Source organism: Lepisosteus platostomus, chromosome 2 (assembly GCF_059453375.1).
Source record: "Lepisosteus platostomus isolate fLepPlt1 chromosome 2, fLepPlt1.hap1, whole genome shotgun sequence".
Lineage (NCBI taxonomy): Eukaryota > Metazoa > Chordata > Actinopteri > Semionotiformes > Lepisosteidae > Lepisosteus > Lepisosteus platostomus.
In genome coordinates this window covers 29,042,482-29,114,570 of record NC_142612.1, presented here as the reverse complement: position 1 = coordinate 29,114,570, position 72,089 = coordinate 29,042,482, and the positions used below count along the sequence as shown (strand labels likewise).

General features: G+C 38.8%; 1 protein-coding gene across 1 annotated transcript; it reads right to left on the bottom strand.

Annotated features, from left to right (window-relative positions):
* Positions 1 to 29,986: 29,986 nt before the first annotated feature.
* Positions 29,987 to 71,818, bottom strand: LOC148676169 (ras-related protein Rap-2a). Its single transcript, XM_088604029.1, has 2 exons — positions 70,709 to 71,818; positions 29,987 to 32,425 (listed from the first exon to the last, which is right to left on the bottom strand). The coding sequence occupies exons 1-2, from the start codon at positions 71,020 to 71,022 to the stop codon at positions 32,188 to 32,190; spliced, it is 552 nt and encodes a 183-aa protein (XP_088460155.1). The 5' UTR covers positions 71,023 to 71,818; the 3' UTR covers positions 29,987 to 32,187.
* Between the last annotated feature and the right edge of the window lie 271 nt (positions 71,819 to 72,089).

Here is a 72,089-nt window from a genome sequence, read left to right as displayed (position 1 = left end):
TCATTTGTATAAATTACATATAATTCTGTTGATATTACTATATCACTATACAGTATATCTATATATACCATATACTATATCACTTACTATATATAAATATCTTGCATATCATATTTTAGTATTGTAATATGGATTGGAAGAAATGTAGTTCAATTCTTGGGGAAATACAATATTATTTTAATATGTTTGTTTTAAAATGGTTTAAGTCCAATATGTTGAGGGATATGTAATAGGTACTGTATGCTGTACATTTGAATAACTAGCATAAGCTTCATATGTATTTTTCTACTTGCATCCTGCACTAAGTAAAATATTAGAATATCTTTCAGATCCACATTCTCCCATTTTATAATGTAAGCTGCTAACTCAATATACTGTATAATGTACTCACAATTCTGTAAAAGGAGAGTGAGTCTCTATACTTCTTTGCCTTATTCTGTAGATCTGAAGGAAGGTATTTCAATCCAAATACACATTCTATCTATTCTTTTCATCCAGGTGCTTTCCTTTTCTACAGTCCACTCAATAGTCTTGTAAGCAGACTTGTAAATCTGGCGCTAGTAAGTCCCAGTTATTTTGACATGCTGAAGGAGCAATCCTGTGCTAGCAAACTCTAAAAATAGCACTAGAGAAATCTGTTTCTAGTTCCTGTCAACTCTTTATTCTGGAGTCAAAACTGGAGGTAGTTTTGCATAAATTAGTCACCAAAAGCGTTTTTTCTTTATAATCAAACTTTTGTTGTGCTGCTGTAGTTACACAAACAGTACTACAACATTAGATATTTCTAAGCATTTGGAAAAGTCAGTTAACTTTGTATTTGTAAAATTTGTATTTTGAAGTTTACCCAGTAACAAATGACAAAAATGACACTTATGTATGGTAAATGTTTTTCAAATGGCCACAATAAAAATGCAGCTTTCTTTAAACCTGATACATCAGGGAGTGTTTGGTTAAATAAAAATGTATGGTTACTGAGGATTGTAGGTCTGTTTTTTTTTTTTGCTTTAACTTTATATCAGTCTAACATCTACAGTACCCCAGACTGCTGTTGGCACAATTTGTTTGTTTGGATCTTTCATAAATCTCTGAAGCAGAGTTTTTGCTCAAATCAATAAATATCTGACAACCTGGTTTGTTGCCTATTAAAACATATCACTATCACTACTAACACAATCTATCACTAAGTATAACCCACGTTTGGTTTCTGAAAGCTGTTCTACACTTCAGTTAAAGCTTAAAAAATGCAAGGATTTGAAAAACAAGCCCAAAGGCCTATTCAATTTTTGAAGTATTCCTTTGCTCTCTGTAATAGTCAGATGTGGACATAAATCTTCACAAGAGAAAGACTGATTTCATTCACTAACGAATACTTCACAGACAATCCTGCCCTCTAAATCAATGTTTAAAAAGAGACAAGCTTTGGTCGCTAACAAATACACCTAAATAAACAAGAGTAACAAACTGTGCCTTTGGTGTTAAAAATAAACTTAAATAAATCTCTGAATACAAATTTTTGCCTGGCTCTTCAGTACCTGACAGGTTTCAGTTTATCAAGAAGGAATCTATTGGTAACAATGATTTGTAAAGCTCTTTCCTGCTACTTTTTCTCTCTGTCCCTTGCCGTCTCTTTTTAAAGACAGTGCTGGTGACAGAGGCTGGCTGGGGGATTTCTGGGCACATTCTAACCTCATAAGCTGTTGAGCCATCTGGTCTCCGCTGCAGGACTGTTATCTAGCTTGATATCCCTCTGTTTGTGCTGCTTATGTGGTGAAATGCATCAGCTGTCCAAACTTAAAAAAAACAAAGTACTGTCCATACCTACTAAGGATGCCCCCTTAGTAGCCATGATGGTTCTCTAAAATGAGGGACAATGTTAACCAACCTAAATGAATTGGGTCAAGTTGTCTTATTTATTCTCCCATGAACAATTATGTGGTGCAGAACATTTTTTGCCAGTAGCTTACCAGATATTTATTACAGAAAAAAATACACAGAGACTAATAAAATTTGGCAATGGAAGTGTTCTTGGAGCCTGTCACCTTAACTCAATCCTCTTCCTCTAGATCCCTAACTTCAGCTACCCCATGCACTCAGGAGTAGACATAAATCTTCAGAAGGGTAGGTGAGATTCCTTTCATTAACTAATCCTCCATATATAAGTCTGTTGTCTAAGCAGATGGTAAAAAGCAGACCTGGCAAAAATGCATTAAAACAAATGAGTAACAAAGTCTGCCTGGCTTTGAGGAAAGTTATATTCAAGATTGAAATTGCATTAGTGAGACCCCATTTAGAATACTGTGTTCAGTTTCCATCACCTGTAATACCACAAAAAGCATATTACAGCCTTCAAGGAGTTCAAAGAAGAACAATTGGAATAATTCCTGGTTTGAAGAGTCACCTATAAATGTTAATTGAGTTAATGGTGCCGAATCTCTTCAGTCTAAATAGAATACAGGGGATTGGAGAGATTTTTTATCATTATACAGCACAAAGTCCTAAGAGGTATAGACGGAGTTAATAGTTGTAGGCTCCTTCAAACTCAGTAGTGGAACAAGGACATGGAATTACAAATGGAAAATAAAAGAAGTTTTAAATGGAGAGTGAGTGTTTGGAACTGACATCCCTGCTAAATGCCTTAACCCCAAATTCAAGGTTCTTCTAAAAATGTCTGTAAAACATTTTAGATGTGCTTAGATACTAAAATACCAATCCGGTAAGACAGGCTAAGCAGCATCCTTTCATTTGTGGCTTTATCTATGGTTTTATGCTCTGTATAAAGAATAAATTAAAATACAGGTCAATTATTGGGTGGCAGAGTGGCTAGTATTGCTACCTTGGAGTGCTGGAGCCCTGGGTTCAATTCCAGAAACTGAGGTGCTATCTGTGTGGAGTTCATATGTTCTCTTTGTTTTTGTTTGGGTTTCCTTCCACAGTCCAAATACCATACTAGTAGGTTAATTGGCTACTGGGAATACTGGCCTGTTTATGTCTGTGCACACCCAGCGTTTATCAGACCTTGTGCCTGTTGCTTGTTGGGATAGGCTCTGGTGTCCCCTGCAACCCTGAATTGGATAAAGTGGTCAGGAAATGGATGGGTGGTTGATGATTTGTGTTAGTGACGTATCATTGTATGATTAAATAACATACTGTATTAGTTTCTGTGTTTTAATTTAATCTCTTTGGTATGTGGTAGTTGTTTTGAATGTCCGAGATATTTTGTACATATGGAGTTTTAAACAAAAGTTCCAGAGGAGGTCAAACCATCTACCTACTATAGGTATGAATCTCCTGCTTCTTGCTGACTTGCCTGTGTGTTGCATTTCTGCATCTCTCTCTCTCTCTCCATCCTACGTTTGCCCTTGCAGCGTCTCCATGACTCATCGCTCATTAGGAAAGGAGGGGTTTGACAGCCCCATCCTTACAGACAGGTTCTCACTGTCCTCAGCCAGACGAGTTCCCCCAATAAACCTCTCTATTTGAATTCCGCCTCTTCTTCATCTTAATTAGGATTTGACCGAACTACTGAAGTGCAGCTTATTAGAAGTTGCATTTCAGGTCTCTACGGAAACCTAAGGAGTCTGAAGAAATTTTCAACTGACAGGATCAGGATATCACCATGGACTAGATGCTTAAAAAGAGGATCTCCCCAGCTGGTTTAATCTTTAAAACACAAAGGAGATAAGAATGCCCATTAAGAATAACGTGGCAGCTTTCTAGAACTTAAGAACATTTCTCTAATTCTACTGTGATGCTGTTTCACCATGTGAGGGATTTCAATATAACATTAGATAGCATTGTATAAGCATGGGAAATTGTTAGATTATTAAAGTGAAATGGTTATTTGATTCAGGAATACACCATGGAAGAAACTGGCAACATATTCCATGCTGAGTAAAGGTTTTCCATGTAAAATAGTCAGATATTTAACAGTATTTGCACAGAAAAGGCAGAAGTGCCTTTTTTTTTCCCGGACACTCCTCTAATGTACAGCACCAACCTGGATGATGCAACGGCAGCCAAAGTGTGCCAGTATGCTCATCACACATCAGCTATCAGTGGGGAGAAGAACAGAGTAATGAACCCAATTCATAGATTATTAGGAGGCCATGATTGGTAAAAGCCAGGGAAAAATTTGGCCAGGACACCGATGTAACACCCTCACTCTTTTCAAGAAACATTTCAAGGGATTTTTAATGACCATGAAGAGTCAGGACCTCAGTTTTATGCCTTTTCCGAAGGACGGCACCTGTTTTACACTAAATGGTCCACCTCACTATACTGGGGCATTAGGACATTCACCAGCTGAAGGAGCAGAGCTTCCTACTGGTCCCATTACCACCTCTTCCAACAGAAACCTTAGCTTTCCCTGGAGGTCTCCCAACCAGGTACTGGCCAGGCTCATACCTGCCATCCTATTGACTGGAAATTCCTAATATACCACAAATCCATGGAAAAGTCATAGACCCAGACTAAATAATTATGGACCAATAAGTCTTACATCTATTACATGTCGAGTTATGGATTTAAAGTATATTCAGAAAGGATACTTCTTGCTTATGTAATCTGTTCATTGCAAAAGCAGAATCAGTAACAGCTACAGACTGTCTTCTGAGAAACACCCTGAGCACTCAGAGGATCTTGATCTTGAAGATCTGAGTTGATGTAGTCACCTTCTGATCACTTTAAAATAGTCTATTGAATGAAATATGAAGAATACAAAGGTGGAATATGAAGCTATACTTCCTAAGTACATTATTGAATTTGTTTTCTGTTTAACTGCAAAGGTCTTTTAGTAATTCACTGCAGTTTTTTACATTTAGATAAATACTATAAATCAACAGGATATCTGAACCACTCGGTACAAGACGGCCTTTCATTCCTGTGTCCTTGTCATGACTAGAACTCGTTCAAAAGCTGCTTTTTATTGCACAGTGGAATGATTTAGTAGTCTCTGGCTATCTAAGGGCTTTCTAAAGATGTTAGGATCAGTATCTGTTATTTTGTATCTATTTTGTAACTGCTGTAGGGCCCTGAAGACATGTAAATGACTTTATTGTACTCCAGGAGTCAATTCCTGGAAGACCTGTTTTTGTTTTTCTTTGACCTCTGTTACATAAAGTAGTTGGCGTAATTAATTGGCTTCAAGGTGTTTTAAAGAAAATGTTATCTTTATTAAAATGACTGTATTTTAAAGAAAACTTAAATCCTGTACACTAACTACTTGTTTTGCTTGGAGTGTTTGTGTTTGATTAACATTTTTTCACATTTTTACATTATTTTTAAAATGACTTTGAAAAGTGAATGTGCTCAAGTTGTTATGCTGTGGGTATCTGGTGGACACATCACCCACAGGAGACCAAGACAGAGGAGATGTGGGGTATCATACCACTGGGAATACTACTGGAATAATGGGGGGGTCTCTCCAAGAAGAGCTCCCACTTCTCCTAGAGTCACTGCCCCTGGTAGGTGTGATAAAAAGTCCAGAATGCCCTCTTTTGGAGAGTCCAGTTATTCTAGGAGTGGAGTGTGTACAGTTGCTGCTGTTCAGTCTGTGTAGAAAACAATTGGCATTCGCTGTGTAAGGTTGCATCTTGAGCAAGGTACTGTACTTTGATTGTTCCAGTCCATCCAGCTGTGTTAACTAGCACTTGCTGGGTGTAGGCTCTGATGGCCTAGTGTCTCATCCAAGAGGAGAGTTGCATGCTCTCTGATTGCTTAACACCATTGAAACCAGTATAAGGTAAGGTCTGATAAATCTTTGTGACTTGAGTACGATCAACCTACCTATTATCACACATTCGACCTGAATACAGAATTAAATGGAAAATGAGATTTATTTTCTAGCCACTGCATTTTTGTAACTGAACATACACATTCTAAATGCCATCTCTGAGCAGCTATTATTCTTCCAAGAACAAAACATGTGGTGCAAGAGTACAGAGGAAAAGTCAAGTATAAAAGAATCTCAGAATGTTATTGACCTAACAAGCTATTCCTGGTAATGGATTGCAGAATAAGACGGACAGCTGCCACCCTCTGGGACATCACAGGATGTGTTCAACCTATACAAACACTTGTCAGCCTTCTTTTTCCAGTCAGGACATAGGGGGGAAAAAAATCCAGATGGAACATCTCAGTTATGCAAAAGCAAAATGCTGTCCTTCACCAGAAACAGTCTATGGGAGAGTGATAATGTGGTGCATGTGTGAGAATGTGCAGAGAATGCACAGAAGTGCTTGTCATTCCAGGAACAATCTTCTGAGGCAAAGCACAGTCTGTGGTAGAGCTCCACAGCCTGTTTTATTGCTCTTCCAAACAGCACAGCTGGGGTGTCGACGACGGCTATGTATATGATATAATAAACATGAAAAGAAACGTTTCACATCCTGCAACATTCACATAGCTAGTATGAGGAAAATGAAGAGCTTTTTTGAAAGTAGGTGGACTGATATTTTATTCAAAAGGCATGAACATGGTAAAATCCGTTATAATGTTTAACATTTGTCATCATTGGGGATTAACAGGATCACTGGCTAGTAGCATATTGAAAGCAATAGAAACTATACTGTACATCTGCGAGGCATCATTTGCGCTGGGTTACAGATGTTTTGTGGGATTCTGTCCCACTCCCTTCACAAGCACGTGCCACCTCAGTGATTCTAGACCTCTAGATCAGATGGCTTACATCATGTCAGCTCATCCCACAAATGGTCACAAAAGAAGGGTATCCATGTCGCATTCTTTCAAGAAAACTGCTATTACACATGAAGCACAAGGACGTATGTTGTTCAGCTGGAATGTTGTCACTTTTAGGATGAGCCCACATGACAAGGGTAGCAAATGATGCCCTAGAACATGATTAATGTAGCAAAGTGCAGTCACGTTGCCATCAAAAACAAGTGGAGTTCTGACTAGGTAATCCTTCCCAGATCCATTCTTCACCCCCAATGATCTTGAGAAGGTTCTGTGACTGTTAATCTCTCAGATCCCATCCTGTCATGGATAGTGAGAGATTAGTTGTAATGTCTTGCCAGGGTAGATGCTGTTGGCTGTGAATACCCCAGATGGTGAGGGACAGTGCAGTGACTTTGTCCAGACTAAGACATAGTTCACTTGATGATTTTAAAAGAACTTTTCAGTGCCTTTCCAAACCCAAGGAAACCATGCCAAAAAAGCACAATAAAAAATAAAAGAAGAAAAAAAGAGCAAAAAGAGCACACAGGCTTTTTACAGATAGGAAGGAGCCTTACAAAATTAGCCGTAGACCTTGTTAAAAAGGCATGTTTTGAGTTTAGATTTGAAGAGAGTCAAAAATGTTGTCACTCGTAGTGTCTGAAGAAGGTCAATCCATAACAAGCGACAGAGAAGGCACGGTCACCAAAAGTCTGTGATTTAGTCCTGGGTACAGTCAGTAGAGGACCAGCCTCAACTGAATGGAGCCCGTGGGAGTGAGGTGGTCAGAAATCTTTGGTGGAAACAGATTGTTTAGAGCCCTGAAAGTCAATAACATCTTATTTTGAATATGTGACTTTAGGCAACCAATGTAGAGTGTAGGAGTGATTTGCTGCTAGGGTCTGGTGTGAGTTAGTAGTCTAGCTGCAGTTTGGAACATATTGCAACTTACTGAGAAAAGAATTGGGGAGCCCATACGGTAAAGAGTTGGAGAAATCAAGCCTTGATGTTATAAATGCATGGATCAGGCACTCGGCATCGGACATTGATAAAAATGGCCTAATGTGGGCAATATTTCTATGGTGAAAGATGTCTCAATCAAATTTTTCACATGTGGCTCAAAAGAAAAGAGAATCAAGTGTGACTCCCAGATTCCTGACTATGGCTCAAGCATGAATGTGGAAGCCATTCTGTGAAATCCTTAAGTTGATTCAACTGATATTTGCTGCCAACCAGTGGAATTTCTGTTTTTGTCACTATTTAGCTTCAGGGAATTTGATGTCAACCCGAGTTTGATGTCACACAAACAAGAGATAAGTGATGGAGGGGGCAGACCAGAGGAGGAAAAAAAATAGCATAAATCTGAGTATCATCTGTAACAGTAAATTAATGCAAAACATTTAATCAATATCCATATACTTCATTTTCCTAACAACCTACAGTACATACCTAAACAGAGTGATGTGTTTTGTATGATCTGTATAGGTATTTAGCAATATTTAACATCCTAAAAGGATGATCTACAGACTCTTAACTATCGAAGTGTGTGATTTCTTTGAAACCGCACGCTCCTGCAATAGTAAAAGAGTGGCATATCTGAACTCTCTATTCTGCTCTTTTGTCTCTATACAATTATAAGCCTTTTAAACCCAATATTCTCAACAATATAACTCACAGATAGAGGGAATAAAACACCCTTACATTAATTTTATATCACCTTTACACAGTCTGTCTTCCATGCCCTTAATATGTAAAAAAGTGTTAATACAAACTTGATCACTGCATCGATTACTCATAATAAGCTTTGTCTGTCAGGCTACAACTTTCTCATACATACACAATGAAATAGCTAGGCACAGCACGGAGAGTACTAGATCAATGGATTCACAGACAATGCAATTTGTGCTGGACCTGAGTTGAGTTGAGCTTTTAGTAAGATTCCCCTTCACAACAAGGGAAACAAGAAAAAAAAAGACAAGAGGAGAATACAAATCATATACAGTATATGGCACATTGGCTGAGGAGATAAGTATTACAAAGCACTTTGAGTGTTCTGGGTACACCATAAAAAAATTTACTCATTTGATTACATAGTATGAAATAAATAGTTCTGCAAAGACACTCTTAATGACATTAGTTTCTCCAATATGTTTGAAAGTTCAGTCCTGTCTTAATTCCATCTCTTTTCATAATGCCAGCAGTGTTACCCACTGCCTTTTGATCTACAGAAGCAACGGACAATTTATAGCACTCCAGTGTTATTAGTGCTGAATTGGTAGTTTTTTTCTATTCTAGTTTAATTGCACATAATTGCAGGTTGTTCTGAGTTTAACTATGTAATTTATGCCAGTAGTGACAAGGTGATTTCTACTACATTTTTGCAACTATACAGGAGAGGGGGGGTTACAAGTATTTCTATGCAATGGTGTCATATGCCATTCCTGAAAATATAGTATATAGAAAGACGAGAATCTGAATTTGACATTTAAAAGAAATTGACGTGGTTCAGTACAACTAAACTGGGTGATTTTTTTCTGTTTGCAATTTGCCTTAATTTCAGTACCATTTAACATGAACTTTCTCGTATTTTAAGATTTACACTAAAGTAGAACTGGATTAAATTACATGCGTTTAGAATAAAAATAACCATTGTATAATCCCTTTTTAAGAATTAGCTGCTATCAGTCATGATTAAGTTTAGGATCTCTGCTTTGAGTGCTGTATCAGCTGCATTCACTATGACTTGAATGTTGCTCTGGTAGAACTGTGCTGGGACTAACTGTACATGTTTGATTTACATGAATGGTGCCTACAATGCAGTGGTGTCTATTTGTGGTCTAGTACTTTATCCCTGGAGGTTCTCTAGGTTTTCTAGGCAGCAACACTTTAAGATGTGGGAGAAGTTGTTAAATTGGCCTGCTTAAGCCAGCCATGAGCTGAGGTCTTTAAGAACTGATCTTGAAGGAAAACCTGTAGGCACAACCCCAGGACCAAGTTTGGAAACTGTTCCTGGATAGTATCACTTAGCCTGTTCAAACAATTGTATTTAACAACATAATTTGATACACAAACAAAAAGGACCACAGGGAGCACTTTCAAATGGAAAAATGTATATTGCATAGGATACTTACATGACAAGTGACCACCAGATTTACTGTTCTAGTTATGAGTTGACATTAGTGGTGCTGGTGCACTCTGGAGTGTGTTACTGCTGTCCATGGAAATCCGTTCCCTACAGTTGATTCTGAACGAGTACAAAATTGTATTGTGATACAATGCCCAGTTTTCACAATCCAGTTATCAACGGGTCAACTACCCTTATAAGGTTACAACTGGCACCCCACTGAAGCTAAGCAGGTCTGAGCCTGGTCAGTACCTGGATGGGAGACCTCCTGAGAAAAACAAAGGTTGCTGCTGGAAGAGGTGTTAGTGGGGCCAGCAGGGGGTGCTCACCTCCAGGTGGATGCTGCACATTGGTGGTGGTGGAAGGGATCCCCATTACCTGTAAAGTGCTTTGAGTGGAGTGTCCAGAAAAGCACTATATAAGTATAAGCAATTATTATTATATGTGCCCTGTACATAATTCATATTACGTTTAGTTAGAATTGAGCTCTTCCCAATAAAGCTATACATAGAATTAAAAGGTAAGCCTCAGGGCTTAATGTTAGGTTCTGTGTTATTAAACAAACATTAACATTAGTGATCTTATGGTGATCTTATTTAAAAAAAAGTCTAAACATTAGTACTAATGCGTCAAAGTACTGATTTCTTTTCATATTCCATGTCATGTTTACTAAATTGTGTGCTCTGAAACATGATGTTTGAAAGGTTTTTAAAAATGCAACAGCTACATTTTGATCAGCATCACTACTGAAAGACTAGAGTGGTTCCTTTAGTATCTCTTCTGCACTAGCACTCGCTGAGAGAACGTAGGCAGGAGTGGCATTCATGGTAGTCATTGGGAACACAGAGTCACTTATTTCTCAGTAATATTCTGTAATATGTCAGTGTGCCTGCAGCTTGTGTAACACAGATTTATCTTTGGCAGGTATGTAGATAGCATATCAGCCCTCGGACTGGGTGATCCAAGCTCAATCTACCAAAAACACAAAACAAAAACCACCTCACCATTAGGTTCCCCTGTTATGAAATGTATCTAGACAAGACCCAACACCCAGTGCCTCTAGGAAGTGCATGACTAAACAATGTTGTCAAAGTGGCAAATAGCCCAAGAATGTATCCATTTCTCAACTGGTGAGAGTTGCAGTGGTAACAGGCTAAGCCAGGCAGACTATTCTCCAGTGCCTTCAATACCATCCAGCCCTTACTTCTAAGGAGGAAGCTGGAGGAGATGCAAGTCGATGCCTCCATGACCTCGTGGATCACTGACTACCTGACAGGCAGACCACAGTCTGTGAGACTTCAGAACTGTGTGTCTGAACAGGTAGTGAGTAACACAGGGGCACCTCAAGGGACAGTTCTTTCTCCATTCCTCTTCACCCTCTATACTTCGGACTTTAAGTACAACTCAAAGTCATGCCACCTGCAGAAGTTCTCAGATGACTCTGCAATTGTGGGATGTATCAAGGGTGAGCAGGAGGAGGAGTACAGAGGACTGGTCAACAGCTTCGTGGAGTGGTGTGGGGTGAACCACTTGGAACTGAATGTAACAAAGACCAAGGAGGAAAAAGGTCAAACCTACTCCTGTCTACATCCATGGGAGTGGCGTGGAGATGGTGGACTCGTACAAGTACCTGGGAGTGCACATCGACGATAGACTGGAATGGTCTAAGAACATCGAGGCCATCGATAAGAAGGGACAGAGCCGACTTTACTTCTTGAGGAGGCTCAGGTCCTTCAATGTGTGTAGTAAGATGCTACATATGTTCTATCAGTCGGTGGTAGCGAGTGCCATTTTCTACACGGTGGTGTGCTGGGGCTCTGGGATTAGAGCAGTGGATTCTAAAAGGTTGAACAAGCTCATCAGGAGAGCAAGCTCTGTCATTGGGTCTGACCTGGACCCCTTGGAGGTAGTGGCTGAGAGGAGAATGGTGTCCAAACAAGAGGCCATCATGGACAACATCTCCCATCCCCTCTATGACAGGCTTGCAGAAATGAAGAGCACGTTCAGCAATAGACTGATTCATCCACGGTGCGACAGAGAGCGCTACAGGAGGTCATTCTTGCCTTCTGCCATAAGACTGTACAACGCATCCACCTTGCGTCTGGGCAGAGGCAACATTGACAGTGACCTGTTCCTGGACTGAATGCATCTACACATCTACTGCTACATCTGTTCTCTTTCTTTTTCTTTTCCCGTTTACAACCGTATTTTGTGCAATATATGCCAGGGACCTGTGCAATACATTTACATCTATATTTATATTCATATGTGTGATATGATTTTTCTGTGTACTGTTCTGTTCTAGTCTGTTCTTTGTGTGTCCGGACTGTGAGTAACTCTTGTATTGTATGTATTGTACTATTATTATATAATTTGTTACACTGTGGCTGTGTTGTCTGTGTTAAGCTGCTGTTGCACTGCAATTTCCCTCACGGGATCAATAAAGTATATCTTTATATCTTTATTAAGTCTATCTATCTATTCTTCCCTTTCCCTTTCCCAGTCTCCAGCTCTGTCACAGATATCGGGTCAGCCTCCCTTGGAAAGTGTAATTAAGACCCTATGCGAGGCGGCAAATCTGGAAAGGAATTGGAGGAGGACTTCAGGGAAGACACCCAAGGTTTATTAGTGCTCACAGTGGTAACAGGGAAGTCCGTTCAGTAGTAAAGAGTAGGTATCCGATAGCAACCAAATCCAGGTAGGTCCAAAGGGGAATCGGGAAACAGTCTGTAGATCCATTAACGGGAAATCCATCTGGAGACAAGAACACATGAACAGGAACTAGGAAATACGGGGCTTCGCTCCATGCCCCGGGCTCAGAATGTCAGGGTGACTATAACAGACCTATGCCCTCAGACTTCCCCTGAAGCCAGGTTATAGGCGGGGAATTAGGTAACCATCTTCCAAAGCTGAGTCCCGAAAGCAGGAGGAAGTAAATTTAAATAGGGAACCTTAGCTAGACACACCAGGAAGTAATGCAAGTAATAATTAAAAGGACTACCAAGAAAGGATTGGAGTGCCCTCTGGAGGAGGGGATGCCAACCATAACAAGCTCCTCCTGAAGGATGTTCCCAGGACAGTGGAGAGAGAGAATCCCTACAGCGTGTCCTGGGACTGCCCTGGGGTCTCTTTCCTGTGGACCATGCCTGATACACCTCCAGTGGAAGGCGCCTGAGGGACGTCCTCACCAGATGTCCAAACCATCTCCACTGGCTTCTCTCGATACAGAGGAGCAGCGACTCGACTCCAGGGTCCTCTGGGACTGCCGGGCTCTTCACCCTGTCACGGAGAGTCAACCCAGTAGCCCTACAGAGAAACCTAATTTCCGCCACTTGTACCTGTGGTTTCATGCTTTCAGTAACTATCCAAAGCCTGTGACGAGAGGTGAGGATGGGGAAACCAGAAAACAGAGAGCTTTGTCTGAAAACTTAGCTCCCGCTTCATCACCACAGTTCAGAACAGCATCCACTTTACAGCAGTCACTGCACCAATCTGCTGGTCTATCTCCCAATCCCCTCCACCCTCACTTGTTAACAAGACTGAGGTGCTTAAAGTCCTCCACTTGTGACAATCCTAGAGTCTAATTTAAAATTTGAAGGTGACTTTTTGACAATAGTGTACCACATTCCATAATACCAGTGTGCACCCAAATAAATTGTCAGTATAGCCAATCTCCTATGAAACATGACTGAATGATGTAGTAAGACCATACTGTGTGTCTTTTCAGAAAAAAAATCATTTTCTGTTTTATGCTCATTTATCATTTATCATTTATCATTTATCATCATACATCATACAGTTTAACACATAAGGATAAACAATGCTTGGAGATAGCTAATGCAAGGTGGCAATCCTTTTGCTCCAGGGTACTGCAACCATTATTAGGTTATATATCTGTCTTCCTAAAATTCAAAGGCCAATGCATCCTGTTTGGTGTCGTAGTCAACACACACTTCCTAAAACATGTGTGCTGGTGACTTTTTGAAGCACAGGTCAGGACAAAAGATTCTTTGAGAATCCTAAAGCACCCCCCCTCCTTATTCATTACAAAACAAGGTTTATTTTTAATTCAGGCATTTATTGTGTTTGACTCAAAACAACTTGAGTTTTCAAAAAGAAATCCATGTTTTAAGATCTGAAAATGGAAGGATGTAAGGTATTCTCATTTATGAAAACCATCTGTCATTTTAAAATAGTTATTCAGGGTTTGTTCCATCCTCCTCCTTGGGATTCCAAAGGAAAATTCCACTGTGAATAAATTTTCAGACATAGAATCGCCACATGTTTTAGGCAGGAATTTTCCCTGTTCTCCATAGCATATCTCCTCCATCCGTGCTTACAGCTGCAAATTAGACTGTGAAATTGACAACTCATGTGTTGCCATCTGGTTACCATGACACCTAGTCATTAGTGCCTCATAACATTCCACAAGAAGATATTTTATATTTTATATCTCTGTTCATTCACATTGCTCAAATTCTTAAAGGTGTAGTTAAGCAAAACACAGTGTATAAAAGGTACCTGGAGGGTACACCTCTGATCAATGTTTACAGAATTTCTTTTGGGAAATGATCCTGTGAATGCAGTCCATGTTGGCTCTTTGAGCTTACTCTATAAAGGTGTATTCTTATAGATGCTGTTTTTTAAAAATCATTAATGTTTTACAATATTCTGTGTGAAAGCACACCAGTTACCCTCTTTATGGATAAAATAAAATTAATATAGGCCAGTTAATTGTTTTTGACCCATTCCAAGAGTTTATGTGAAACTGCACAATTGAATTTTGAAAGATTGCTGCCATGCCTCAGAAACGTCTATATTTTGTATAGCCAGTACTTCAGATGATGGGAGACCATACAGGAAATGAGCAAAAAATGCTGAAAAAAACAAGATGAATGAAAGGATTAAAGATCCTTTGTGCAATCCATGCATACATGCTTGTAGCAAGATAAGAGTAATAAGATCACTTTATTGGCCATATACAATTTCTTGTATTAGAAGTTTCTTTTCACATACCCCAACTAGCTCTCCATGAGACACACAGACAGGGAGAGAAGCTTGGGGTCAGAGTGCAGGATCAGCCAATTATATGGTGCCCTTGGAGCAGTTGGGGTGAAGGGCCTTGCTCAGGGGCCCAAAGGAGTAGGATTCCTTTGCCCGCTGCGGGATACAAACTGGGAACCTTCCAGCCACAGCCGCAGAGCCACCGCACCGTCCATTGTGGTATTCCTGGCTTTGTAGTTTCATTTCTGTCTCCTACATTTTTTTTGGATTCATTAACATTTCTTGCTTTCACAGGGTAAAAAATAAAATGCCAGGAGAGTTTAAATAAAGTTGTAAGCTGTTAGGAGATAAAAACAACAAACTCACATGACTCATTCATAACCTCGCACCATCGATGTAAGTGCTTAGTTGTGATTAGCATGCAGGTCACAATTTTAAGTAGAACACACATGAAATGTCCCATGAACAGACGTTCCCATTCATTCAGCATAAACTTACTAGGAAATCAGCTCATAAATAAAGCCTGCAAACATGTTAAAGTGTTGGTGCTTCTTGCCAATTTGTTTAACTACTCAGTCTCTACAGCATTAAGACATAAGATGTTTGTATAGGGTCTGAAATCAATTTTAGGTGACTAAAAGGCAATAAGAAATCATCTCTGTAACACAGGTGTTAGTGACCCACTGTTCTGAGTGACTCTGTAATGAATTAAAAAGTGACAAGTGATACATCTGGCTTCAGTTGCTGGTTGATATGATTATGACCCTGGAGGTAGGTGGGTGTAAGTGTACAGAGAGGTGTTTTAACATGGGAAAAAATCCTGGGGGATGAAAACATTAGGTGAAAACTACATGCACATATTGTTAGCGTTTGTCAGCTCAAACCTTCAGTGGCAGAATCTTGAATGTTTGAAAGACTGCAAATTGCTTTAGAGGCTCTTCAAACTCAGGGCTATTTAATATTCAGAATGTGTTTATTGAAATTGCTTGAACAGCCAGATAGAATTGACAGGAGAGAGGGAGGCCTACTCCAGACTGATCCTGATCTTCAGCCCCAGGAGTGTTCTGTGCAAGAATAAGATTAAATTCTTATTCCACCTTTTTTTTCCCCACAGTACAGTAGTTTAGACTAGGCTGTATTTCTAGGATTGTTACCTACAGCATTACTAACATGACAGAACAACAAACAAGGAGAAGATGCAACAAGTGAACAATTAAGTACATGGTAGGGGGAGTCCAGAAAAAAAAAGGGTTAAGTGCTGCCCTTGTGTTTAAATCAAGTAAGAATACGCAATGCAGGGCTTTCTGAATTGGACACCTTCTCCTGTAAACCTCTGTGAATGCATTAATAAGTCTCTCCCTGGAGAAACAGCATGCAGACAGTGTGCTAGCTGTGATCGTGCACATTTCTGGCACAGTCCGAGAGCAGAAAAATATCGTAGGAACACAGAGTCTCAATATCATTTGAAAGGAAGGTATTTTGTTATTCAACAATCATTTTCATATCAAATGTACTGAAAGGGAGACAGGTCTTTATTAAATTGAAATACTTGAGAATGAGGCTATGCAGTTGAAAATGTGTGACACAGGTATTTACCACCATGATTAAAAGCATTCGCTTTACTGGAATGCCCACAAAAAAAGCTTACTGTATATACTTTAAAACTAGAAATAAGAATATTATGTTAATATTTTAAAGAGGAAACCAATCCCAGCATTTGAATATTTTCTGTCCCTTGTTTTGGTTTTCATTTTATTGTTAACTGTATTTATGGCACTCTGCATGATGTATTTTTGCACTGTTAGAATTATACTTTATTGTTCAACATGGAAGTCAGCCCTACTTGACAGGTGTCAACTAATTCAGTAATCTTAAACAGTTTGTATTATTTATTAATAGTGAAGGATACAACACAGTGCAAATGTTTAAAGAACACATTCTTCTTGGTCAAATTGCCGTTGTATAGTTAGTGTTAATTCAGAAGAATTATACTAATAATGTTTGCAAAAATATCCACACATTTATGTATGTATATACATGATAATCGTTTTATTTAGCTGATAGCATTATCCAAAGAAAACAGACTAGAAGATGTACGTTATTACAATAAACACAGCTGTGAAACTACGTCCACCGCAGTTTGGTTTCTGGCATAAAATTGTTACTTTGGCACAGTCTATATTACACGTTTGTTTGTTTATCTTTATGAAAAACAGTGTTTAATGTTTCTGTTTCGAGAAGTCAAATCGGTATCAAACACCACCATTCTTTTTTCAACAAAGCTTGCGAATAATTCTGCGCCTCTCAACGGGCTATCGCGTCTTTCCGTTTCTCGGCTTATACTTTTTTGTGAACCAGGAAAAGAATAAGAGTTTCGAAAAAGTCTGCATCGGGTCTCAACCACTGCACCTGTCAACGAAAAAAGACCACAAGAATAAAATGTGCGCACTCTCAAATATTACAGAAGAACAGTAGCTAAACCAAACTGTTTGTGGGGTGAGTTTAATTCTGCAAGACGGTGAAAAAGGTAAGCTTGTGAAGCAGCTACTGTAGCAACTGTAGCACATGAAAGACTGACCTCATCTCAGCAATTACAGTAGCTCCTGGGAGGGCGTGTCAATTTCTATCGTTACGGGAAATGATCCTAGTTGTCCAACAGGTGGCAGTCTTTCCCCTGGACCAGAAGTTAACCAAAGCCCCACTTTAGTGGCAGGGACTATTGCTATACAGGACACTTTCTAAAGGCTCTGAGGTTCATAGCTTGAAATCCAGTTCATTTTTTCCTGGTCAGCTTAAATTTCTCCTTGCAGTTTAACTGAACCTGCTGATGCAAAAATGGTACTCTGCATTACCCCCGAGAGTACAGCTCTTACTGTAAATGATATTAAAAATGAAATATTATTTCATTTATATTAAAGAAACCATGCAAAACAATTATGTGCATGAATGAAAGAAGAGAATTAGACAAAATATCACAGATTTCAAAAGACAATAGACACTATAAACTGTCTATATGTATAGCAAACTGGAACAGCAACAATATACAGTATAAATGATATTGAAGGTATTCCTGAATGGAAATAGTACTAGTACATCATTGGTACATTTGCTTTTTCAAAGCTGTCACTGTACACATAACTGTTACTTCAGCTGAAGCTTGAAATAGGACAGCACTATATTACTAGAATTGACTTCAATTTCACAATCCAGGTCTTGTGTTTTTCTCACGCAGTCCAAAACCAAATTGATAGGTTAATTGGCTTCTAGGAAAATTGGCCTTAGTGTGTGCATGTTTGTGTGTCTAGTCTGCGATGGACTGGTGTCCCTATTAGGGATTACTCTGCGTTGTGCCTGTTGCTTGCCGAGAGGCACCAGCCACCCTGCAACCCTGAATTGGAAGAAGAGGTTAGAAAATTAATGTATCATTGTTGGATTGGTTAGACCACAACCCTAGGGTAGCTGGGTCTGTAGCTGGTACAAAAGAGATCTGGCATATACAGTATTCTAAAGCTAATGGGTAAGAAAGGATTCAGTTTTACTGCAACTAAATTTACCTGTAACATTTTAAGTAGTTTTGAAGATCCACTTCCTTTTCAGAGGTATATCATAAAATGCAATAACTTGCTTTGCAACTGTTTAACTTGAGTTACATCAATTTAAATTAAGTAGTTTTACAAGATCTTAAAAAATGAATAAGGCTCCATGTAAAGGTTCACTAAGAGCTCAGTGGGATCATAAAACAAGAACGCTCCTGGGATAGGATTGAGTGACACTACTTCAGATATGACATGTTGCACCTGAAGCTTGATGATTTTCCAACAAGAACAACTGCAAGACAAAAATAAAGTTCGAGTGGACCAACAGGAGTCAAACATCTGCCACATATTTTATAATTTAAAAGACTGAGGGAATTGGATCCATTAAATCTACTAATCTAACTTTATCACCACATACCATCTTGATTCACATGGTAGGAATGCTAATCAAGCTCTGTTCATGTCTCTGATACTCATACCCAGATCATGGATAGTAAAAACCAGAGCATAGATCATTGCACAAACAGAAAATACATCACTCGTTGCAAGTGTTTTGGAAGAACATTGTCTCAGCTTCTTTTGAGGCACGTTTGTTCTCAAAACTGCATCTGTGACTCTGTTGGCATACCAAATCCTCAGTGGAACTCGCAGACTGAGGCGGAATACAAAAAGCTTCTTTAAATCCTGTCTTGACCCAGCAGCACCTGTTACCCATGGGGGTGAGAGGGTGGGGGTCATGCATGTTTAGGAATAGCTCTCATTTCAGTTGCAACAACAAAAAAATCATACATCAGCCAAAAGGTTGTGGGACTAGGTCAGCCACAACTTTGAGCCTTTCACCTCTTTTCCAAAAAAGAGCAATAAGCTTGTAACCCAATATCTTAGACCTCAATGCACATCGGTCTACATTGTGAAATTAAGTTGTACGTAGAAGTCTAACCCTTTGAGAGGAGGTGCAGCACTCAGCTGTACTGGGAGCTCCTGACATGATGGGCAACAACTTGTAAAAGTAGTGTTTGTGACATTTTTAGGGAAACATGCCATATTACCCTTTGATTTTAACCATTGATCCTCAGGTTTCATGAGAACTGAGATCTGGAAAAGGGAGATACAAGAATGAGTCAGATGTGACAGTGATTCGGCTACAAGGAACATGAAGTCTGCTTTAATTGTATCATGTAAAAAAGGAAAATAATTACTTAAAGATAGTGCTTATTACAGTTACCTAAAGGCTCACAAGGGGGTTGATTTATCATTGTTTGTCATGTTATGACATTGGCTACTCACCAATACAAAAACGGGGTTTATTTCTGGCATCTTTACATGTTCTGACAAGTTTATTCCCAGATGTAAACTGCATTTACTCCACTAATTCCAGATCATGAAGTTTAAAACTGGATTACAATATCCATTGAAGTCTTATTTACAATTTCTTTGATACCAAATCTAAGCTCTGCCTTTTTGCTTGCTGTATTATGGATCTAGAATCTCTCCTTTGGGAGCTCAGAAACTCATTCTTCCCTGTCAATGTTATTCTATCTCAGACTATGCCAAAGGAATGGAACACTGACCCAAACTCCTGGTGTCACAGAAGGGTTTAATTTCAGAGTCATTTTCTACAGGTACATACTGTAATTCCCATAAACTAGAGGAAATGACAATTTTGAGAGAAATTAGGACTTTCATTCCACTTCCAAAGTTGCCCCACTTTTTCTAATGTGGCCTGGGGCAACTATTATTTTTTTAATTTTGGAAAATGGGGAGAACAACCTTTGAATATATCTCTGACATACTGTATAGTAGTTCTATTTTTAAATGAGAACATTACTACCTGGTAAGGCCTGTTAAAGAAACCTTTAAAAATAATTAAACAATCATCAAAAAAACGCTATGTTTATTTGACCTAAACATACAAATTACACCTTGATAAGCACAGAAAGCTATGGGTGATTCGGGTAATTTTTAGCTTGCCTTATTGCAGCCAAATGCCCCAAAGTTGATTCAAGTGGCAGAAGTCGTATGGTCTAGAGGTTCAATTTAGTTGAACATGAGCAGAAGTCATGACTTGTGCGTCATTGGTGCTGGGTGGACTTCTGTGGGCCAGGGGATTGGTGCAGCTGTGACTCTTGGGAGCAGATGGCTACCCACAGGCTGGTAGTCATTTCAACAAACATGTGCTCTTCCTGCAGTCAATGCAAAGCCCTGTACAACACTGTGGAGCTTGCAATTTTGGTAAGTGATTAAGGTCTATGATCAGAGGAGAACATCTACAGATCCTCTTTCCCCAGGTTGTAGCCATACAGCGACGTCATAACCAACTGGCAACTACAAACTGGGGGAGTACTGTATATATTAGGAAAGAATTGTCAATTTCAAAATTTAAGACATATCACACAAATGCTTGTTGTTCAGCCTTAACACGGGAGTGATTACACGTGGTTCTCAATTCCTGGATATAATTTCATTATTTTCAAACACCCTTACGGAAGTTAAACCTATTGCTCCATGTATCAAGCCACCCTATTTCAGGCTTTAGTCACTCTCTCTGCAGGCAACACTGATTTAACAGGTCTGGGCTTTTCCACAGTACCACAAAGAAACCACTGACAGTGATGGAATGTAGCTAGAGGCACTCACGTAGGCAGCTTCAAACAATGCCAGAGGCAGGGTGGAAATTGGTTTAGTGAATGAATGGGGCCAGTTATCACTGACAGCAGCAGCTGAGAGCCACACAAAGCTGGCAGCATTAGTCAGCGAGCAGGGGCTGCAGCTGGGAGAACAAGGCGACCCACAGTGTGCACAGTGCTGACTTCTTGCACCTAAAGGGCCCAGGGGTGAGAAGACAAAGGGATTCCTCAGAAGAAAGCAAACACTCAGTACAATGGGCACAGCTCAGGACCTGTGTCCCTGCTACTAATTGCCTAGAACAATCTTGTACACGTTAGCATTGCTGTTTTGGGAGGAATCGCAGGAATGCAATGAGGCTGTCATTATAGCTGACTGAATCAGTTCTGGGCGGGTCTGCTTGGGGCTAGGATATGAATTAACCAACAGATCTCATAACGGATGCAATCTGAGTTTTAGTGCCTCTATTACAACAGCAGCAGCATATCCAGGTTTCAGAGTTCTTACCAAGAAATATACTGTATACAGATGGCGTAAATGTGTTTCAGCTCTGCAAAAAACTCACATTTGCTTGTGTTCATTCCTATTGGTTCTACGAAGAAACATAACTGTAAGATTATAAAATTGAACAGCTGGCATAAAAAGGTTTTGTTGGAAGTACAGAAAAAGATGCCTAAGTAGTTTTTTTATATTTATTTTAACAAAAGCTCCAGGCTAAAATGTTTGTTTCTGCTTTTCTCAGAACTATTTCGCAGACCTCTGCACTCTTAAGGGGACTTGATACAATACAGTGTGGTGAAAGTACATCCCCTTAAGCTTTTATTTAACATATCTAGACATGTTTGACCTTTACCTAGTCATCACCAAGTCCTATTAGTAGATAAAACTAACCTCATTTGACAAATAACACTCAAAAATTCGACTTTGTCATTATTTATAGGGGAACTGCAGTACCAATTTTGCCGACTGGTAATTACTGTAAATCTTGACAACAAAATTAATGCATTGATGTTCTAGAAAACTTTTTGCAAATTTTGAATTAAGCATGAAATTGTAAACTTTGTGAAAGTGTTGTAAGTCACCATGTTGTAGCATTCGATTTCCCACACATTGCAATGTGATATGGCCTTTTCTGCTCACTAGTCACTGTAATGGCTAATGTGATGTACGAGCAAATAAGTAAAGGTCGTGCAGCAGACATTTCACCGCAGAAATATTCCAATGTGATCTGCATGTAGAGTTAACAAGTAAGAAGTATTTGTCAGAAAAACGGTCTTAAACAAAGCAATATTTCTATTGAACTAAAAGAGATGTATTCACAAGCCTGCTTGTTTACAATGTAATAAGTTCTTACTTCAAATCACTGGAAGTCTTGTTGCAATGTAAATTGGACGTTTTACAAGTTACTGTGTGCATTTTATTGCGGTTTGAAATGCACTCATCAATTCTGATTCTTTCTAAACCCTGTATATACAGTATAAAAATAGTGTTGCGGTTCCCCTTTAAAAAAATCAGTAAAAATGCATTAGATTTGTGTGAAAATGTTAGTGGACTCTTATCTAAATCAGGGCCACCAAAAATGTGCAAATTAGCTGATCATCAGGAAGTCATTCCACCCATACATAAAATTATAAACTTTTTTTTGATAACACATCATGCCCAGATCAAACAAAATCTGTGACTATCTTAGGAAAATAATTGTTGCTGCTTATCAGACTGAGAAGGATTACAAAGCCATTTCCAAATAATATGATGTCCACCATTCCTCAATAAGAAAAAATAATTCACAAATGCAGAAAATTCAAGACCGTTGCCAGTCTATCCTGGATTGGCTGTCCAATTAAATTCTATCCAAATCTGACAGTATAATGCTCCTACAGGTCTCAAAGAAGCCCAAGGTTACATCCAGGGATCTACAGGCCTCTCTCACTGTGGTACATGTCACGAAAGGTTTGAATAAGAATCGCTTTCAGGGAAGGATAGCCAGGAGGAAGCCCCTGCTCTCCAAGAAGAACATTGTTGCACAGCTTACTTTTTTAAAACAGCACTTGAATGGAAATCAAGACCTCTGTAACAAAGTGCTCCAGACAGATGAGTCAACAGTGAAGTTGTGTGGCCATAATGCAAAAAATCATGTTTGGTGAAAACTAAACACTGCCTTTGACCAGGGCAAACATCAAGCCATACCATACCATCAAGCACAGTGGTGAAGGTTGATGGCTTGGTCTGCTTTGCTGCCTCCGGACCTGCACACCTTGCTTTCATTGAGTCTACCATGAATTCCACTTGATAACAGAGTATTCTAGAGGACAATGTACTGTAAGACCATCTGTCTGACAGATCTTACCGAAACCTGGACCAAAAGTGGATCACACAACAGAACAATGAACCAAATTACACAAGCAAATTTTTAATAGAGTGGCTAAAAAAGAAGAAATTCAGGGTGTTGGACTGGCTAAGTCAAAGTCCAGACCTAATCCCCATATTTGAAGCCATGATGAAACCTGAAGAGAGACATAATCCCTCAAACATCAGAGAGCTGAAGCAGTTCTATAAGGAAGAATGGGCCAAAATTACTACCAGGTGATGTTTTATCCACATCATTGCAGTTAACGGGGGTGCCACTTATTTTTTCACTCAAAGATATTGAATGCTGGGTTTTTCCTTTTAAACGATGACATGGTAGAAATTGTAAGTGTTATTTGTCAAATGAGATTAATCTACTACTAGGATATGGTAACTAGGTGAAAGTCAAATATGTCAATAGGTCGAACATATCCTGAATAACTCTTAAGGGTGTGTACACTTTTTAACACATTGTATATGTAGATATTGTGTACATACTGTAGAATAAGAAGTGCTCACCTTTGGCGTTTTTGGTCATTAAGTAAATACCAAGAAGTGATATTCTTAACACTGAAATCAAAGCATCTGTTTTACAGTTTAAGTGAATATTGACAAAACTAAGTCTAGTATTTTTCATTGAATGATTACCTTCTGAATTATTTCTGGTGTGAATTTTTTTAACAGATGATGAAATCCTGTACACGAATGAAATAGCTTGTTGTTCAATTTATTTTTAAAAAAGGATTAAATAATTGCATGAATAATGGGCAATATCTGAACAGAAGAGAATAAGAGAACAGAGTTTATATTAGAGGACTTCTTATGAGTTTTAAAGGATTCAAAGACTTAGTGGCAAAATTTTCCAAAAGTAAACCATGTGAGAAAGCATTACAATCAAATGCAACCATAATGAGATCGAAAAACCTCTTGCTTGAGATGCACAAAAGTTTAACTACCTCCAGAATCACAATTTTTCAGCAAGGACAAAAAAAACTCCCTAGAAGTTAACTGTGTCAAATCATTCATTACTGTACTTGAATGGCATTTGTAACAGAAGGGCAAAATAACCTCACACAGACTACACTTTTCAAATTAATGACAACCAAATGTGTCAAGAATTCAATTTTCTTTGCAGCACATTTTGTTTTTCAATTTCTGATTCCTGTAACACCTTTCACATGAACTCCTCTGGGATGGAAGGAGTGAATATTCTTGCCAGCAAGACGGTTAGGTAACTAGAAAGAGAAAGTCACAGGCTCATTCTTTCTTGTGAACATGTTAATTCCCTTTAAATTCAATTACTGACTTTCTATTAATCCTATTGAATGTTAATAGATCATGCTAATGTCAACATAACAATACAGGCATTCAGTAGTGATGTGATTAGGGTTAGGATGAACACTACTCTGTATCCGTAGCATACTTCACATTTGTCTGTTGGAAATGCGCCTCTCCTCCTTTCTATACTGGGCCTCTAGTTTGGAGCTGTGCTGCCTGTGATGAGAACAAAAAGACGACTGGCTCCAAGTTGGACAGGTCACAGGAGCCTGCCTGGACTTCCTCATTCTCTCCCCTGTGTGTGTCAGGTTCATAGGTACTGTTAAAGCCAGGAGTTGAAAAAACGCACAAATTGGGGTGGATATGAAAACATTTATACATATCCCCAATTTATATTAAACCAACATTCACACAGTATCTATTAAATGCTTTTTCATACAATTTCATCTAAATTATTTCCACAGAACTCCTAGCTAGGCATTGGAAAGGGTTAATTGGAAAGGATTAAAGGGTAACCACATTATCAAACCCCCTGTTTTGAACAATTGTACATTGTTGGTTTAATAGTCTCAACCTGATTTACTGAAAACCAATCTGCTGCCTGCAGCATAAAATACTAATACTAAAATACACTAAAATCAGTATATATTTTTACTTTAGATTCTATTGGTCTATAAACTATTTATTTTTTATTTAAATAGAAATAGAGGCATCCTTTTTCAGGAACGGACGTGCCTTTAAAACCTTAATTCACAATCCTGCATTGGGAATGCCTTAGACAGTTTCATCTATGGATTCACTCTAATACTGGCTGGTTTAGCAAGGGGAGAGAAGTTATATCCTAACACTGAAGGGTTTTTAAGACTTCTCTCTGTCAGCCCTTTGTCATCTATTGTGTGTTGACCAGCGTAATATACTGCTCTCACCACATCCTGTCAGCTCAAGAAATGCACACATGATTTATTTCTACTGTACAGACATTCGATCCATGGTAGCTACTGGCAGCAGGCTATATAGGGTCAATACATCTGGAGTTGCTTCAGGTCAACAGAAAATGCATGGGCTCCACAGAATAAATGTCTTTAAAAGTAAAGGAAACCAAGTCTTTTAGCAATGGTGAGTTGATTGTTAATGTGTACCAAGATAACCAAGCATGAAATAACCAGTCAGTAAAGAGTATCAATGAGCTTCAGTGTTCCAGGCTATAGTATATTAAGATGACTGAAACAGCTTTACAGTCAACTGAGAGTACAAGCTTCTCCAGAGCCTGTGGCTTAAGTAGAAACAAGACTATTCCACCATAAAAATTAAATAGTAATAAAAAAAAACCCTAACAATTTCCAAAGCCTTACACACATCCCTGTTATATCCCTATTACACATACAGTATTTTAGCATCAAGTTGTCGAGGCATCACTTTGTTTTGTCAATGTGAGCATTTAACTTAATTTGCATGATGGAAGCTATTAAAGCTAATATTGAAACTTGCAGACATACTGAAATAATCTCACAATGGTGACATCTTGGTTAATAAAACTGTGAAAGTGAAAAGTAGAAGAAACCCACCATCTATATTTCTTGAACATGTATATTCATCATTGTGTTTACAACTTATGTCCACATAGACACATGACTCTGGGTCACTTAACATTCTTCTCCCTCTGGCTTTAGGTTCAGCATTTGATACTGTCAGACAGCACGGCGGCACAATGATTAGCATTGCTGCTTTGCAGAGCTGGAACCCTGTGTGGTCTCCCCATCTTTATGTGAGTTTCCTCCCACAGTCCAAAGATATACTGGTAGGCTAATAGGTGCTGGTCTGAGTTTGTGTGTCATTTGTGTCTGCCTGTGCCTTTCGATGGACTGGCATTCTGTCCAGGGTGTATCATGCCTTGTGCCTGATGGGCTCTGACTCTCCCACAGTCCTGTATTGGATAACGTGGTTTGAAAATGGATGGAAGGATTTGATATTGTCAATCGCAGCACTCTAATGGAGAACAGTGGAAAGTTATCTGTGGGTTACTGGTCCTTTCTTCACTGGTTGACTTCTTTTCAGAAACCAGAAGCTGATTTGTAAATCCTGAGTGTTCTAAATCTGATATTGCCCTTGCAGAAGCCTTACTACTCCTCCACGCTCCACACAATGGCCAATAGAGCCTCTCACATGCAGCACCATGTCTCTGGAACTCACTGACAAAGTCCACCAGAAACTCTGCAACTGTTGACATACAGAACACTTGCTTAAAGACTTAAAAAACAACTAAAGTTCTTGCTTTAGTATCTAATTTCTGATTTCGTTTTACAAGATCAATTTACTGATCTTTTTTTCCCCCAGTTATGCGCAATACAAGTGTACTGTTGTACGTTGTGTGCCCTGTGAGTTTTTGATAACCACTTATTAATAAAATGTATTATAAAGATAGAGTAACTTCAAAACTTCAGTTTAATTTATCCTTTACAAGAAAGTCGCTTATTCCTGGTGAAAGTCATGATAATGCAGAGCCCTTCCTAGAAGCATAGAGGGCAAGACAGGACTGCAGCCTGGAGGAGATGGCAAATCTTTGCAGGACACTCTCAGACACACAAGCAAGCATACAGCGATAACCTAGAAACACCAGTTACACAGTAATTTAGCAAGCGTGTCTTTGGGAGGTGGGAGGAAACGGGGTCACCCAGAGAAAACCAATACAAACAGGCAGAGAACATGCTCCATACAGAAGGTGTGTTAAGAAGTCTTTCATTTTGCATACTGTATATCTACACTCTTTTAACATGTATTGGTTTCTAGAATAACTTAGTACTAAATATAAGAATACAACATCATAGTAAATGGTGTTTTTTTTAAACAAATCATATTTTTACCTGTGTGTGCCATGATCTAAATGTAAATCTGAAAATGGCACACAAATATAAAATACACATTTAAAAAAATTGATCGACCCTCTTCAAATGGTAAATCATATTCTCATTACCGATTAGTAGTTCTACCTCTTCTTTAACAGATTCATATAGTGAGGAAATAAAAAAAAACTATCCTTCAGAAAACCTGAGGCCATTAACAGTTTTAGATGCCCCAGCTCCTGGTCCACTGGCAATTAAAGACATAATGGACATCGAGGAAGTCTCTCAATAAAACACACTTAAGATGAAAAAAACATTTCTAAAACTGCATGACAATACATGACTGATAGGTCTATTTCTCTGACACACCTCATTCTGGACTGATGCGAGGTTCTGACTTATAAATTATAATTTAAATTATAAATCTGTCACCAGATGGTGGGTTTTCTATTTCCCAGAAGCTCCTTGTGCCCATCCAATGAAAAGCCTAATATTAGGTATGAAATATGCAACTGCTGAACAGGTCCAAGTTTTGGGTTGTGGGAGTATGGAACAAACTTACTGAAACGGATACCCTGGCTTCTTTCAAGAAAAGGCTGGATGAGATCCTTGGATCAATTAGCTATTGTCTACCAAATGGCCTAATTGAGCCGTGTGACCTCTATTTATTACATTTTATTAAGTTCTCTGATTGCTTTTCGGTTTAGGGAGAAATCCAAAGTATATAACAGTCCAAAGCCACTCCACATTTGCAGAATGGTTAATAATGTGATCTAAATGGAAGTATTCACAATGGTTCAACTTGACTATATTTTGCATATAAGAATAAGAGATTTCATTGTCTAGAATCCTGAGGCAGAATATAATATTCAAGTGCTCTTCTCTGGCAAGTTTCAATTTTTAACAAGACAATTTCCATACTCATCTATTGATGACTACCATATGTGAATTTGATTAAACTCCAAATTGAATTAAATGCTCTGCAATGTCTTGTCTGGACATGATTATAATAATGTATTGCGCATCAAAAGAAATGTGTTACTCTATGCATGTATATTTAGCAAGATATTCTGTGAATGGATTTAAATATTTAGCAAATGTTTGGGCATTATTTTGATTAATAGATGATTTGTCATTGACCATGATGTACTTGAGTGATTTTGTTTTAAGAGCATCAATTTTGCCCTTCTCCCAATTCTCCCATTTGAGAGAACGTTTCAAGCCTGAAAGCTGTTCAAAGCCAGTGCACTGTCACGTACCATATGGGCTGTTCATAGCCAGCAATTTCTAACATGGCAGAATATTATTGCCAGCAGAATCTGACAATGATCTGGGACATCATGAGTCATGACCGGTCACCAAGATCAACACATCATTATGAGTCATCTGTGGGATAATTTTCTTTTTGCTATGTCAACGGCATGAGAAACAATAGGTCTCAAAAACCTACCAGCAAGGAGCCCAGCTATGATGAGGTAACTAAAAATACCCAGTGCTCATCAATGCATCAAAAAGAGGTAAACTGTGAGGAAATCTGCAGGTGGAGCCACTAGCAATGGCCTCTTTAGCTATGAATCAAGGCAGTCCTGATGAGTGTCAGTGACTGTGGAGCAGTTGGGCAGAACTAAATGATAATTGTGTACAAGAGACCAAAAGATGGAAATGCCCAAGCATGATGGTCTTTGGGGAAGTGTTATGTTGTAACAGAACTTTACATGTGATTGATGGCAACCTGTCTACAGCGAAATATTTATTGAAAACTGGCAGCATACTGTAGATGCACTTCTTGTCAGACATAAGTTCCTTTGAAAATTAGTATCATGAGCTGGTAAGATGTGTTGGTTATGGAGCTCAAAACAATGAAATTTTTAATGGTATATTATATACTGTACAGTAGCTTATATGGTGCTTTTCTGGATGTTCCACTCAAAGCAATTTACAGGTAATGGTGAGGAGAGCAGAGAAATGAAGCCAATTCATAGATAGGAATTATTATGAGGCCATGATTGGTAAAGGCCAGGAATAAATTTGGCCAGGACACCAGGATTTTTAATGACCAAAGAGCATCAGGGCCTTGGTTTTACATTTCATTCAAAAGATGGGGCCTTTTTATATTTTTAAATATAGTCTCCCCATCACATTAGGACCCACACAGACTGAAGGGTGAGCACTACCTACGCCCCACTAACATCTGCTCCTAAAAAGATGGGCATTTTGCAGATAATTACTGTGACTTTGTTACATTTTCTAAGTTTTGTTATGGAGCTCAAGGAAATATTTGAAAATTGTATGGAACAGTTTAAAACCACAGGTGTTTTAAAAAAGGGGACAGTGAAGCAACACACTCTCTTCATCACAGAAGTTGTTCAACCATCATGGAAGGCCTCCGCTAGAGATAAGTTACAGAACTGTAGGTTCACTGCTTTAAAACATTTGCATCTTTTGCAGCTCTAAACCAGAAATAAACAATGAAAAAAAAAAGACCAAATATTTGGAATTTCTCATGTACTTGACGTCCTACCACAGAACATTGCTTATGAAGACAAATCAGACAGACCACGTTTGGCTCTCAGTTTGTTTTATTATTATCAGCATTATCATTAGTATTACTTCAGTCTTTTGATACCACTGCTATTTGTCCTTCACATTGGGAACGGAATTATTTTATTTTGGCATCGAACTTTTCTTCTTAGTCATACAGAGTGGAAAACAAAAACAAAAAAATGTCCAAGGTAGAAAATGAATGCTGATGGACTGCATTTCACATTGGATGTGTGCAGTTTCCTAGGATCTGGATCCAGGAATGGAAGCAAAGAAAGCACTTGGTCCCAAGTTACAACTGCCTTGTATTTTTCTCTGTTGTGACAGAGTTGCAGAAAAGGTTCTTCAATGAACAGAGCCAAGAAAATCCAAGATGGGAAACAAAAAAAAAAAGAACAGAGAAAAATTACCTGTATTCTTAGTCGTACAACTTAATTCAGCCACCAAAGAAAGGCTCCTGTTAGTATTTTTTTTATTTTCACAAAACTACAGTGTTCGCGCTGTGGCTTAGCATTATAAATGGCTCAAGGAAGCAAAGAAATACATTTTGTATGAATTCCTTCACATTTCTTTAACATTTAGCCCTTTCCCCATAAAAAGTGGAAAGAAAAACTGTGCCTCAGAAACAATGCTGCTATTTTTTAACAATAGAACAGTAAGACTGGTTAAAAACAGCAGCACTGTAGTGTAGAAACAATCGTTATTGTGTTGGTGCTTAACAGTGTTACAATTCCTCAGCAAGGAGAAAGGGGGAAAAGAGTAAATGTCCACAGAGAAAATATAAAGTAAACAATGAAAATGGTAATAAGGTAGGCCTTTTCTTCCATGGCAACACAGAAGTGTTGTTCATACAGCCTTCAATTCCTGAGGTCTTATCCAGGACTAAGTGCGTTCTGTTTGCAGACTTGATCATTTATAACCTCTAAGAATGAAGTCCTTTTGTCATTATCTAGCCATGCATACTGTTGACAATTCCACTACAGAGTACTGAACAGTGTCTTCAGAAGAGCTAGCACCTTCCAAACTATTTACAGAGATTTGCAGCTATGTTTAATTTTATTATTGTTACTATTATAACCAACATAATTATTAATATTATCATGTAGACAAAGAGGAATGGGATCTGATAAAACCTTTGTGTTGCATAAAGACAGTAATGAAAACCATGGCTTGTCCTTAAATGATTTCTTCCACATTTATACTGGGAGAGTACTGAAAAGAACTGAAGCACACCCTCCCCATCATTCCTGCTGCTCCGATTATGAATGTAACCATGCTAGAAGGCAGCCCTCCCCTAAGAGACGTAGAAATACTGTTCTTCATCATGTGTTTTGCACGATGAACATTGTGCTGGCAAGATTCGAAAAACCGCTCAGCTGTAACGAGTGATTGCCGAGTTGACAAAACACTTCACTTTTGTGCGGTCTCTTTCCAAAATTGAGTGGTGCAAACATTAAACCTACTTCTTACTGTGTAAACAACGCACTTGTTTATGATCTCTGAGAATTAAAAAAATACAGATAAAACAGCTTTCACAGTCCTGCAAGCTGCCAGCCATACAATGGAAACAGTCATCCATGGGTGCCTGATTCTTCAAAAACAAAAACAAGGCTTTTTGTGTTGGCCTTAGGTGCTCCTTTTTTGCGACAACTAAAAAGCCTTTCAGAGTGTTAAGTGGCTTCTCCCTTCCTGCGCAGAGAAATCTGGTACAAAAAATCAATTTCTCATCAATGTTTAAACGTGGATCTTAGGGATAAATCTTTTCCTTCTCCACACTGCTCGGGAGAACTTGGCTTCTCTGCCATAGTGAAGATGAACACCATGTGGGCACCACTACCACTCTTCAACTAAAACAAAAGAAAAGGTTCAGACTGGCTGTGGCGCACAAAACTGCTCTTAAAAATAAAAACAAAGAAAATTAAGTCAAACTGCAGAATAAAAAGCAACAACCTGCTCTACAATCGTGCACAATCAACTCGTCCTCAGAATTCCTGCAGATCTCCTAAGTGCTTTGTGCTGCACTTTGAGATGAAAAGATGAAAGACAAGCACAGTTTATCCATTGTTAGGCATTCCTTCTGCTGCGGTTCTTTGTGATTCACTTTTAATTAAGTATTGTTATCGTCCCCATTTTAAGACTGGTTACATGTAACAGACACCCCCCCAGACACACAATTTACCTTGTGTTTCTCACTTTTGTTTTTTTCTAAGTTTTTCTTCCATTATTGTATATTGCAAGATGAACAGCAGGGGTCATCCTTATCCGGCTGGGCGGCATAGTCCATCTGCCGCACGATCTCGGCAAACAGTTCGTCCACCATCGTTTTGCTCTTGGCTGAGGTCTCCATGAATGGGCAGCCCCACTCCTCTGCCAGCGCCTGGCCCTCTCCTGAGGACACTTCCCTCTCGCTTTCCAAGTCCACCTTGTTCCCCACCAGGATCACGGGCACCTTCTCATACCTGCCAATGACACAGTAACACTGTCATATTCAGAGTCACACCCATCACGTCCACTGTCGCACTCATCAGGTCCGGAGACACACCCATCAGGTCCAGAGTTACACCCATCACGTCCAGAGTTGATGTGATTGACATGACTCTCATTTCTAGGACACAATTCTCTTCTAGTGCATAATCTGAAATGATTGAGATTACAAAAATGAGACTTCATTTTCTGTCCAAATGTAGGGTCTCCCCCAAAGGAATAGAATTCCCAAGACATAGAAGTTTCACTCAGATCTCATGAGCAACTCATAATAGGTGCAGGAAATTCTACAGACATTAGAGTAAATGTAACAAACGTTTATTGCCTTTAAATTTAATGCCTTTCAAATCTCGCTGTACAATTTGCAAGTCAAAGCAGATAGTGAAATCTTAAAATGTGTAATAACTGCTGTGGAATGCAGGTCTTATCTGTTTTCTTGAACTGTGTGCCTGCTTGCATGTCATGAGCACATTAGCTTTTTCCACTTAAGTGTCCGGATGTCACAAGATCACATTTTGCATGCTTTTCAGTCCTTAAAGACAACTACAGTATTAAAAAATATTTTATTTTCATTAAAACGCCAGAATTTTCATTATCAACACAGCCCAGGTGGGTAACAAATGTTAAATATCTGCATGTTGCTCTCGAGCAGGAACAATTCTGCATCTTCAAAGAAACATGTGGAAAATCATGCTTGGCACAGTACATGAAAATTTCATTTTCTTCTGACACGGGGGAACTATAATCGTGTCCGCTATGCTATACTGCTACAGTCTCTGAATAACAGTGAGGAAAACTAATTCCAACAATCTTTTAAAGCAGATGTAGGTAGAGGTAAAGATTTTTGCTGAAAAAAAAGGCTAAACATTAAGCAGTACTCTATGCTACCACGAAAATCTTAAAACATAAAAACATGTTTTAGAACTACATTGATAATCAGACTGATAGATCACAGGAAACTATACCAAAGCACATTTGAACCTTACAGTAACGTGTTAATTACATAATGAAAACCAATTGACCTGTTTCAGCACAACATTATAGGACATATTTGACTATTGGCACCAAAGAAGTAGTGTTCTGTTTTGACTTCATCATTTCCTTTTAAAATATTAAGTATTGTGTTATGTCTCCTTCTAATATTCAATCTAACCCAATCATGCACCTATGGGACTAACCCTGAGCACCAATGCTAACCATTGCCCAATAACATTTTACTCACTGATCTGACCCATCAGCTGCTTTACAAATCAAACAGAGGAACATCTTTGTGGTCCAGCTGGAGCATCTCTCTCACTATATACTGTGTCATCTGCTTGCTTATGTTTCAGATGTTGTGGGACACACCAGGTACTGATTACTTGCTGTATAAAGAGAACCCTAAGATTTTATCAAAAACAACTTCAAAACATAAGCCTACGACCTAGCCAAAACATTGTACTTAATATTCCCATCCTATCTTGAATCTGGGGGTGCTATTCTAAACTATTTCAATATACTATCAATTAAAGAAAATGCTTGCAAAGCAGGAAAACAACAATCATAAGCTTATCCTTTGATAAAACAGTGATCCAAGTGCCTCCTGGCACCGGAGCAAAATGCTGTCCTCATATTATTACTGTCAATTTAATCGTCCAATGGAGCAAATTTTCTTTTTTTAATTTTTTAGAAAATCTGCTGAAGTTTACAAGGACATAGAAAATGTGGAACAAATTTAGGAAGCTGTTCCTTATAATTAGAAAATCAAAGAGCACCACATGAAAAGATTGATAAGATACTGACTTCTTAACTTAAGTGCTTCCGAAGCACACAAAAATAACAGTAACAGGTTCTTACTGCAGTGTAGTTAAAAGATGTTGGATGTACTGTACAGTATAATTCTGAGAAACTCATCCAAAACTATTATTTAGCTTCTGGTCCTTCCCTAACTACTGTGATCTTCTCCAGTATTAATCTGGCCACAAGTTAAAACTGGGATGATGCAAAGTAGGATACTTTAGAGTTTATCACACAGGGAAAACCTGTAACCAACCTTTGTCACTCTTGAATTCTTCCTAGTCCTTGAACTGAAGTATGTTGCACAGGCTTAAAACAAACCACTCTCTGAACACAGACTACAGCTGTAAATGAAATAATTCATTAAAGTGTTAGTTTCCTAATCAGATTTCCCAGAAGCCATTATTCGTACATTATAAATACTGGTACTAAAATACTGGTAGTGTGTCATGATTGTAGTCCCTCCCCCTTAAGGGCGCTCCGGCTCTTTCACTTGATTTTGTGCACCTGCCCCCTGTTTCAGCCTCCTTCCAGCCCACCTTAAAAGCCAGATGCCCACTCAGTTCGGGGCTCTGCATTGATTCCCGCATCATCCGAGCCCGGGACCTGGAATGCGCCTGGCTCCGTTATGGTTTTAAGTTCCCGTTTCTCCTGCCGGTCCCGACACGGCTCTGGTTTTTAATTGTCAGCCTCGGATGGACCGCCCGGCTTTGGACCTTTTGCCCTTTTCTTGGATTTCCCATTGGGCTCTGTTTTGTATTGTTTGCCCCGGACTCACCCCCCTGAACGCCTGTGCACTTTGGACACGCCCCCTGTTTTCATTCCCGACTCCTGTATGCCTTTTTCCCTGTGTTTTCCTCACTCCACCCCGGATCATGTCATCTGCATAGGGCCCTGAAAGAACTCTTTCGTTACATAGTGTGAACAACATGTGCACATTTGGTATTTCTGTTGTAACCAAAGAACTGAAAGGATTCAAATAAAATAATATCTTTGATTACCGTACCTGCTCCTGAACATTTATAGAAACTACAGTGTATTTCACTTGGAATACTATTTCATCCCTACTGTATGTCGTTAGGGAAATACTCAGGCTGTTATTAAAGACAAGCAATGTTATTTTTTTCCAACCTTGTCTTGCTCTAGTTCCAGAACTTTAAAATGTAAGACTTTAATCACACTAGCATTATATAAGAAATATAAGACAAAGAACTCAGATTTCCTGATACTAAAATGATTTTAGTGATTCTTTTAACACTTTACCAGGCCCATGAAGTGTATAACGCAGCCTCAGAGAGGTATACAATAGCAGGATGTGCATGCCGTAATTGACTTTTGCCCAAGCTAATTCTAGTATTATTCAATGCCTTTCCAATCTGCTTATGCACACACTACATAAAGCAGAGGTCAAAACTAAGACTCGCGAATAGTTCAGAAAAATTACTTTAAAACTATGTGCATCCATCCATTTTCTGTTTTGTAATACAGAGTCATTAACCTACTACTATGTCTTTGGACTGTGGAAGGAAACCCACATAAATAAGGGGAGAACATATATACTCCACACAGATAGTACTCCAGGAATTGAACCCAGTTCCCCAGCGCTGCCAGACCGCAATTCTAACCATTGCACCCCAACTACAATTGTCACATTATCAATATACAGCTGGTATATTGGAGTTATCACTGTGAGAATACAAGCATTGTACAGAACTAATGAAGAAATTTTAAAAAAGATATATCGAAGAATAAAAGACTACAAACCAGAGAGATTGAGGAAGATCTGACATGAAACCACACTTTTAGAAAACAGTGATTTCACGTCCTTAGGTAAAGGAAAATGCAGGAGTTATGAAGACCGATTAAAAGCTGATATGACTGAGTGTTTCAAAAAACAAGGAAAGAATAAATAAGGCTGACTGCAGTAGTGAGGCCTATTTAATACTTAATTCATATTCCGAGATTTAATTCCAATGTGAATTACTTTTAAAAATCAATTCCACTTTCACAACACTAATTTTATCAAACAAAGTCATACTTGCAAGACATCTATGTCAGGCTCATATATCTAATCTATATTGCTCTTAATGTTAGAAAAACTTTATAGTGGTGCAGCCATAATCATGCCCTATTTGCATAAAGCACTCCAAAGTTTCAATGAAATTGCACCCAGCTGAAAATGCAAGCACCGAGGACAAGTTTCTCCAAGCTCCCTGAAAGAAATATGGATTGGTTCTCATTTTCCATCATGCATCAAAACTAGCTGTTTACCCATCACACCACAGGATAATCTAAAATGGACACAGAATCGCATCCCTACCTTTCAAAGGTTTTCAAAACTACAAACTAAAGTGCTAAGTAACAAAACTCCAAGACAGCATGTGAATGTGCAGCACTCTTTCAGGACCCTGGAATTATTGCCAGTCTAATTCTGCATTAAAAATTAACATGGAGATCATTAACCTAATTCTGTGTTCTTTGAACTGTCTCCTTCTGGTAAGGAACTCCTTTACAGCCTACCCCCCTCAGCCAGCAAAATTTGACTTTAACAAAATCCAGATGGCATCCAGGTGTGGCTGTTCTGCCAATGTCTCACGTGTCACACAGTGCTTTTGCTGTCCAATAGAGTACCTGTACTTCAACCCAGATGGTTACAACCCTGTCATTATTCACCTGAGCTCATAGGACAAAGTGGAATGGGCCTAATATGCTCATGGGTGCTGTCTAATTAGTGAATTGGCAATAATGGCTCGCTCTGTGCAAGCAGGCCCATCCAAAGAGGACACGCATTCTTCTTGTCTCTCAGTGGCCACCCACAAAGGCTGGCTGGGTAATTAACACCCGCAATGGAAGAGCACTGAAAGACAGACGGCAGTGCTTGAAATTGGTTCTGCAATTTCAATTCCAGGTTCACCTGTTTTTGCATGGCTCTTGAATAATCGTGAGCAGGAGACACAGGTTAAACATGCCAGCAGCACACAAAAAAATGAACTAAGACTGTAGGAGGAGAATACCTTTGATGTTGTTAAAAACCCTAGAAGTAATTAAGACTTGTTAATTAGGCTTTTTGCAACACGTTCCTTCAATTGTGAAATCTGTCTGATCTGTGAAATAGCAAGGAGTGTGAAAATTCTAGAAAGTTAACCAAAAGAATACACATATATCAAAGAATACACATTTCTGAACCTATGGTATGTTTTAGGAATAGAACTCAAGGTCTCTTAACAGAAAGCCAGTGGTTTCTATGATTCTATGCATCCTTGTGTGGATGATCCCAAGAAGCACAGACTTTAATGCACTTTATAATTAGAGAACCTCTCCCTTCTGTGGAAAACCTAAGCAAAAGAGAACTTCTTTAGTACAAACCCTTGATCACAACATAGGAAGACGCACACCCAGGAGGAAGAAGATTAGAAGGAGCTTAGCTAGGCTACTGAGTGGTATCCTCTACATCTACATACAAGCTATCCTGTTGAAGCCGATACCATATCTTCCCTTGAAGAAACGACTGGATTAGACTAATGTACTAAATAAAACTTAACAATTTCCATTAGTAAATGTAGGTGTCAGGAAAAATATAGTTCATTGGCATTTGCGTGCAGCCAGCAGCCATGTCACCCTGCAACTTACAATTGGCAGCCCACTGAAGCTAAGCAGGTGTGAGCCTGGTCAGTACCTTGATGAGAGACCTCCTGGGAAAAACTAAGGTTGCTGCTGGAAGTGACACCCTGCGGTCCATGTGGGTCCTAATGCCCCAGTATAGTGACGGGGACATTATACTGTAAACAAGCGCCGTCTTTCGGATGAGATGTAAAACCGAGGTCCTGACTATCTGTGGTGTTTCCAAGGGTGTTTCTCAAAAAGAGTATGGGTGTAACCCCGGCGTCCTGGCCAAATTTCCCATGCCTCCTAATAATCCCCCTCTATGAATTGGCTACATTACTTGGTTCTCCTCCCCCCACTCTGACAGCAGGCGTAGCGATGCACCAGTTGGAGTATTCTCGGTCGCATTTAATGGCAACGTCAGCTCAAAGATTTGGTTCAAACCACCAAATGGAGACGGGCGTGCCGACAAGCGGACCCTGCTGATGCGGTATTAACGCTAGGATGAGAGAGATTGGCATTTGTGTCATTTTCAAATAATGTCAAAGTCTGACAATATAACAACAGGTGCACCTGCTGTCATTTCTGAATCAAGGTTATTAGAGGACTATTAAAATTCTGAGACATTAGGTAAATTTTTACAGAAGGTTAATAAAAGCACAGTTAAACTAAAAATAAAAACGCTTACCTTGATAAACTTTTAGCTCAGCCTCATAATGATCTTGAATGCTGCGAGAAAAACTGCTGTAGAGAAAACCGCAGACTTCAGCAATTGGGTGGGAGAATACAAGGTTATCAATTCTGTATAATTCTGTATAAAAGGCACATGCCTGCTCTAATATACACGACAACCACAGATTTTACAGCAAAGAATCTGAAAAAAATGTAGGCTTCACCACCAGCCCTTAGAGGAACATGCGAGTTTACCCAGAAGCATGCTATAATTTGTAAGTGTTCATATTCAAGCTTATGTAGAGGGTCAAGTTTTGTTTTCAGAACCAAAATCCAACACTGGTTTTGACACAGTATCTCCTCAACCTCACAGAGGACTTCAAACTTTTCCAAAGTAGCTGTACAGCAATTATTGCAACATGCCATTACACCTCATATTCGAACAAAGATGTACAAGAGCCATCCGACTGTATACTTTCTATATGAAGATAGATAGCTTATAGAATCATTTACTAACTAAATGAAGATAGCTTGTAGTTGCTTTAGTGTATGTAACTCTACGGTTTACAAAAATGGAAAAAGGTTGATTCTCCCACTTTATTTTCAGAACTTTTTATTTCACTAAATGCTATAAACAGTATGTGCAGTTCATAGAAAACCAGAGAAAACCACCTCCACTCGTATCCTGAAGACAGGGGTGTCGACTCACACACATACAAAGAGAGCAGTATTGTTTTCCGAGTCTGGCACATGCATTTTAGCTACGTGCGCACAACAGCACTCACTTGCACTGGGTATGTTACAGAAAGTGATGATGCCTGCCTTGAAAACCTAGATGTTGCAGAATTCTCCAGTGGCCCATCTTTCGGCATTGCAGAGTTTGAAGAGTTTGCGTCTGTCGTGGGTGGGGGGGGGGTGGGGGTGGCACTGCGAGACCCTGAGTCTGTGGGCAACCGCGATTGAGTCCCAGCAGGGGGCAGAGTGGAGCGGCACCTCCAGATCCTCACCCGTGTGCCACCCAGGAGGTGACAGAGGGCCCCGGAAGGGGCTGAGTGCAGAAGACAAAAAAAAAAGACCAAAAGAAAACGGATGATGTTGCCAGAAACAAGAAAGACATCACGGCAGAGGACTATGTCAAAATCAGCAACTCACAATTCTGGGCAATATCTTGTCTGCCAGCAACAGAGCTAATTCTGACTGCATTCCCAATGCAGTTCTCCAAATTTACCACTGATATTCAAGCAGACAGACAGGTGCCTGGTGTTTAATGACAGGACTAGTAACTGATCTTTTGCAGTAGTATTTTAAGAGTGGAGGCAGTGAGCAGTGAATACTTGTGAATAGATGGATGTTAAGTGATCAGAGATCACAAATTGCTTAAGCCTGATGTCATGTCTGGTTACAGTACAAGTCAGTGTGCCGCAATTAAAAGTAAATAAACTGGAGAGGAAGGTGCGGTACACAGTAAAATTACAATTTTAAAAAGGAAATGAAGGCTAGGTCTGCTAATGTGATAAATAAATTTGAGGGTAAAATGAATGCAATTGAATAACAGATGGAAGGAAGAATCCTTTTAATGTTTTTTATTTATAATGGCTCAGTCAGGTGCATGATAGAAAATGTAGTGGTTATGTTAACACTCTCTACAGCAACATAGCTGCACAGTCCATTCTAGGTTTGAGCACTCACAATCAATAAATAATTAAGATGATTTATTCCTTATATCGTAATACCATTTAGTACCACATTTATTTTAAAACATGATCTGTTTTTAATCTCTATTGTTTAACATTTACTAGATCCAAAATAACCTACCAACTTGGAAAAAGTTGAGGGTCTGTCAAACCAACCCATCAAGTCCTAAATGACAGTGTAAGTGTCAATATGGTCGGAACATTTCCTGCTTTATTTTTTTCACCTAGTTGCAGCTGTCATGTGTACCTCGGGCACAGGAGAGTCTGCTCCTGTGTTGGCACCGTACAGCTCTGTGAAAGGCTCCTGGGGAGAAAAAGGTGAAGCCTGACTGAGATTTCAAGCAATGCAATGTCACTACTCTCCCCTGCACTACTCTCTTAGTCTGAGTCTGAAATACGTAACTTTTGGGTGGTGCAGGTTCTGAATGCTCTTGAGAATGATTCTATCAACTTTTGAAAAAATGAATTCCATTTCTGGGGGATGTTCTCTCCAGAGCAGTGTAATGACCTTCGTACTGTATATTTGTGAAGGACTATGGGACAACATACACAGAGCCGGGTGGAAGCACTACTAAACCCGTGGATTGGAATTTGGAATATTTAGCCACGCAGAAAGAAAAACAGATAGTAGATTATTATTCCTAATTGAAATCTCAAAACCTTGCTTGCAGATGTCATCAAGTACAAAAATGGTATGACTTTTTTTCCTTCTATGAAATTACAGGGCAGGATAATCAAGCAGTGGGAGAAAAAAGGAAATTACTAAAGAATGAAAGTGTAGGTATTAATATATCTAGCTAAAATCTTAGAACCCTCAATACCTAAATATCCTAAAATATATGGATAGTATTTTCCTTCATGGAATGCTTCTCTTGGTTTTTCTAATATGCTCTATAATACTTTTTATGCATGATTGCAATTTATTGTATTCCATTTCTTCTTCTAAAGTGCCTTCTTTCTCCCTAAATCTATCTGTCATTTTTTATATATTAAACCATTCAGGCCACTGCCTTCTATCCCTTTAAGCTGCAGTAATCAATTCTCTTCAGATTCCAATGTTAACATGTCAGGATTGTAACCAGTATTGGCAACAACATCTAAAACAGTATTTAAGGCTTCTACAATTCAGGTGTATGGCTATATTAAAATTATCCATAGTACTTAGGCTTCAGTAGGTTAAAGCTGCCGGCTAAAATGAAGTATGATATATTTTACAATACTGTGGAAAGTAGATCACAACATTATTAACTAATGTACTAAATTTATTTTACTTCTATAATTAGAATCATACTTATTTCTGGAAATAACTCGATTTAAATAATTAGAAATAGCATCAAGCTAAATTAATGGAGGCTGTCTAATATTGTCATCTCTATTCAATACTAAAGAGATTCAGTTCTTTCAAACTGCAAGGGTAGAACATTCCTTTAAACCAAAATCAACGACACACTTGCTGGTTTTCATTCCAGCCCGTCTTAAATATCTAATCAAAGCCTTAAAGAACTAACAAGTGGCCTGATCGGAATATTTGCAATTGGGATTTTATTTATGAAATATGTATATGAAATACAATAGTTAAAAGTCAGTGTCAAACTAAGTTAAGAGCTGAGCTATTATTTCTATTATTAACTCAATGTATACATCAGTTGTATAACTGAGACCTTGGCTGGGATGAAAACCAGCTGTTGTTTGGGAACCTCTGTCTTAAACTCTGGAATGTACTGTATCTGATTGCTCTTCACTGAACTGATTCCAGAGCAGAAATATCTCTTTTGTAATGTTGTAACCAAAATGTTATACAAATCTTTAAATGCAGCCTTATACTCTATATATCCCTACGTTTCTGTTATATAACGTATAGTCTATATGCCCCCCCCCCACCCTCCTTAGTACAATAGTTTCACCACCCATGGCATTATTAGTATTTAAACCATTCTGTACTATAGCAAGCATCCAGCTTGGAACTGGTCGAGGGATTTACTATCTGAGCCTTGAAGAAGATGGGAGAAGGTCACCCACAGTCAAGAACAGGAGGGACTAAATACACCAAGGACAAGGATTTAAACTAATTCAGGTGGGAATGACTGCTGTACTTGCTATTTTGCAATCTTCAGATGAGAATACATTCAGCATTCAAAGTCTTAGATTTAAACCCACCATTTAAATATTAATAGAACAGTTCGGTTCTTTATTATAGAGACCTTGTATGATCCCTTGGTAATTACGACAAAGAATCATAAAAGCAGGGATATATTGCTACAGCATCTTAGTCTAATATTTCTGATTGTCTGCACTGCTTTTAAATCCATTTAAATATTTTTCTACTGTAGAAAGCATAGCAAAAATTGCCTACTTTGCTTTTACCTGTGAAGTTACTGATGCCGACTTCATAAGCAATAAAAGAGCAGAACAAAGTTTTTGCAAAATGCACATTGTGAAAATGTGTTTAAATGCTAATACATTATTCTGTAACCTGTATTTATTTGACGTAACCACATACTGTAGTCAGTCAGGTAAAATATACAAACATTAGGCATTCAACATAATTTAATTAATGAATCTACTCCAAAAACAACATTTCCATAAGAAGCAGAAAGGAAAGATGGCACTCGAAAATAAAAAAAAAAACAAAACAAAACATGTAATGATAAAACAAAACATCGCCTAAGGCAGAAGAAGCAAACAAAAATGCTTTCAGTTCAGTAGATTCAAGAACATCAAACAAAACCTGTTCTAATTACAGTAGTTCACAGACATGGAGCCAATCATAACTTTTCAGACTGAAAGTGTAACTGTGATTCATGCATCTGTTCCACAGCAACATTTTTCTTTTTGCAGTTATTGTTTTAGGCTGGGCTACCATCCTGGAGTGGGGAGGGAGCTGTGGTACCTGAAATCCTCCACTAACACTATTATACAACTGTATTGAGGCATTTCAAGATGGTTTGATGTTCTTGTTTAACAAGAGCATACCCAGTCTTTATTGGCATGTAGTTAAACCATAAAAAAATGATCACATAAAAAAAAAAATCAATATGAGGTATATTGTAGAAGTGCCCCTTCTGTACTGTAGTTTGAGTAGTAGTATGAAAATGCCCAAACAGACAGACAGGCATTCTTAAGGATGATTAACAAATCCACCAATACACATTTGTATATCCACAACTGTTGCCAGTGATATTTATACAGAGTTTCATAATGTTTCTACAAAATACTAACCACTCATCATAGAGCTTGAAATATTAGCTATCACAGAAAGGGATATACCCAGTAGTGACTCGTACAGCCTAAAGGGTTGAAGTAAGGAACAAAGAAAACAAACAGATAAAGATGCTTTTCCAACCAATTCTGAGCCCAGTATGGAATTACATAGCATTGAACATAACCAGATGTGACAAGACAGCTGTTTTTATTCTTCTGCTATTTTGCATTGTATTAAGATTATGTGAAGTCTGCCAACTGAGAGCAGATCATACGGTTTTCCATTGTGATCCCTCTGCAGTATCCTGGGAATAAAGCCACTGTGATGAAACTAGAAAAAAACAAACCGAGATGCTTCTGGATCACAAAGCACATTCTTAATCTACATAACGGAAATTGATGCTTGTCAGCTTCACATCTGATTACCTCTTATTTGAACTGTGACATACAAGGAAGTTTCAGCACTAAATGAGTGCTGGCAAATCTTTTACATGTGCCAAATTACTGAGGCATTTATAGACAACTCTGTGGAGTTGTCAGCAAGACAGACAAAAGAACCTGCAGTTACATCCATCCAGTTTCTAACCCCTCTATCCAATTCAGTGTCGCAGGGGAGCAGGACATTATTCTAGCAAGCAAAGGCCACAAGGTAGGATACACTCTGGATATCACACCTGTCCATCACAGAACACACTCACACTAGGGCCAATTTTCCCAGTAATAAGGCCTCTGTGAGGGTAACATCCGATTTAAAACATTCAAGATTTACAAATCAGCTTCTGGTATCCAAAAAGAAGTCAACCAAGGAAAGAAAGGATCAGTAACCCGAAGATAACTATCAAATGTACTTGATTAGAGTGCCGTGATTGACAGTATCAAATCCTTCCATCCATTTTCTAACTGCTTTATCCAATACAGGGCAGCAGGAGAGCCAGAGCCCATCAGACGCAAGGCAGGATACGCCCTGGACAGAATGCCAGTCCATAGCAAGGCACAGGCAGACACACATGAAACACAAACCCACACCAGGGCCATAAACCACTTAACCTACTCGTATGTCTCTGGACAGTGGGAGGAAACAGGAGCACCCGGAAGAAACCCATGCACACACGGGGATAACATATAAAATCCAGATAGCATACCAGGTCGAGAATTGAGCACAGAGCCCCAGTACTGTGAGGCAGTTATGGTAGCCATTGCTCCACAGTGTTGCCCCTCCTGCAGTTACATCGAAGGCTAAAATTTTAAGGAATGGGAAAAAAGAAAAAAAATGAAGATCTTCTAATTTTTTAACAGACGCTACTAGACATATACAGTATGCATTACATCATTAAATACACACCCAGTTGTCCATGGTCCCCATTACAGGTTGATTACCTATTTAATGACAGTGTTAATGATAAGTTACACTGATAGATTGAGTATAACTGCAGATATGTACGTCCATACTGAATGCACAAATGCAGCTCCCCAGCCTGCTAGCAGATGATTATTCACAGTGCATGTGCCCTGTCTTTCAGTAATACCACCTTGTGCTGGCATATTATTGTTAATAATTCATTGACTCAGAATTTGGTACGTACATACCATATTAAGCCCACTTCCAAAACAGGTAGTGTAATTTGATAACATCTATTTTGTGCAATTTTCTGTCATTTGGTCAAAACAAAATACAGAATAAAGCAGACAAAAATCCAGGAAGGTGAATTTCATGCACATAATTACGGAATCAGCAAACAGCGCTGTGCCAATTTGTGTGTACAGATACAGGAATAGTAACACAGTACTCAGGTAAATGACAGAAGAACATCCCCAAATTTCACAAGGCGTCATGCGCCAAGAACAAAAGATTCTGGGGCTTCAGACTGCTCAGACCGACAGGAAATGTCTCAGCCAGTTCCTCCTTGAAAACAGTGACTGCTGTCTTGGATTATTTTCTTAGTCATCACTGTTTTCACTTTTCATTTCCACCTGTTCCCAAGTGACTATGCCGGCACCAGCATTTTCTGAGATAATGCATTTGAGTCTTAGGTAACCAGCAACACATAAGAATGAAGCTTAAAATTAATCAGTACTTTAAAAGAGTGGTCACACTTGGAACCACCCCTCTAACCATAGAGGGCATTTTATTCACTTTAATTTGTGGTTCAATTTATTGAGTTGGTGTCCGGATTTCTACATTGAAAATTCTTCTATTTATAGCATCCAAGTATAAGTGTGAGATATATCATAATAAGAGGATATCATAATGTGTATCTTGCTGATATCAAAATACATTTCTAACATATACTCACAATATCTATTTTTATACCATATATTTGCTTTACTACGCAATAGAATACTATTTATATTCATGTACATTTTTAGTAGGTAATTTCAACTATCTGCACACAAATACTAAAACATATTCTTGAAAAATCCTTGAAATGCCATGTAATTGTAACATGGTCACCATGATGGAATATTTAGACTAGATTTATAAAACTGCAGATCTTAGCTATTGCATGGTATTGCGCATCAAAAGCAAAGTATTATATATAACAGCAACAAACTGGCAAAAACATCAGGTTTCTCAAACTTTTTGTAGCAGGTGCACTGATGTTTTATTGAACAAACATGAGATAGCATTAAGCTAATATTTGTCATCGACATGTTTGATCATTTTGGGTTTTACTGTGATAATCGGAGACTAGTGGCATGTGTGATCACTGTTGGAAGCAGTACAAGCTGTATGTTTGTGATGCAGGTATGCACCAGGTTGCAGATGCTGTCGGTTAGGATTCTGTCCTATTTTTCCTGTTAAGCCAGGACAAGAGCTTGCTTTTTTCACTAGTCTCTGAGCCCTGGATGTCACATGTTGTCTCAGCTCACCTCACACATGTTCCATGATAATTAATTCTGGCAAGTAGGGAATTCCTGGAATAATGGTCACACTTTTTGCTTGTAAGAAGCCTGTTACAGTATATGAGCGCCTTGAGGTCATTCTCTGTCCTGCTGGAATCTTGCAATGCAGATGTGATGATCCAGTCAGGTTCTTATCAATCACTACATGTTGAGTTCTGTAGAGACAAAACAACTCCTACCCAGATCATCACGCTCAAACTTCTGTATTGATTGGTTGGATGTACACACCATTTAGTTCATCATTCTGCAAACTTGCTGACAGCCATCAGCAGATTTTAATGAAGGATAAGATCAGAAATGAAGAAATCCGTAGACGATGTAGGGTGGTGGATGTGGTTGAGAAGATGCGAGAGGCGAGGTTACGGTGGTATGGACATATCATGAGGAGGGACGTTGAGGAAGTAACAAAGAGGGTAATGGAATTTGAGGTGGAAGGTAATAGAGGAAGAGGCAGGCCTAGAAAGAGATGGATAGATTGTGTGAGAAAAGATATGGAGGTATGTGAAGTGAGTGAGGAAGATGTGCTCGACAGAGACAAGTGGAGAAGAGCAACCAAAGCAGCTGACCCCAGGACTGTGGCTGTGAAAAAGAAGAAGAAGAAGATTGCTGACAGCCATCAGCATAGTCTGCACAAACACTAAATTTATTAATTTACTTTGTCCAGCGTCATATGTCCAACATATCAAGAGAACAACACTTCTGTACTCTTAATAAGAAGAACACATTAGATCCTTTTTGCATTTTTCATTTGTGATCTTCATCGGGCTTGACATTCTACAGGTTCAATCAGCTCTCTCACTAATGATCACTAGTCACAGGTCACTAGTGGTCCTGTGAGAATGTCACTCCAGGGCATCACAGACAATCATGAATGGTCAATTAATCACAAAGACGCTGAAAACATTTATCTAATATCCCAAATCTGCATACTTAATATTTCTAAAAAAATGTACACATACAGAGTGATAAGTTTCTTTGGATGCTCAGCATATACACGTCCATATACAGTACTGTATACATCCTGTATATACAGTAGTTCTCGGCACACCAAATTCCATAGCTGCTTATTCTAAGCATTCACTCTAAAAAAGGGGTTCCTTTTTAGTTGAAAATAGTTAAACATTTCAAACATAACCCCAATATATGCAATTCTGATGCAACTTCTATTAGTCCTTAATTAGGCAGACCTGCGTGCTTCACGAAAGTGGTGAAACATCACAATACCACAGATCTGGAAAGTCAAATGTGTTCTGGCTTTTGTAAGTGGTCACCCTTCAAAAAAAGTTCACTTAAACTAATTCAAGTTCAGCTGTCATACATGGAATGCAACAACCTTTTTAAAGTGAACAGGCTATTACCAAATCACTAATATTTATTTTGGTTACAAGGGGTTTATAAAATCTTAATTGCAAAGCAAATTTAATTCACAGGGAGCTAAATTACATCTAGCTATTTTAATAGGAAGAATCTGTACACTATCAGCACAAAATATGACAAAAAGTATGAATTTCAACTGTACCCTCCTGATTGCTTCCAATCTTAAACTGCATAACCTAAAGTAAAGACTTTTGCTTTAGATTGTTCTGTTGCTTTAAAAGTCTCTTAGGTCAGGATTTTTTTTAAATGAAGCTCCATTCTTGGCAAATGATAATGGTGCTATTTCCTTGGTAGTGATTCCATGAAACAATTTAATGAGTACAGTGCAATGCCATTACTAGTCTTGACAACATTTTCTAATGCATGTTTCACCCCAGTCCCTTAAGATTTTATTCAGTGCTGCTTTGTTATTAATTCAGCATCTGTGCCTTATACCTTGACGATGACTACATAGATCTCTGTAAACCTCTATCTGGCACAGCTGTGTAGAAGCCTGGGAAAAACAACAAAATGGAGTGTCCCCTGAGCCGTATTTAAAATTTGGCCTGGGTAAGTTCGGCTATACTAAAGCAGGGTGGCCCTTAAACAAAGAAACAAAACAGATGAGGCATTTTTACGATTTTATAAATAGTGTTACTGCTGAGTAGAATAAACAAACAGCTGCACGGAAAAGTCATATGCTATTCTACATGCACTGGAGATAAAGCACACAGGAAGCTTTCGAAAGTTTTATACATCTGCTCACACCAGCGAATGTTCTTAGCAGCTAGTTTATCTGGACAGCATATGCGTGTTTCCATTAAAATGTAATAACTGAAGCTCATTCTCTAAGAGTGCTGTAGTGGTCATTTTTTGTTTTACTTCTACAGTACAGACCACAAGCAGGAGCTGGACAGAAGGGTATTACTGTATAAGTGCTGTATGCCCATTAAAACATGTAAAGTTGCATCTCACTAAAAACTGAGAAGTGGGAGAAAGAATGGTCTCCGCACACAGCCTCACTTTACAAGCTTCTCATGTTATGTGAATGCACTACGTGGGTGGTGCCTAAAAATGAACACTGTTGTTGTAATACCCATTGTAAAAGGACCGTTCTGACTGCTAAAATCAGTAAGCCACATGGAAAGAAGACTGGACACAAGAAGAATGCAAGACTTAAATGATTTTGTATGGGGAAATATGGAAAGTTTGCAGATGTTGTACTGGGAGGGTACAAAAACTTCCCTCAGAATTGTCTGCCAAAGAAGAAAAAAAGAGTTAAGAACTATGGTGCAAAATAAGCACCTGTATGACCTTTTGGAAATGGTGTACAGTATTTAACATTTCAATTAATAAGGACATTTTATGACCTCAATAGTACTGCTACCTTAAATATTTTGAAAAAAGTCTTAATTACAATCCACTATAATATGCAAGATACACCTACCTCATGTCATGGCAAATAAAATTGTGAGGTCAATTAGTAGACTTGACATGCATTGTAATTAGCCATTAACTGATTTTCCTCTTTGCTTCAACTGCCTTTCAACAGCCTTGGAGAGAGACCCGCAGGGCCAGAGCTCTGTTGCGTGTAAGTAAACCATGCAATAACTTTACGATGATGAGACAAAATCAACCTTACAGTTCTTCAGATGTAACCAAAAGATCATGAATTAAAACCTAAAACTTTGGAAAGAGGGTGCACATCTTAAGTGAATAAACCTAAATATTACTATTAAATTTTTTTAGGAAATACTCTTACCCTTGGCATCTTGGATAAGTTGCATTTCCATGTTTCTGTAATATATATTGTGTGCAATATAATGGCAGGAGGTCTTACCCACCTGCAGTGTTGTTCATCCACTTTTTATGAGAGCTTTTTTCCCCCCTTGTGAACAAAATTCAGTAATTCTTACATCCCAACCAAAACTCGAAGAAGTAATTCTAGACCAGTGCGTCCCTCTGTAATTTTTCAATTTCATCGAAATGGGTGGGGCAGTCCTTTCAGGTTTGGTGAACACTGCTGTCTGCAAGGGGCACTTTAAGGGGATATAGGAGGAACAACAGGACCTTCCATCTCCTTCAGTGATCATCTCACTTCAGTAAAGGTGTGTCTCTGTTGGTCAGTTGCTCGACTATAATTTGGGTCGAAATGCAGCACACATCCCTCTGCCAAGTGAACCAGACCAGACTGCCTTCTTTCTTTTGAAAGAGCTGTCTACATACCAAAGAAAACTGAAAACAAACACTTGTTTGGGCTTGTTGTGGCCTCTAGAAGAGCAACCTTCATAACTGTACAATTTTTGTACCATTAAATCTTGCCGTTTCAGGGTCGGAAACCTTTCAGGGAATTCCTTGTTCAGGAATCCCACAAGGTCACCACGCTCAGTCACCTCTGGCAAGCCTGTTAGCCACTAATTGTTCCTACATGAATCTGACTCCCTTGCTCTCTAGAATTTCCAACTTAATATGAGTGTTTAGCATTTTTTGTGCCCATTGTTCACTCACAACAAAATCTAGGTCATAGCCTAAATGATGAAAATTTGTCATCTGAACACATACAGGTACGTTCTCGGCCACTGCAGAAATCTGGTAGGTCACTACCACCCTTTTCATTTTCACCAGCCGTATTTGTACAGTACCTACTGACCACCGTACAGATCGCTGTAGCAGAGCTGCCACCCAACCCAAATCACAAAAATCAAATTGTTTTTAGAGAAAAATGAAAGGTGGGGTTAACCTCTTTTCTGGATCTTTCTAAGCTTCCTAAAATCACAAGTGTAGATGTACAGTATATCTTTCCAATTAACACGGTTATACTGACAAAAATAGTGTACCTTTACTGTTTATTCATTGGTTGCAAAATAAGCCAGTTGAAGAACTTAAATGAAACCAAGACTAAGAGAAAATATTTGAAGTTCCTATTAATACAATACAAATTTTATCTCAATTTCAACAACAGTTGGCAAAGATACACAAACTTAGAAATATAAATGAATGTGCCCTAAAACTGCTGAGCCCACAGGAAAAAAATCTCCACTTCAGTAAACCTTTAAATAATTATGGTTTCAATTCAGATGTGCAGGAGCAAAGGACTTTTGATTTCATGCAGGAAATTCAGTATTAAACTTCATTCTAAAGTTATGGATTAAACATAATTTTAATGCCATAGAATACTAATGAAATATACAAGTGATGTAAGAACATATATAATGGCTGTCCATCCTATTGGCTGATTTTATTCATTGTCTTCCACTAAGTAACTTGGAAAAATACAAACTTCAGTTGTGAGGAATAAATAAAATGATTTAATGCACTGAGCAATGGTTTCTTTATTGATAAGTAACCCGTTTTGAAATGTTAGGATTTTTTTTTTTTTAATCTGTAAGATACAAAACAAAACTCAAGCCTGTTCACAGAGTTATTCATAGTAGAGACAAACGCTAAAGGAAATTTGTCAGAAAAGTGACCTGCTACACAATTAAGTTTTTAAGAGCAAGTCAAAGTCACTGAACAATTTATATTGCATAACAAAATTACAATGAACTTCTCTATAAACTGTCTGATAAAATCCACCATGAAATTTGAGATGGCTGCTCAAGTGTGAATATTTTAATTAACAGCACTGATCCCAAAGGGTCCCAGAGAACTTTGCATGTAGGAGACACTTTGACCACCACTGAAGTCACCTGGGTGACACGGCAGCCATTATGCGCCAGCAGCCCCATAATGTCATAATAAACACATAAATACAGGGAAGAAAAGACAGAGGAAAAAAAGAACAGAGGAGAAATAATGTAGTGATAGGAGAGAGAAGAAGGAACATCAGCATGGATAAAAATCTCTTCCGTTTTTGGACTTCCTATATTGGGGAGCCCTCAGGCTAATAACATTGGTTTTCTCACAGATTGGCGATGCATTACCGAATAGGCAAAGTGATTCCCATTAACTTTTGGGCATTGATGTTGTGGGAAGAGAGATTTAGTTCTGAACAGTATCAATTTTTATTAGGACACATTATTATTTCTTAAGATCCAATACAGTGCTTCGTTGCATATCTGTATTATAGTGACTGAATACTGCATTTTATGTAGGAATTAGCACTCAGGAACCTAGATTGTACACATGTAATAGGCTAAGTGTTGTATAGATTTGTATATTTATTGTGTATGGGTTATTTTATTGTTAATAAATAATTGTCCAAGTTTTAGACTAATTTATTACTTTATCACCAGAACTGCTTCAGGGAATAAAAATAACATGCACTGTCTTAACATTCGGGTAATTTCCTGACTCACCTCGCTGTTTTGTAACAGGATCTTTAATGATGAAGAAGACAGGATCTCAGTTTAACATCTCATTCAAAGGACAGTACCTACTGCAACACAGTGTCCCCAGTCACCTTACTGGACTCTGGAGTCCTGTCAAACATCACCGCTTAACAACAGCAACTTGGTTCTCCTTAGAGGTCTCCCAATTCAGTACTGACCAGGCCTCAGCTTTGTCTTCTGGGATATGACAAGATCAGACAAGGTGGGCTAAGATAAGGCTGCTGTTACTGTACTTACCATGGGTCTAAGCTTGTACTTTTTACACTGAAGATAGTACAGTATTAAAAGTTAAAGTGCTCAGAGGCTCATCAGATCCCTTTTTCATTACCTTTCTCCTTTTTTGTTTGCCTCTTTATGAAAAGCACATACAGTAGATGTATCACGTCTGGTTTAAAAATTAAGTCTCTTTGTTGTGACATCATGGGATCATGTCATGTAATGTCATGGTACAGCTATATTTAGAGCATAGATCAGATTATTGACCCCTCAAGGAAAATCCTTCACTTTGACTCCGCAGACTCCGGAGTTTGCCAGTTCAAAGCCAAGGTTTTGACCAAGACTAGAAGGCATTAAGCTTAGTGGTTAGTTCTCAAATTGCTCTTCACCTGACACCTGCATTTAGGCCAGAAACCTGTGCTGCTACAGCTTATCAATTATGGCTCTGTTTTCTTACACTGTCACACAAAATTGATTGTTTATTTCCAGCATGTAAGGGTATTTATTTAGAATAGCATGTACAATCTTGGTCACCATATTGCAAAAAGAAATTGCAATCAGAAAAAGAGGGATCAGATGCATAATGGGACTGAAAGGAATGTCCTACACCGAGAGACTAAAAGAACCCAATATTTTTAGTCTTCAACAGAAAAGATTATGAGTGGATCTGATCTAACTATCCATAATTCTTAAAAGCACTCACAGAAACAAGAAAAAAAAGTACATGTGGAAACTAAGTGGAGATGTGTTTAAAATCGAGAATGAGAGGCACTTCATGCAAAATGTTGTAAGAGTATAGAACAAGCTACCCAGTCATGTTAAAGCTGATCCATTTTCTTTCAAGAAATGGCTGGATGAGCTCCTTGGATCAATTACTTACTAACAAACAAATGGGTTAATGGGCTGAATGATTTGTTAGTAACATATCTTACAGTATGCCCCAGAATCTAAAATCTCAGAAGACTCCTGTTGTCTTTTCTCCATCCTGTGCTATAAGTAGCCAATGGGGAGTCACTTTGAAGGGTAATTGGCTATTCCAGATAATTGGGTAGAAGAAAAAAGTACAACATAGTCTTATGTCTGATTCTAGAGTTTTTTTAAGCAATTCAACATTTCTGAGGCACATCAACAGAAATGATAAAAGAAAAAATCTGACTACAACATTTTTTAAATGTCACAATACTTAATGAAACAGAAGAAAAGAAAAATAAGCATACAAAATGTACAAACATGTAATGTCCTTATGATATACAACATACAACAGATATGAAGGCTTTTAGATTGTTAAAATAAATTAAACCTAAAGGCTTTATTAATAAAGTATTATCTATCTATTAGGTTTTAAAGTGTTTTAAAGTCCTTTAATAAAGTTAACTGTTTTTGCTTCCCCTTGTTGATTTGCTCTGAAAGGTATATCAAACAGGCCAAACTAAAGACTGAAAAAGAATGTTTGAGATATGTACAATGTCTAAAGGACTGGAAATGATTTTTGAAAATAATTTAAAACGTGTACGTAAAGAAACTTCTATTTTTATTATACCATACAGTTCAAACCCCTCTGAAAATGTAAACTATGGAAGATGTTTTCACTTCTTTAAACATACCATTAGAGCTTTGATTTGATTAAAGGGCAGAAAAACAGTCAAAAAGCTGAGACGAGTAAGATTAACCAAAATACTTAATGCGGTTAAACAGAAAATAGCAATCACCAAAAGAAACAGGCTTTCATTTAAGAGAGCCCTTTAAGACCCAGCGTATAATGAAATAAAGCTGACAATAATTTTCAACATTTCTGATAAAGAATGAACACAGTCATGATCAGTGGCGAATGCACTGCACTACGAAGCTCAAAATTATTATTTTTCAGCCACTTTGGAAAATATAAAGAATAACATTTCAGTTCACCAAAATATTTGAAAGATAGAATAGCAGGAAATATATGCACTCCTTTTTTTCCATGTGCTCTGCACAAGTTAGCCCTCCACAATTTACTTTGCCTAAGGTACAAAGGCTTCAGTTTGATAACACACAGGTATAGCAACAACTGCATTATTTACAGACAGGATGTTGGTATGGCAAGCTCAGTTCTTTTAGAAAATGAAACTAACACATGATAGGGCGTGCACTGCTTTTCAGAATGGCCAGACCTTTAGGAGTTATCTCAAACACGTCTAAGGGACTGCAGTTTTTATTGGATTGAACTGTGTGAATGCAATATTAAATGCTTTACATTTTAAGGATTAAAATGTATTCATTTAAGGATTAATAATTATTCCATTGATGCCGCAGAAAGATGCTCTTCACTGTTTAGGAATTTCAATTTTAAAGACAATTCTTACTAAAATAACAGCATTTGGTAATCACTTATTTTTTTCCACATTCTCTATGTGCTGAATGCTCACATGTAGAACGTTATTTCTCAGGTGAAGGAAAGCAGAGCATCAGACTGAGGTCTTTAAAAAACCCCAAAATAAAATAAAAAAAAAACACAAAGAAAAGAAAAAAGAATAACAATGCCTGCAATTCTCCAGCTTAAAAGAAACACACCTGGCAGTCCAACCATTTGACCAAAATGAGTAAAAAAAAACTACAATGAGGCAAGAGGGTACAAGTGTGTTTGAAAATTCAAACAAACCATTGAAATTCTACAGAGAACCTACGGAGAGACACATTCTTGGGGACGTTTGCAGAGGCCTTCTAAAACAACCAAGAATTTTTTCAGAAAAAGTGCATTTCCTTCACATTGTGTTGTAGCACGTCTAAAGGTTTCGCAAAACAAAATGAAAAAGTATGACGAGTACAGCCCAAGTTCTGAACAGGGACTGGCAGTAGGACTAATCGCGTCCAGTTGTATTCCTGTCGTAAGCAGTTTGCAGACACAGCAACACCCCTTCATCTGCTACCCATGAGCATCATCTGTCTTTTGTCAGGAAGCCTCACCTAAGCAGCACTGTTTCTGAAAACACAATTCATAAGTCCCTGCTAGCCCACAGCAGCTAATCAGTTCTTCTCCCCCCACCGAATATTAATAATCTGCCTTGACACCCGAGCTTGATGCTGATACAGCATGACAGCATACAAAATGAGACTGAAGCTGAAGGAGGCCTGGGACTGATGGAGTAAAAACGGAGACCTCTATTCAATAACAGCCCATCAATGCAATAAATAAATTACATTCCAGCTACAATGACCAGACACTCTTCTCCTACACTGAGATGTGTTGACATCTTAAAATGTTTCCGAATATTCCCCCTTAACAGATTTCAGACTCTAAGATATTTAAATCAGGGATGAACCTATCCAAAACTTCCTTTTCATTTATATTCCTCACTTTATAGATCACAATTGTATTCTGATATTTCCCCCTTCATGCTAGACATCCCGGGGTGGGTTAATTATGAAAATGAGACGAGGAAAAGGCAAAAAACAACAACAAAGCCAGTCATAATTACAAGGGGTGTATCTAAAACAATAGATCTCAGATTTGCTTTGAAAACAGTCCGGTGTCCCGATGTGTCTGATGCGAACTGGGAGGGGGTTCCAAGAATGGAGTGTGTAGCAGGTAAAATCTCTCTGTGCAGCCGACTGGAAACTGTATCAGGACTTACAGTATCACCTGCGTTCTCAGATCTCAGTTAATAATAAGGCAGATATACAGCAAGTGACTCTTAAAAGTAGGCGGTTCTGACCCATGAAGGACTTCATACACAGTATGAGCATCAGAAGAAACTTATCCCTTAAAAAAAAAACAAAGTTACTACCAGGGAAATGACCATCAGACTAGAAGCACATGCTGGAATGTTATCATTTCAGGATGAGCCCAGAGTAAGAGCAGCAGGAGAGGTCCAATGTTATAGTATGCAGTCAGGCCAACAGTCACTACAAGTGGAGTTATGTAGCAGATAGATGCTCCTGATCAGAGCATTACACTTGGAGCTCCTCACAGATTGGTCTGCTATACATATCAATAAGTGTACTATTCTGTACATCTGCACCACACTCACTGCCTTCCATTAAGGTGGACTACACACAACCCTTATTCACTGCTAAAGAAGACTTGGCTCCACCGCCCACCTAAGCTCCAACATTACCAATGACACTAAAGGTGCTTTTTTCTTGAAAAGCAGTGCATTTTGGTTCCTAATTACTGTTCTTCTTTTGTTGACTCACACCTGGCTTCACATTCACTGCATCACTTGTGCCCAATCAGCTCTCTCATGAAAGATGATGATGATTTATTGCTTATGCACACAAAGGCAGCATCATAGTTCTCATGATAATATAGTAATCAAAATGATCGCAAAAACATGTAATCAGTATCCAAAATCTATAGTCCTTATTTTTCTCAAAACAAACACATTTGCTTCCTTTAAAATCTGTAAGAAAACTATTAGGCAACCATTACAAAGACCTAATCACAGGGAGTGATGTGATCAGAGAGTCACAAGCCAGCTGCTGCATTCCGAACACGCTAAAGAACCTATTCAGTTTGCTGTCTGGCATATCAGCAAGTAAGGAATTACAATAATCAAGACAGGAATTCATAAAGGCACTAACCAGTACCTCTGCATCCTTCCAATCCAGACAAGTTTTGACTTTAACAATGTTTTCCAAGCAGATCTAATCACAGACATAAAATGTAGGTCAAATTAAATCTCAGGGTCCAGAATGACGCACAAGTTTAAATACTTAAGAACACAGTGCTAAAACTAAGAACATATGAAAGGTTACCAACCAGAGGAGACCATTTGGCACACCTAGCCTAGTTTGCAATTATTAACATAACTGAAGAAACTGAAGCCAGGGGTTCAGCTTCAACTACTGTATGTGGCTGGGCAGCTTGTTCCATACCCCCACAACAATTTCGGTAAAGAAGTGTCTCCAGGTCTTGGCTTTAAATGTACATCCACATTTCTCCTGGTGACCTTTCACTGTTTGCGTTTGGCTATTGAAGTGAATATCGAAGGTTCAATCATAGCCTTCTGTTTGAGACTAAAAAGATTCAGCTCTTTCAGCACGTCATTACAGCGTATTTCAACATGATAACCAAAAGCATGAACAGTATTCTAAATGAGGCATTACTTGTGCATTGTGCACTATTAACATAACATCCTTAGATTGAAAATGCAGACTTTTAACTCTAGATCCTAACATTATTTACCTTTTGTATTGCTTCCCCACATTATCTGAATGTGAATTGAAAAGATGTGCAAGCATAAACACCTAAGTCCATAAGTCTTTTTCATAACTAGCCTGATGTACTACTAGTTATGTGTATGCCACCTGTTTAACAGGACTCATGCACTGCCTGAGTTATGGACATGGTATAACCCCCCTCTTGATGCTAAACAGTGTAAGACTCAGCCCTGGCAGGGAGACTTGGTCTTTGGGCACAGCGGAGTTATCTGCTCTCTAGGGACAGGTGCTTTGCATGCTCGGAGCCAGCGAGTGACCGGGATTGAATCCTGGCAGGAGCAAAGATAACTGCATGAGTTATACCCGCTTGTAACACCCTGAACTTGTCTTTCTTAAATTTTATTTTCATGGCATTTCCCAGGCTGGAATTTTGTCTATATCTTTTCAAATTTCAATTGTTGCTTTTACAGAGGTGGCTTAATACTCATATTTTGCATTATCTACTATCAAACTAGCTAGATCGATCATTTCTAACCATTCTTATGCCTCTGTACTGTTGTCTATCCTTTAACCAGTTTTCAATCCAAATACCCACACTTCTCCAAATTAATAATGCATGCAATTTGAAAACTAATGTTTTATAATGAACTTTATCAAATGCTTTCTGAAAATCTAAATACACCATATTTTCCATTGCTTTTTTTTTGCTTGTTCAAAGAGTTTCAGCAAGATCTATGGCCTTATTTTCATACAGGTGATCCTCTTGTTTACTTCCTTCAAAGGTTATCTTAAAAGAATTTGATTTCAATTATCAGAAAATCTAATATATATTGGTTTAATTTCAACTAGTTACAGGCTGCCCTCAACTAGAACAGGCAAAGCCATGACAATTTGCTCTTTAGGACCACGGAAATGTAAGCTTTGTTTATGCTTCTGGAGTATTTATATGAGTGGTAGTATAAAAACATACTGTAAAACATGCAGAATTAAATGCCGAATTAACTTTATCTAATGAGAAATACTGTTGCGATATGAAACAATCTTTTCTGTCTTTCCTGAAAACTTTCCCTGAGAGGCCAACAAGAGACTGCAGAGATTTCAAAAAGAATCTAATGATCTACAGTACCAAATGCACAAAAGAGATCTAACTTAACAAGAATGGACAACAGAACAGGGTGTATAATAGGTGATATTTATACAGATCTATAACCTTTTTAATTTAGCTCAAATATTAAAATTTGAGGCTATACTATTAAGGTGCTATGAGGTGTGTATTTTATGGAACGACTGGGCATAATTTGAATGAATAGTCAAGATATCCGAAGATTCTGATTCTGTGTAAATGCAAAGATACAACTTTATTTTTTTAAGATCACTTTTATTGGCCATATACAAATTTCTTGTATTAGGAATTTGTCTTTTTGCATAACCCAACTTGCTCTTCATGAGACAGACAGGGAGAGAAGCTTGGGGTCAGCCATTGTACCCTGGAGCAGTTGGGGTTAAGGGCCTTGCTCAGGGGCCCAACAGAGTAGGATTCCTCTGCCAGCCGCGGAATTCGAACTGGCGACCTTCCAGCTACAGCCGCAGATCCTTGGCCACAGAGTCACTGCACAGCGTCCACATTGCAATTACTGCAATGTGACAATACAAGAAGGTGCCGACATCTGCAAATTTAAAATTTGTGTATTCGCTTATTCATGATTCGGTCAGGTCTAGATTGAAGAAGAGTGCAGTGGGATTAAACCAAGCTAATGGCTGCTAGGCTGCCCAACACTTTAGGATTGCAAAACAAATTTACAGTAAATAGTGAGTGAGCCTCTCACTGCCCCCTACCCAAGTACCTACTAACCAGCATCCACATCTGAGTGTGGTCTAGATTTTGTACTGTAATGAAGACCCCCAGTTTTATGTCAGTGACGTGGGGAGATGACTTCACATGCTCACAAACAGTTTTATTGGCCCTCCCTAGTGTGGCATGCTAACCACAGAGCAGGAAAGTAGCTGCAAAGGCAGAGAAAGTGAAGGCATTCACACGACACGGAGGAGGAATTCATGTAGTTTATTTTAGCTGACTAGTATAAATCTGTGATGACTGTTGCTTGTTTCAGTTGATTAATGTTGTAAAATAATCAATTATATTAATTATTAGTCTCAAAATACATTAAAGCCAATGTTTTAGTACTTTCATTATGATATAAGGGAGGATTACTTACTGTATGTCTTTGAACCATAAATACTATATACTATTGTGCATTATGAGACTCAAGGGTGAGCTTGGTTATACAGTATGTAAGTATAATGTCAAGTCACTACCATATTTGATATCAGTGTTCCTGTTCTTATTATGGTTATTAAAAAACACTTCTTTTAGAAGAACCACAAGCATTGCTAATTCTTAATTCCTTATCAATTACCTTACAAGACCACTGTAAGATATTTCTCTTCTTCGGAGAAACAGCTTTCTAAAAATGAAGTTTGAATTTCAATGCAAGTCACCCATGCTGAATAAAAACATGTTGTTAATCCAGTTCAAAATTGATTATATCATAGTACATAAGGATAGTACACTATCAGATAGTGGTGAAATGTATATTATGCAAAACATGAGATTAAAGTTGAGCAGCACCATCTTAACGACTTGGTGTGTAGTTATCCACATGTAAACAGTGACATTTTTTTATCAAACCTGAACAGGTTTATGTCTTATTAAAATGACATTTAATGCTTTCTAGATATATTCATTCTCTTGATGAAATAGGCACATCAATCATTATATACAGATTAGAAGATGTGATATACTGTGATTTTAGTAGAAATGTACAGAATAAGGCTGTATCTGCTATAAAGAATTAAATCCAGAAAACCTGAGGGTCACAATTATTCACCCCCTTGTAGTGAGAACTGTATTTCATAAATCTTGCCCTGACAACGTTTCCTGTAGTCTGGCTCGAGTGGGTCTGACCATTCCTCCTGAAGTGCTCTAGGTCCTTCCGAGCTTTGATTTTCTGGTAGTGAACTACCTTCTTGATTTCAAACCACAAAGATTCAACTTGATCGAGGTCGGGAGGTTAAGATGGTCATCTGAGGACATTTTTGTGTTCAACTAATCACTTTGTCAATTTGAATATGATTTGGATCGTCATCATGCTGGAATGTTCATTTTCAGCAAAACGTGAGCTTGACAGTTTGCCTGGAATGTGAACATGATTTCCCCCGTCTTGACAAGGGCTGAAGTACCTGCACATTTAAAGGAGCACTCAGAAAACTGACATGTGGTTTACTGTGAATGCTGTCACAGTATGTGATTCAAACAATGATCAGCATATGCATAAAGCTCAATCTCTGTTACATTCATGCAGGCAAGATGAATGTAGTTTTTGATGCTTTGTATCCTGTAGATGCCAGTTTGTGTTGTTGATCACCAGCTGATCACCTCCCAAACCACTTGCTACACAGCCCTCTGTACCAGGATTCACTAGAGTCCTGTTCCCAGCAGGGTGGCTACTACAGTATAACAAGAGGCTTACATTTCTTAATAATGGACAGTACACTGGAAGGTGGTAGATTCATTTTTTGGGGGATATTCTTTTATAACTATCCCCCAAACCTTGAGGTAATGGACATTAACCTACAGTCCTTGGAAAGCTATCTGAACTGAACCATGATGATACTAGTACTATTTTGTGTTATCTCCTTTCATACCACACAGAAACGGGGAATCATTGGGGGCCTTCATATAATTCTGGATGCTTCCAATGCTCTTCCAAAGAGCACAATGTTACTGTAGACTGATTTATATTGGATTTTATTTAAGGGAATACTTAGAGGTGTGCTTGTGTTTTCTGCAATTAAATGAATTCATGGCAGGATTGCTCTATGCAATACTATAACAATTAAAGTCTTAGATTTTTGCTTCCATCTCATTAAATGGGGGATCAAAAAAATTGAAGGGCACTGCGGTTTTATCCATCTTATTAAAATACAGTACAGTGCTCATCTGATTAGTGAATGTTTTTAAAAAACACAGGAAAGATTCTAAAATTCAACTTGCCAGTGGAGGTGACTCCTTGTCACTGCTGTAACGCACAAGCAAGTGGACTAAGGAAGCGTGGAAAGGCAGGGAATGCCATCTTGCAATTAATACCACATCAGCTCCCTTCCCAGTTTAGGCGACAGGTTTACATCACAAGCTGGGGTGGGGGTGTATTCAGGTATCCCCTTAAAGATCCCTAATCACTGGTCACTGGTGGGCTGCACTCCAAAGCCTATACCAATGCCTTGCTTAAAAGCCACACCACTTTCTGAACAGAAACAACCAGCTGCGATGTCCCTGATGTTGCCGTGTGCTGCCGCTGCTGTTGTCAGGGGGCATGAACTGTTCAGTCTCCTATCGAAGGAGAAGTTGTAAATTGAAGAAGCTTTGTTCTTCCATAATCTCACAAATCTTCACGGAGAGGCGCACGCTATCTTACAGTAAAGACACGCACTCCTCAGCTGCCTGTGTCCGATGTTCTGGTTTGAGAACAGTTGGGTGTCATCTGCTGAAAAGAGTTGCGATGTTGCCTTGTGGGCGTCAGAGTGCTAATATTGCTTTATCACCCCCAGGCTTTAACTGGTCTGGCACGATAGCCAGTTTTCAATGCCAATTTGTGCCATGAGAAACTGAGGTAAAAACTTCCAAGTTAAGAACAAACTGCCGTTACAGCCGTACTACAAATTCATACATTTCTGTTTGTTGCATATAGTTGACAGCATTGAGGAAACAGAGATATTCAAACAAATGGGAGTTTTCATGGTTACTTTACTCAGCAGTGTACATTACAAGGCTGTAACTGGATCTAAAACATTAATGGGGAGCTCAATGACTTTTGGAGAGCTAGTAAGTAAGACTCCCATTATATTTGATCTATTTTAGTTTTAAGTGGGGCAGCAAGGTGGCGCAGTGATTTGCATTGCTGCCTTATAGCGCTGGGGGTGTTATTTGAGTGGAATTCTTACTTTCCCCCCATGTTCATGAGAGTTTCCTCTGGGTGCTCTGGTTTACCACCCACAGTCCAAAGACACACTGCTAGGTTGATTGGCTTCTGGGAAAACTGACCCAGATGTGAGCGTGTGCATGTCTTTGTGTGCCCTGAGCCAGACTGGCGTTCCGTCCAGGATATTATCCTGCCTTGCGCCCATTTTTTGCCAGCTCCCCCATAACCCTGTATTGGATAAAGTGGTTAGAAAATAGATGGATGGATAGTTTTATAACTACAGGCTTTTGCAGAAATTAAAAGGGGTAAACAAAGGTCTATTTTACCTCCATGAAACACAAATATTTGAAATATTCACATGGCAATGGTTATCGGGGAACCTTGTAAAAACTGAAACAGATCACATTGCTATGCAGAGAGTCTCGCTTAATGCCCTGTAAAAGATTCAGAAAAGTTGGAAGACGACGATTTCCAAGAACATATTTCTGATCTATTTTTTTCATTAACATGGTGCAACCATTAAAGCCATTAAATGGCTCTGAAACACAAAAGTCAGTTTTGTTCTGCAGTTTTATTTCAAGCTTCTGTCAACCTCTTTTTAGTTTTCAAGCAGCACAATTAGATTAAAAAATGTGTGACAAGCATGTCTAAAATGCTAATGCTTGAATCTCCCACACTGGAAATTGCCGGTGTTTTGCTGCAGAGACACATTTGTAAGGTACCAGGGTAAAAGAACCCCAAATGCACAATGCGAAACAGCCAAAAACAGCTGCCTAACACCTGGGTTTCCAACTGGGCACAGTAGAAGATTCCAGACTTTTCCAGTTTCAGCTGCACTGATGTACCTTTCTATACTTGCATACTTGCATTTTTATATGAAGTCCTGATTTGTGAGACAATTAATGAAAACACAAAAAGAATGTACCTAATGCATGGAAAAAGAAGATCATGTAAAGTTGTAATTAATCTACACATCTAAACCTAATCTACAGTATGGATTAAAAGGTTAAAACATTAGCAAAACATTCACACTTCTGTCTTTACCTTTTCTGCTCAAATGAACCAGGAGTTAAAAAAAATGTTCTGAATGGAAAAGAGCAAATAAAAGACAAACAATGTTAAGTCATCTGCAGATCTTCCTGCTGTGCATGAGATGGTCGCACAATTTGCATTACAAAGTACAGCCATTAGTCTGACTGATTTGAAATCACTTGTTTCTTAAAAGCAGGTACTTCCTGCATGTTTAACTTCACAGATTTCTGCATACATATGAACGTTTTGTAGAGTTCACTCTGTGCAGAGGACATTGAAAGAGAAATAACTACTTTTCCACTCCGAAGTTAGTTTAAAAAAATCCTTTTTTGGGACTTTTAAAATGAGTGGGTTACTCCAGCAGAGACAATGGTCGTGCTGGCATGTCGCCATTTTCTGCAAAAACTGTATACAGAGTGGTATGCATGAGAAATAGAGAAACACAGATCTCTCAGCCTTTTTGGTTTAAATATACTAGTTCCCATATGGAGGTTAACTGTTTCCCACCTTGCCATCCCATGCTCTTCGTGAGCTATAGCCAATTCAGAAGAAAATTAAGGGCGAATATATTCAATTCTAATTAAAATCTTCTGGAGCTTTCTAATTTAGCAATAGGTGTTCTTGAACAGAAAGTGATAAAACATGGTTGACAAGGAAAATCCCTTAGGAGAAGGAATGAAACTTCCATTTTACAGCAAAGGTGAGATGCACTGAGAAACTAGTACAGCTGTGATTAGGAAACACCCATTTTGCTTCCAGATAGTTTTCTTGAGAAATTATACCAAGATGGGGTCACTTACTTTCAGCACGCTGTGTGAGAAAAGTCATACAACGCATATTGTATCATTAGCTACCACTTTGCGAGTCACTAAAGAGCATCTAAAGGGATTAAAAAAAAAACCTAAACTGATCTTCATCGCACTAAAACTGTATGCTATTATTTCAACCTTCTGAATGTCTCCTAACTAAATGAATAAATACTCTCAAAACCACTAACAAAACATATCACAAAGCTTCAGGTCAATTCTTATTTAGAGAAAGTTTGGCTGCAACAGTTATTTTACAATTGACCAATTAGGTGTAGGATATTTTTACATCTCCCAGGCGACACAGCAAATACTCTGATCCCTATCATTATGCCTCAGTCTAAAGTAATAAGACAGCTGGGCTACTTAGAATTAAAGAGGTGAAGAGGCCATATAATGTAGATTCCGGTGTGTTTGTCAACAGGAACAGATGAACCTGCAGTCACAAATCCAATTTCATTTTAAGCATCTTTCTTACATTATGAAAATGAGAAGTTGCAAACTGACAATGGTCCATTCTATAATGTCAAAAGCTACTGTAGGTATCACTAAAATGCTTCACTTTTGCAGAGAAAGAAGGTAATAACTAATTAGCAGCTTGAGATCCTGTCTCACATGAATGCATTAGTGCACTCCTGTGTACAGTAAGCAGAAAAAAAAGCTCTGTATGTGGTTTTGTCAATAAAATGGCTCCAAAATAAAAACAGTTAAAGAAAAAATGTTTTTTTTGCATAAGTCACTCTTGAGAATCACTACGACCTGCTGTGACAAGCTTTTTAAAATGTTTCCTAAGAGTGTTCCTTAACCATTTCAGCTCAAATTCAAATGCAGATATGGTAATTTAAAAAGAGCAAACAGTACAGAGGAGTACCTCAGCACATCACTCTTTTATTCTTCTATTCTTCAATTAGCTTCGATTTAGTCTTGTGGCACACTGTTCTAAGGAAATCTTAATAATAATAATAATAATAATAATAATAATAATAATAATAATAATTCATTACACTTATATGGTGCTTTTCTGGACACTCCACTCAAAGAGCTTTACAGATAATGGAGACTCCCCTCCACCACCACCCACCTGGATGATAATTAATTATAATAATTGCTTACACTTATATAGTGCTTTTCTGGACACTCCACTCAAAGTGCTTTACAGGTAATGGGGACTCCCCTATACCACCACCTGGATGATGCGACGGCAGCCATAGTGCGCCAGAACACTCACCACACATCAGCTATTAGTGGGGAGGAGAACAGAGTGATAAAGCCAGTTCATAGATGGGGATTATTAGGATGTCATGATTGATGGCTAGTGGGAGAAATCTGGCCAGGACGCTTGGGTAACACCCCTACTCTTTGAGAAACATCTTGGGCTTTTTATGATCACACAGAGTCAGGACCTTAGTTTTACATCTCATCCGAAGGATGGCACATTGTTACAGTTTACCACTATACTGTGGCATTAGGACCCACACAGACCACAGGGTGAGCGCCCCCTACTGGTCCCACTAACACCTCTTCCAGCAGGAACCAGGGGGTCTCTCATTCAGGTACTGACCAAATTCACACCTGCTGAGCTTCAGCGGGTTGCCAGTTGTGAGTTGCAGGGTAATATGGCTACTGGCTGAATCTTAGTGCTGTGGAAAACGAATTGAAGCATGTTTAGCTGCGAACAAACACTTCGTATTGCTCTGTGAAACAGAGAAAGTGGGAAGTACTGCAGAGCAGCAACACAGTCAAAGTAGTCTCTAGCAAGTAGTCTCTAGCAGGATCAAGTGTTTCAGGATCAATGTGAAAATGTCAATGGCATTGTTTATTTTATATTAGTTTATTTTTAGAGGCACTACTGGAGTAATGTTAAGTTACAATCAATATTTTTTCAAGATCTAGTCCTAAGCCCACACATTTGTTTGTCCCTCTGGAGTTGAAAAATTAATCTTCTGAATCTAGCATTCCTTACACCTGACTCAGATCAAACTCAGGCATAGTAACACTTAAACAGCAACAGGGTACAGCGAAATGGCAAAACGACGCATATTTACACAAGGGATTGTTTGTCGTGAGTAATGTAATACATGATTAAATAACCACAGCCACTTGTATTATGTTCCTCTAAGTAGCTTTGAATGATAAACAAAGCCCAGTTCCTTTTGGTTCTCATTAAAACACACGTCCAAAAAGAACTCCACATCTGAAGTCTACATCCCATGAGCTCATAGGCCTACCTCATTTACAACCCGAAAAGGCACCGAAACCCAAAATGGGAAATACACAAATATCTGTTTCTCACCATTGAAAGCTGAATTTCAGTTAAGATTTGAACTCAGTCATTCAGAGGCACAGGCCTGGGGGAATAGATCAATTTCACTCTCCAGCCACATTGTGTCATATTCACATCAGGCATGGCAATGAAGTTGTCTTTATTCCCACAGGTCTGAAAAACGCAAATACTGTACAACTTTTCCCTTTTTGGGGAAATGCATTATAGTGTATCAGTTTGTAAAATTAAGTGGCAAGACAGAAACATTTTTGGATCCAAAAGTGAAGATTGCATTTTGTCCTTTATATATGCAAAGGGGATTTTTCTCTAATATTGGAACTGGTGCTGTGTACATGCACTGTTGATTGCCTCATTCTAAAATTCTTCTCTTGTGTTGTGGTTTTCAACAGTCAAATGTGGCTTTATGTTACTGTGTTCTAATTGAATCCTGATGTTTCTTAAAGATTTTTAAAAACAACCGCATTACGTTTTGGGGAGCTAGCAAATTTGAGCATGGTGCACTCACCACTACATCAGATGTGCCAAACTCACAAACGGCTAATCCTGTGCTTAATACCCAATTGTATTCTTATGTTTTCTAATGACCACGTTACTTTTATTTACAATAAGAGAGTAAGGTGCAATTACTCTAAGGTTTTTACTGTTGAAAACGTATTCTATTCATCTCATTCTTTCAGGTCACTTTAGTGGAAGCAGATTTCCACTCCCAACCTGTTATGGCTGACATCTGACTAGCATCCACGCACAACCTCTGATTCTGAAAGCACAAGCAACCGCCTTTTTTGGAACTTATGGAAAAAAAAAACTTGCACCAGTGCAAAGCAATAGAATGGACTGATGTGTCCTACGTGCATATGATGCGTCCTGTGCAATTTCTGGAGTGTCCTGGCCTTCACAGTCCTCAGTCCCACATCAGGCATGGGTTACCTCCATCATGTGTTGTTTTTTTTAATCTACAATCACTGTTAAACTCGCCTGATTTGGAACAGGCTACTGTGCATTTTTCAGTTTCACAGCTATGAAACCCTGAAACCGCACATGGGAGCATGAGGAACTGCCCCGCCTGCTAGGGAAAACTCAGCACTCTCTGGAGAAGGAGTGCATCCCTCACCGAAAGTAACACCTGGCTGAAACTGCCCGGGAGGCTACAAGGGTCACTGTACCACCAAGAGAATCTATATCCTCTTCCTGGGCTATTTACACCCTACCCTCAGCAGGTTCAGCTAATTGCAATTTGTGGAATCCTGATCAGAGCACGCCGGTCTTAAACCCAGATTGCACAGCTCTGTCTGTGCCATGCACAGTTTATCTTTTAAAGCATATTTTAAATCATAAGGAAGATTACAAATGAGAGTCCATTCAGCTCATTGCACCTTACGGCAGTTAGTAGTTAATTGATCTAAGCATTTCAACCAGATTCAACATTTCTGAGTAGACTGTTCCACACTCCCACCACTCTTAGGGTAAAGAAGGACCTCTTGTTCTCTATTTTAAATGCACTTCTGAGATCCCAGGAGCTTTATAAAAGGCAACATAAAGGTCAACCAGGACAATCAATATTGCTCAATACGAACAAGGCATCTGTCATTTTCACATATAATGTATAGTCAAAGCTCTGCAAATGCTTCACTTTGGTGTACATCAGTATATATCCAGTGAATGACTAAATCTAAACATGAATTAAAAACTACTTTTCAGCTAGTGCTTCTATTTTCATTAAAGCTATCATTTATTTCTACCCAAAGACCTCTTAAATTTCATTTTTCAAAATATCCTTCTCCTTTCCAGAGTGATCATACCAAAAGGCATAACAGATCACACCATGAATAATGTGGTCATTTCTGTGGACAAAGACACAGGGTGTGGTGCCCTTGTGGTATTTATCAGCACCATTCTCAATCCAGCTAAGTTATGCTGACCACCTTGTGAAATACTGCACTTCCCCCAATTAATAAACATGTTCTTTGGGGCTGCTGTCTTACACTGACAAGACACAAGCCTGACTTCCAAACCTCACCCACAACATAAGTGCAGTAACATGGATTAGTACAGCAGCAATATAACATGTAACTTTATCAGGAGGAGCACATTTGCTGCAGTTATTAAATACTATATAAGGTGGCTTTACCAACAAAACATACTCTGGAAGGAACGAGATGCATATCAGTTCACTCTTTAACCTTTTCTCAGATGCTATTTCTGTTTCAAGTGTTACGGCTTACTTTTAAAAACTGCATATACAGTAGTATTGACATAAAGTACAGTCATCAGGTGGGCATAGAATTGGGGCTACATTAATTTCTTCAAGTTACTTTTTAGAGCTCAGCACTAAAAATAATGTACCATACACTCCACTCTTAAGGTAATGGTACATTCAAATGGCACATTTCCAATCTGTAGCATGTCTTCTGGAGAGTAACTTCTACATGTGGTACAGTATAGGGTACACAGGTACAGTAGGATTATTCTCCAAAAGTAAGTCTTCTAGAGTAGTTAGAATAGTACATCAGTGTTTTTTCAAAACCTGTTAGCTATCAAAAGTGCAGTTTCTGTTTTAGAAAAATTATATTCCGGCCCATTTTGTTTAAAAAAAGTCCAACCTGTTATTTTCAAACATACTGTATGAACTGTACTGAAATATTTTCATTTCTTAAGGTAATTTACACAAAAAACATTAGGTTGTGATGGTTTCATCCAAATGAGCTAAGACAATATCAAAATAGCACAACAACCTAAAAAAAAACACTTTTAATATATTAACATGATGTTGAATTTCAATGCCTTCAAACAGAAAAGCAAAAAGACAGTGTCAAGTACATCAGCTGAAACGAGGAAACTTTCAATTCAAGGATTTGAACATAAAAACGCCTGACACTGCACTGATTGTCTGTAATGGGTGAATCATGATCAATTCCTGAAAAAAACATAAGTACAGGTTTGCATCATGACAGTTTAGAAAACATAATGCCACACTTGAAATGTGACCTTAGCTTTGTAAAAATATAAGTGTTATACTTCTGTTTGTAATCTGACTGGAACCTAGTGTACAGTACAATGCAATACCTACCCAGGCTATACAATATAAAAGAGAAAAACAGTGTAGCTTAATTGTATATAAATTATAACCCTATTCATTATTTTACGCAATGCTAGAACAAGGAAGGGTGGCAACCATCACTTACTACAGTGTGAACACTACAGTGGTTCCTCCTGCACTGAAGGAATGATCAGATGCTTGTTGGAGTGTGGCATCAGAAACACACAGAACTCAATAGGAGATTGCTGTGCAGAGACTAGAGCAGCAGAGCACATTCGCCATACTAGACACTGCATGCTGCCCAACAGTCTACCTGTTGGCACTGCACCTACAGTATGTCTTCACACAGCAGGTCCCAGCTCCCCCCGGCTGCGGTTCATCTCCTCCCTTCCAGCCACTGTTAACTTGCCATTTCCTTCATTTAAGAGTAACGACAGCTCCGCCAATGAGTTTTGTCGATGCCCCAATATGGGGAAAAAAATTCCATGAATGTTACAAATGCGGGTTATGTAGCCAACTCAATGCTATAACATCCAGTCAGCTCAAACCTGTTCACTTCAATGTGGGATCTGTGCTGTTCATTGTGTACTCATTGTACATACATTATAAGACTGGTTAACCAGTAGATCCCCTACATACTGTACGAAATCTCTTTGACCATTTCCTCCCTCTGACTTTAGTCTATTGCACCCTGGGAATAAACACTGAAGACTTCCTGCCACTACCCAAGAACAATGACTATCTGTACTGGGAAGCGGAAAGGCTATAAGCTGTCTGAACTTCACATTTAAATCTAATACCACACAAATCCACTCTCCAGGAGTTTGAAAACCATCCAGACACAAACCTAACCACTGACTAATAATCAACTTGATTTAATGGAAGACCTCCTAAGAGTTCCCCAAGAAACAGGATCTCTTTCCTGAATGTTGAGCCTAAGCATGTATTAACTGCAAGGAAATCAAGGGAACACCCTGTTCGGATGCTATTGTTTAACACTGCCAATGAATGCAGTTTAATTCATTTTCCAATAACCTTGCAACTACCATTAGATTTGAAAGAGTAACCAGTGTTGTCATTCGCGCACATGCGAGCTGACAGCAGATTGATGTGGGCAATAACGATTTGATAATGAAATGCAGCAGCTGGAACTTACAATTTACGTTTCTTAACACGCAGACAGACAGACATGCACCGACAGGTATTTATTTATTTTCTTGGCATATTTTACCTTTTCACTCTAATGATCTGATCCCTCATGGGCTTGATGTCTTGGAAACTTTGCTGGTTAACAAGGCTGTAAACCAAAATGAACCCCTGCCCGTTTTTGATGTAGAGGTCTCTCATAGAGGCGAACTGCTCGGTGCCAGCAGTGTCTAGGATCTCCAGTACAGAAGGCGACGAATCCACCTCAATTTCCTTGCGGTAAAAATCCTCGATGGTCGGGTCATACTTCTCAATGAAGGTCCCAGTCACGAACTGTACAGTCAGGGCGGACTTTCCGACTCCGCCGCTCCCCAGAACTACCACTTTATACTCGCGCATCGCTTACCGATTCAGAATTGCTGGAAATACAGTTATGTATACAGCTAGGCGAATAAAACCAGCGAAGCTATCAGTCTCCGGTCGGCATTTAAACACAAAAAATGAAAACCGTAAAACAAAATTCTCCAAAAAATTGACAACTTAAAACTTGCGTTCCATTATCTCTGCAAGCTACAATAAAATATATAGCTATACCCTCTGTGGTGCTATATAGGAAACATAGCTACAACCAGAACACAAAGAGTAGCCGCCTCAAACAGGACTTCATTGCAAAAAAAAAGGCAAAAGCAGCCAGTGACAAATATTTTTGCAGTTGCAATTTCCAGATATGATCCAAAGGCAGGGAAAAGGCCAGTACAAGTTTGTAATTGCAAGTTCTCACTTGCTTAACAAACCATTCTGAAGCATGATAAAAACAAAACTTGCAAAAACCGAGGACGCTCCCAGCAAAACCACTAGAGAAAGACACGGCAAACGGGTCACCGCAGAGGGAATAGAAAAAAACAAGGCAAAAAAAACAAACGTTTCATTAAAAGTAAATAAAATAAGTTCAGTCTCTGTGCTTCTTTTCCATCCTCTCGTTCATCTTTCCCTATCTCCCTCTCACACCAATACTACCCTAGCCGCCATACTCTCGGGTGGAGACCCACCGCCGCGTAACCAGCCAGCCTCCTCTCGGCTTCCGTACCAGGCAGAAGGCTGGGCTTTTCCCTCATGACAGATGTGCACGGAGCCCAATACGCGCCTTTGCAAGCCGTAAACCTCGCCCACGGCTCAGTAGCTGACATGCACAAGAAAACCAGCGCTAACTCGGTGGGTTGGATTTCCGCCCGTGCAGACTGCACTCGCTTGATTCGATGCCTGCAGTGCTGACATCATGTTAGGTGGCAGCCAATCGCAGGGCCCGCTTGAGGATGTGTATCCAAGAGGAGAACGAACGCGCCGGATGCTGTTGCTATGGTAACTCGAACAACTGCGTCGCCGCTTGGACCTGAAATAGAAGGGAAAAAGGATGCAGTGCGATGTTGTCGCAGGATGAGGGGGTAGCTGCTGATTTGTCAGGATTT

What these genes read in the sequence shown, in the direction of transcription:
- LOC148676169 (XM_088604029.1), bottom strand. Translation starts at nt 71,022, where the DNA reads ATGCGCGAGTATAAAGTGGTAGTTCTGGGGAGCGGCGGAGTCGGAAAG. An exon ending in CAGATCATTAGAGTGAAAAG is followed by an intron (nt 32,426 to 70,708) that starts GTAAAATATGCC and finishes TGTCATTGGCAG; the next exon opens with GTATGAGAAGGTGCCCGTGA.